The sequence below is a fragment of the Mangifera indica genome, chromosome 2, assembly GCF_011075055.1.
Source record: "Mangifera indica cultivar Alphonso chromosome 2, CATAS_Mindica_2.1, whole genome shotgun sequence".
In the NCBI taxonomy this organism is placed as follows: domain Eukaryota; kingdom Viridiplantae; phylum Streptophyta; class Magnoliopsida; order Sapindales; family Anacardiaceae; genus Mangifera; species Mangifera indica.
This window is the reverse complement of record NC_058138.1, coordinates 12,976,081-13,048,169: the sequence shown is the minus strand read 5'-3', so window position 1 is coordinate 13,048,169 and position 72,089 is coordinate 12,976,081. Positions and strand designations below refer to the sequence as shown.

The window sequence follows — 72,089 nt, the reverse complement described above, 5'->3', positions numbered from 1 at the left end:
TGAATTAGCGTCACCAATTGATGTATAAAATTTACAATTTTTGGGTACAATAGACTATTGTAGCAACGATTAAAATTTGAAAAAGACTCAGATCGGTCTACAACAGTGTTTGAAAGAATAGATTGAGATAAGTAAGAGAATGAATAAGACACAAGATTTTAATATAGTTTAGCTTTGTGATCGGAATGTTTATGGTTACGGTATTGTTATTAGTATGAGTATAGTACAATGTAGTTGTAATGTCTATTGTTGTTCTGTGTTTCTCTCTCTCTTTTTCTTCTTTTTCCTTATGTTTGTTTATATACAAGATTCTTTGAAGGAAAAAAGTTCATTTAACCTCCTTTAGTTTAGGACATTAATCCATAAGTTGAATTTAAATCAGCGGAAATCATGCATATATCAATAACATCTTGTTTATGGGAGAAGTTATAAGGATGTCATGCTAAACAATCTGGGCATGTTCCTTTTTTGGGTGGGATTATAATTGTGGCCTCAACTTTGAGAGTGTCCATTCATGGATTGTTCACCTGTTTATTTTACTCTTTATGGGATACAATTGGACATATATTATTTGCATCTTGGGATGATCAACATGTGTTTATGAGTAAGTCAAATGGTCAAGAAGAATTCTTCCTTTACTTGTTTGCTTCATAACTACAAAGCAAGGGAATTAGATTGCATATTTCCATGAAGTTCTCTTCCATACTTTTCTTGCAAATGCTTTGTTGTCTTTAGGGTCTCTAGAGTCAAATGAAAGAGGAAATTTTGGAGTCTAAGTCATCCATGGAAGAGAAAAGGATAAAGAGTGATCTTCGTAGTGACTTTTTCTGCTTGTCACCAAGTGGTTCATGTTCGTCTACCATTGTAATTGTTGTTACTATACACTTTCCTCAATGAGATCGGTGGGTTGTTTGCCATGACAACTTTCTTTATGTAGGCATGCCATTATTCCTCTATGAATCTTTATAGTCTTGGAGTGCGATTCTGTGTTGCTTCCTATCTTAGTCTTCATTGTTAATTCTCTTTGATGGGGAGCACAAGAAAAGTGTTTGTCTTATTACATCTCAAGTCAGATTGAGGTGAAAAAGTCATTTGAGGTGGCTTTTGATGCTCTTCTAGGGAGTTAACATTTCCTTAGACTTGTGTTTTTTTGTAAGGATAACCTAATAATTGTTTTATATATATTTCTATAGAATTTTCTCACTTGTGAACTTGTTATAAGTCCTTGTTCTTTGCTTCTTTTGCAGGCTTCTAGTTTTTGTTCTTCTATCAAATAAAAAGATAACTTGATGTGAAAGGAGTCCTTAAGCTTGCATGAAGAATTCCTTTGTAGGGGAGAGATTAGACTACTTTGACTAAAGTTGTTATAGATTGTACCTTGTTTATGTCATCTTAAGATGAATTCTAGATGAAAATATCAATCTGTCGTTAGCTTGCTCTTGGGAACTTGTTTGACTCCAAAATTTTGGTTAAGGGTTCCCAAGGTTTAGTTTGGAGATTTGCTTCAAACTAGAACAAAAGCTCAAGAACAAGCAATTTGTTGTCTTCTCTTTGTTTTATAGATTTTGGCATATCAGTTTCCTTCAAAGAGAAGAAACTCATGCCTTCTCGATGAAACATGCTACTTAGTCTTTGTATTTGTAAATCAAGTTGCTTTAGTCATTTATGTACTTGAAGACTAAAAGTAGTTGTTTTTGTACTTACAGACTAAATATCGTTGTACTTGTATTGAAATTTAATGAAATTATATTTTATTTTTATCTTCTTTTATTTCTTTTCTCCATGCTTGTAAGGCTTTGTCTATACACCTTTAATGCGATGAACGAGCAAATTAGACACAAGATGGTTTAGATAAGGATAAACTATCTAATAAACTATACCAGTAATGTTAAATCATAAAAGATAATGAAGTTTTAGGGCATCCCCTTACTTAAGAAAGACTAATAATGCTTGCAAATTTATAATTTGAATTAAAGGTAGTACCTTGAATTTTTCTTTTCCAAAAAATGCAGCTACTTGTTGAATAGTCATAGAGGAATGAATGATTATTGCATTGGCAAGTTGTAGAGTATGATTTTTCATTTGCTTGTTTGCTTAATTGAACTAGTACTATACGATGCGTGGATGCACATTGTTAATTGTTGCGCTTCTTATTCTTGAGGATGTTTTACATGTTATGGTTGAACTACTATAGACATGAGTTATCGTTAGACATTGCAAGCACATAAGAATTATGTAATCCTTGGAGCCAATCCACATTTGGCAATGCATGAGGACTTTATGCCTAAGGCACAAATAAGGATTCAAAATGCCCCATGTCCTTAAGGTCAGAAGTGTTTCATACATTGAGTATCGGTCATTAACCTCCTAAATGAGTTGAACTTCGAGATGAAAGGAGGCAATATCAACTTGATGCCGATTATGACTGAAATATCGAACTTTGTTTTCCTTTACCACTTAGGTGTGACATTGCATGTGAATGTGCCTTAGCCTTACACTCTAAAGGGACGTTTGGTTAATGGTTACTAAAGATTACTCTGATAATCTATTTTTTATTACTTACATTACTTTTGGTTTATAAGTAAAAAAATATTTCAGTAATATTTTATTATCAATTGTAATGTGGCAGGTAAAAAGAGATTTAATTGCATGTGAACGTGTCTAAGTATTAAAAGATTATCAAAGTAATTCTGATTTTATTATAACTATATTTTTATTTATTAATTATTTTAGGGAAAAATAATCTCATTTTCAATTAATATAAAAAATAATATAAAAAATATTTTAGAATAATTATATTCAAGGATATTTAAGTAAAATAATATACTAATATTCTTTTATTACCTTTAACCAAATACAATAATGATTTATACTTATTAATTTTTGTTAAATTTTATCAAACACAGTAATAATTTATACCTAATAATCCTTAAGATAATCTTTCAATTTGGTAATCAAATATTATCTAAACCAAACACCCCTTAAGGGATGAGAAATTTGTTTTGTTAGGTATTCTACATGTTGAGATTTCACTGTAGTAGACCACCTTCTTCAAAGAGGGCTTAAAGGACATTCAGATGGTTATGTAGATTCCACTTACAAATATGATGTCTTGCGTTGGTTTGCCTATGAAGTAATAACATTTGGAATGATCAAATCTCTCAATTTATAGTTTTGTTTTATTATTCAAGAAAGTCATGTTAAGTTTGGGCCTAGAGACCAATAACATGTCACTTGTTGTAGTCGAGTACCACATAATTATGAAGTGATGAAATTAAATAAGAGTGAAATGTTTTATCCCATTTATTAATATGACACATGTCATAATAGAGTAAGTCCTTGATCCCAAGACCCACTCATATCTATGTCCTATTAACTCATTCTTAACACCCCAAAGCTCGGGTAAGTCCTAAAAAGGTTGGAAACCAACTTAGATTAACTTTGGGGACTTACTGTGTTGTGTCACAACATCGTCTGTTATGGCATGAACCTTATGTACATTTTATGTTGCAACATCAACCTTAGGTAATGCCTACGCTACGACATGGACTTTCAGATGAAATTGTGTCGCAACATAATAAAAACTATGGCATGGTGCAGTTGCAGAAACATGGAAAAATCTACTTTCTCAACCTTCAGAACAAATCCTTAATTATTCCAATATATATAACACTTAAGGATCAATCTAAGATCCAAAATTTGGTCTAAAAGTTGTTTCTTCACATGTATTAATTGAATTCAACACTTCAGTTCAATCACCCTTCCCATTTCATCAAAACATTATCAATGCATCATACAATCATCAGATTCCATAATTTCATATCTCAATCAAGAATTTATGCAATTAAAGAAAATTTTAGAGGTCGTTCCCCTACCTCAAATGAAGACTTGCACAATAACTTGCCAAAAAGTGATTTTAATGCCTTAATTCGAAACAAAACCTTACATAATACAAATAGGGGCTTTCTTAATTTGAATTAAATTAACCAAATTTGACAACTAATAGGAAAGAAAACTCATCTTCAGTCTCTATGACACTCAAATTTCACCCCCATTTTAGCCAATTCCCTTCAATAATTTAGAATCTCCAAATCAAACAACTAGGGTTTGTAAAACGTCACTCTAATTAACTTAACTTTCATGAACTTACAATACTGTGGGGATTATATTTTGAGAGTTAGGGTCACAAATTTAGGATAGTGTAGTGATTAATGACATGATGCATGCATAATTATCCTGCAATGGTAGAAAAGTAATTGCACTTCTTATTTCATGACCTCTAGAAGGAAAGTCACCCTACTTGGTATTTGTTCTACAGATTACGGGCTAAAACAATACTTGTTCACTGACTGTTTAGGAATCATATTTGTGAGGTGATTTGGGAATGAATTTTGGCCACATAATATAAATTTATAATATTTACAAATTAGTAATTATTTAAGGGTAATTAAATTAAATTAGCCGTTTTAGGGGAGAAGGTCTGTACGAATTTAACCAACACTCTAGAGATTATATGGATAACACCATTAGAGTGAGGTTAGCTGATTTTGCCTCTATATATATATAGAGGAGATTTTGCATTAGGTACAACCATATTCAACCCGTAAATCAAACAAAGGCAAAGAAATCTTAGTCAAAATCACCATTTTTCAAATGAAAACTCATTATAAATGAGTTTAGAGCTTAGTATAAAGAGTTAAATGGGTATATATTAGAATCTAGTTGTATTTTAAATGCTATTTAAAATTATGTTTTATGTTTGGGGTATGGATTTCAAAATTCAAGTGGATGAATATCTTTTTTTTTTTTGGGGAAATTGCTTCTATGTTGGCAGATCATTAATTTATGATGGATATTACAGTGTGATTTTTGGCAGATAAAATGAAATTTGGCATGAAATTCATGAAAAAATTCATTGGTAGGCATGACTTGATGATGAGGGATTAAATGATATTTTACTTGAAGACACTTTTTTAGGGTTTAATGAAATTACGTTAGGTGAGATTACATATAGGGGAAAATTTATTGTTTGTTGGCGAATTGAGAGTAAAATAATATTATACCAGACATTAATGTTTAGTAGGGATTTGTAGCACCTACAAATATGTATCAAGTGTAATTCTATCTTTTCATAAGTTATTTTGATATAATGGAGAAGATAGAAATGCAACTAAGTATTATATATAGAATTTTAAGCTAATTAATGACCGTGCATTAAGGGTGCACACCCATTCATGTGATGTCATATAGGATAAGTGGATACCGTGTCGTATATGTAATTTTGAATAGGGTAATGACCATGCCTAGCAAGTGCACTCTTGTGCGTGTAGTTATAGTTCCAAAAAAATTATAAAAGGCATGTATCAGCTGATAATGTCATTATCTCCCAAACATATCAAAATATATTATTATTAATTTTAATATCTGTTATTATCCAACAATATCAAGAAGGTTATGGTAGCTAAGAACGTAGTTCTAATGAGAAAAGTAATGGATTTTGGCATCGAATTTTCTCCCGCTAGGATGTACAAGCAAGAGCTTTTTTCTTTTGAGTTGTTGATCTATTATGAAATGTAACATGGAATGTAATCGATGGTGATCTGTAACTAGGAATCATGTTAGAGGAAGCATACAATATAAATCTTATGTGTTGTGGTTAATTTATTGAATTTGTTTGTGCATTTATGAATAAGAATTATACAAACTTTTATATGTTATTAAAATAAGGGTTAATGGTTAGAAATCTGACATGTCAGTCTATTCTATAAACATACCTTGCTTAATCCTATATGATATATACTAGCAATCTAAAGTTATAAAATGGATGAGATTTGACATGACGATCAAAAGATCTAAAAAGTTAAAAGTATGTTCAGATTTGTTGTGGTGTGTGGTTATTTTATGGTCAAATTATATTAGAAACATGCTAAAGACCGTGGATATTTCATTTAAATTTATTTGGAATAGAAATCTAGTAGGAGTAAGTGAGAAATATCATTCTAGACATGTTTGCACAATTGTCCCAATGATAGGAATAGTCATGCCAAATGTAGAAATTATGGTTCATATGTCATGAACGATTGCGTATGAGAATATGCATGATTGTTCATCAACTAGTGTAGAGATGTTGATGATTGGCAAACAATCATATGGAGTACATGTGTGATCATCATGAAACATAGTTAACATGCAATGAATGCCCTATAGAAAAACGTACAACAATTCATAAAAGTAACAATGATTATACCCTTAGGTCAGTGTACACACTTGAATGCAAAGAAAAAGTCATTTGTATCAAAGCATGAATGACCTTATGGAATACATGTATAGTTGTGCATAAAGTCACGATTAAAAGTGACCATGAACAAGGAGTCATTTAGGAAGAGAAAGGGATACATGCTCATTCACACAAAGAGTGCGGTCATGCATAAACAAAGAAGTTGAATGAACGTTTAGATGATCTTATGTGCATTCATTCATAATGATGTCTCGACAACTTATAGGGACGAATAAGGTATGTAGTAGTACCAAGACACTGCAAGATTATGCACATGAATTAGGGCATGAGAGTTATATGAATTAAGGGTGAAAGCAAGATACAAGACTAAGTTATATGTTAAGTGGCTCAAGTGCATGCATATAGATTTCATGAGAACATATCACAACATAGTTTTACATGAGACCAATTTTATGCATGTTTTTTTAGTTTAGTCTATTGTCAAGTTTTGAAACTGATTTGGTAGGAAACATGGGTAATCAATGGGCCAACTTTGATTGGTCATTAATGTTTCCAACAACAAGAAACCAAATCCAATTACAATATAAATTTGAAACTTTGAAGCAAGATTCTAAATGCAATTTGATCTATAACATCTCTCGATTCTACAATCAACAATTGATAAATGAAATATCTACGAACCAAAAAAAAACAATGCCCACCTATGATAGACCATAACACACCCTTTATTTACTAATTGAACGACCTTTTTTATTCGTCAAATATGAGGTTTAGGGTTTATGTTTAATATAGGATTTATGGTTTACAGTTTAATTTTTAGGATTTATAATTTAAGGTTTATGGTTTGAATAAAATATTAGTGTTTAGATAGATAGGAGATAACATCTACGTGCATGTTGTATAAAGAATATTATTTCTCATAGAACAAAAGACTTATTCCCACCCAAGATATAGTGATATCTTAAACTCATATCTTTAAACTTTCAAAAACCTAAACACTCACTTATCATTCAAAATCTGTTAAAGTTATGGTAAAACTATAATTTTAGTAGTAATATTAAAAAAATTATAATTTTATCTCATTTTTCTCTCCAAGTTTTGAAAACTAACAATTTCATAAATGTCTAAACATTTCAAGTTTTAAAAAATGACTATTCCCCCTTTCAAACCTAGGTTTTTCTCTACTCCCCTCTTCGGCCACCACACCATCACTGGCACCATCCTTTTCCCACCCTCACTAGAGATGGGAGAAGAAAAAAACCTAGGTAGAGGGAAATAATCATTTTTTAAAGCTTGAAATGTTTAGACAAGGGTGAAATTGATAGTTTTCAAAACTTAGAAAGGGAAATGATATATAATTATAATTTTTTAAAAATTATTGATAAAATAATAGTTTTATTTTTTACTCTCATAGAAAAGTTTAAAAGATTTTGGGTAATAAATAAGTGTTTGAGTTTTTGAAAGTTGAAGAGTATAAACTTAAGATTTCTCTATACCTTGGGTGGGAATAAGTCTTTTGACCTTTTTCATATATAGAATTCATACCTCCCAAAGGAGTGAACTTGGCAATGGGTTTTATTGAAATAGTTTCATTTAATTTCACATTCGTATAGTGTCAAATCTACTTAAACTGAACCAACTTGTTAATTTTTGCGGTTTAACTTTGAACCATGTGATTGAGTGATTTTAAATTAAAGATAAAGTAATACTCAATTATGTGATGACTCAAATAAGTGTACTCAAAAGTAAGGTGCAAAGGATTACTCTTAAAATTTTCCCTCTTTATTTATCTATATATATAAGAATATTAAATTATACGACACATGAATGTAAGTTCATAATTATAAACCAAAAATATAAATAAATTACATTAAAATTCAAGTTTTTAAAATTTTGAAATATAATTAGTTGATCTTTTTTTTCTAGTTAGTAAATATAGGAACCAGAAAAAAAAAGTATAAAAATTATATGAGTATAATATGATAAATTGTGAAAAATACGTTTTTAAAAACAAAAAGTCTTGAAAATTGGATACGACAAAGATACAAAATATATATATACGAGTTCAATATAATACATTGTTAATGTTCAATAATATGACAATATTAATCATAATTTTAGCATCTTTCATAGATTTCCTGATAAAATTCACATAATAATTCAAATTCAAGTTGGGGATAGTAATTTTGAGCCTTCACATTTGTAACACCACAAAACAATATCAATGTTCAAAGAAAAGAGAAAGAAATTGTCTTTTTAATCATCAACATATGTTTGCTTTAAATTGATATTCAAATTGCAAACCCAAACTTTGTCATTGTTGCTGGTCTGTTATTGCTATGAAGTATAAAGAACAATACCAACGAACAGAATAGAAGAGGCATACATAGTCAAAGAGTAGAGATTAACGATTTGAATGAAAAAAATTAGAGTTTTTTATTTTATATAATTATGATATTATAATAATTAATCTTTAGATTTGTTATGAAAATAATGTCATTTTGAATTTCTCCAAATATTCAAAAAAAAGGAAAAACGTAATGTGCGTTTAATATAAAAAAATACATTAATACGTATTTAATATATTTCGGATTCAAAAATTCGGAACAATGCATTTAATATGTGTTTTCACTTATTGGGTTTTGTGTCTCTTGTCATATGCATGAACTTCAAAGTGTTCATGTTATCCGATAACAGTGGCGATATTAACTAGATTCTACTGCACGCAAAATTAATTCGTGAGAAAATTTTTCATTCTTAGAAAATTACACTACATTATTTAAAAAAAAAAAGAGAGAGAGAGACAGAAACCGTTTATGACTCTAAATTCCTTAAAGATCAATCTAATCATCACAAAATAAAAATTCTAACTGGCGTTAACAGGCTCAGTTGTTAGTCCAAACCCTAAGGGGAAGAGTGGATCATATTTAGCATCACCAACATTCATAGGGAGCTGATCCGTAGTTCTGAACCAGGTGCGGGGGAGCTTCCCAGTGAATCCATAATCTCCAAACAGAACATCAGCAACGCCCTGGCCTTCAGTGCCCGGCAGCCATGCCGCAACAAGAGCGTCTACTTGGTGCATCCACGGCTCAAATGTCACTGGTCGCCCAGATACTAACACAACAACACACCTAACTGAAGCACACACCTTGGTCAATGTGTAAGGCCCTGGCTCCGCCATTGTGAGGTTCATGCTGTCACCTTGTGTCTCTGCATACGGGGGCTCTCCAATAACCACAATGGCGTAGGAAAAGTTTTCAGACTTGACAAAATCCATATCAGGATCCTCATCGTACACCACTTCAGTTGCAAGGTCAACTGCTGTTGTGATACCATTCAAAATTGTGGTTCCTGTGTTTCAATGATTTTTAACATTCAAAATCAAATAACCCATTTGGCAAAATCCTATCAGAAAAAGATAATGTAATTGAATTCTTCGGTGAGAATACAAGAGCATACCGACAGAGTTGTTATTGCCTCCTAGTCCTTGCCAAGTGATAGTCCAACCGCCACATTGATAGCCTAAATTGTTTGCATGGGTACCGGCAACTAAAATCTTTGGTGCATATTTGGGGAGAGGCAACATAGGACCATCCGCATTCTCTCCATTCTTCAATAGAACTAAGGATTTCCTTACAGCTTCCCTCGCCAAATCTCTATGAGCCTATATATTTCACAGAAGATTATATCAATGACACATTACATACACATTAATTTCTGCTGCTTAAGGGTAATTTTCAAAAACCAACCTGGCTTCCAAGATAAGGGACAAAGCTCTTATCGGCCATGGGATTTTCAAACAGGCCCATAGTGAACTTAACTCTCAAAATCCTAGTTACAGCATCATCTATGCGACTAACGGGGACAAAATTATTGTTGATAAGACCAGTAAGAGTATCAATGAACTCAGAATGGTTGAAGGGAAGCATGAACTGGAGAAAAAAACAGTTGAAGTATTAAAATGTCAGGAAAATTCAAATTTAATTAAGACTTTAGGAAAGAAAAAAAAAACTGACCATGTCAATGCCAGCATTGACCCCTGATAGAACCGAGTATGTAAAGTTTGCATGAGGAGGATTGGTGATCCTGTCAACTCCCTGCCAATCAGAGATTACGAAACCCTGCAAAAAAAAGCAACATTAATAATAATAATAATCTAAATTTAATGATTCTTTATTATATGATAGTAAGGTTGCATTACAGTGAAGTTGAGAGTGTTCTTGAGATAATCGGTGATGAGTTTTCGGTTCGCATGCATCTTGACGCTATTCCAGCTTGAGTAAGAAACCATGATTGTGGAAACTCCCTTCTCAACGGCCTGGATGTAACCCTTCATGTGAATGTTCAACAATCCATTCCAGTCAACCACTGTGTTGTTTTCATTTATGCCCTCCGTGGTTCCACCGTCACCCACAAAGTGTTTCGCACAAGCGGCCACCTTATTTCTGGACGTCAATCAGTCACCGCATTGTTTTATACATAATCTTCTACCAAAACATCGTAAAAATTAATCTCAAAACTTACTTTCCAGCAACATAAGGAGCGCCCTTTGGCCAATCGGCAGGAAGATCTCCTTGCAAGCCAGGAATAATATCTGTCATTTGTTCAACGATACTGGGATCCTCACTGTAGCTTTCGAAACACCTACCCCATCTGGGATCTCGGCAAACCTATCATAAATTATACATTCAATATTAGTCAGATTAAATCCTAAAGCTTCCTTCATGGAGAACTTCTAAGTTTGAATATTCATATATATACCGCAACGCAGGGAGCAAAAACATAATTGATCCCAGTGGCTCTAACTTCAAGAGCGGTAGCTGCTCCAATCCTCTTAACCAGGTCAGGATCCCTGAATAAGGAAGCGGATTACATCAAACATATATAGTTAATCACCATTAAAGCCTATTAAGAAACATGAAATGATCCGTTAATTTACCTTGTAGCACCGAGGGCAATATTGTGCGGAAATACAGTGGCCTTATAAATATTGTTGTTACCATGAACAGCATCAATCCCATACATCATAGGAATTGCCAGACGGCTTGAGAGTGAACCGTTTTGGAAATCATTAACCATGTCAATCCATTCCTCCGCTGTGGCCTGAGGCTTCGGCACACTTCCTCCACCACTCAGTACACTGCCAATGGCATAATCCCTCATGATGTCACGAGTGGCACTTGTGCGGTCTAATTGCACCATTTGACCAATCTTTTCTGCAAGAGTCATTTGGCTCATAAGATCTCTTATTCGCTCTTCTATGGGCTCTGTTTCGTCTTTGTATTTCATGTGGGTTGCTTTCGATTTTGCTCTTGCATGTGCTCTTGCTTCAACTGTGGAGATCAAGCAGCATAACAAGAGAAGTCCCAGCAGGGAAAGCGTTTTTCTCAGCATCTTGACTTCGATAACTCTTTGTTTCTAAAAAAAAGAAAAAATTAAATGAAATGGAGAAGATTAAAGAAACAAATTACTGTAATATACTGAACAAAAATCAAATCGTACCATAGGTTTGAAGCTGAGAATATGAGCGTACCTGAGTGGTGGTACTTATAGAGTTGCAGATATGGGTATTATTGTAAGTTTATAGAGTTCTGTGAGATTTTACAGGAGAGCAAAGTTGTAAAAGAATATATCTAAAATCTAGTTCATCTTTTATCAAATGATTTACTCTTAACCTGAATTGAAAGATATCATGAAATTATAAATATATTCCAATTCAAATTGGAATATTTCTATTGGACGAAGTAAGAATTAGAGTTAACGAACTGGATAAAACCAAATCTTATGGGATAAAGACAATATTATTATTGAACATAAAAATCAGATGGAAATATTTATGGTTAATGAAGATAAAAACAACATGAGAATAATTATTTCCCGGGCTAATTAGACCAAAATGATAAGTTTCTACGTTTTATTTTAGTAATTTTATTTATGTATTTAATCTTAAATATTAATTATAATTAAAAAATATGTTCAATTATATTCAAATTAATCCTTTTTAAACTCAGAACAAAATCTACATGTATACTATTTTGGAGTCTTCTATCATTCCACCAAGTACGTACTGATTTGATAGGCCAAAGGGCTTATTCTCACCTGAAGCTTATAGTATTACCAAATTAATACTTTTTTATTATTGAAAATTCAAATATTTATCTGTAAATGATTAAAATTAATTAGATTTGTTAAATTTTAAAAGTAAAATCGTAAATTTAACTAGCAATTTATTAAAAATAATAAAATATTAACTATTTTCTCTCTAGGATTAGAAAACTAATAATTTTCTTGATAATTAAACTTTAAAATGTTGTACTTTTTTTCTAGAGTTTTTTTTTTCTTTTTTTTCTCCCTTTTTCGATATTGTCATTGGTAGACTTCTCTCTCCTTCCCTTTTTGTTCCCATTTCTAGCGTCTTGTCCTTCTCCTCATCACCAAATGAACATGAAACCTTCATCTGGTAACAAAGATGACATTTTTGTTCGATGATGAAGATAGGGAAAAGGCATTAGAAATGGAAAATAAAGGGGAGAGAGATAGACGTTGGCCAATGAAAACGTCAAAAAAGAAAAATAAAGAAACTTTAGCAGAAAAATATAATATTTTAAAGTTTAATTCTGTAGAAAAATTATTGATTTTTTAAACATAAGGGGGAATAGACAGTACTAACTTGTTCAATTAAATTTAACTGCCTAGAAGAAGGCATTTGGGTTTTCAATAATTAAGGGTTACCAATTGAAGAATATAATAAACTTTTGGTGGGAACAAGTGCTTTGGCCAGACTTTATATTGGTGAGCTCACTTCGTATTTAAGAGTAAAGGACTTCAATGTTGAAATTACATGCAAATAATTAACTTGGGAAGGGGAAATAACGTTACCAATTGTCTAAGATTAAAGAGTGTTTAACATTATTTATTCAACAAAACTGTATTAATAGATGATAGAAGAAATGGCATAACATTCTCAGTCATGGCATTTGGAAGAGATAAGAGGATACAGTCATATTGCCCTAATCAAAGTTTATATTTTATAACTAATTCGTAATAATATATCATCGTATAATTGAATAATATTTTATTTTTAATTTAAAATTATTATATTATATTTTTTTTTTTATCCATCATACTGTTTTAATTCGGAAATAGATAAAAAGACTTTCTTTATTTGGGAGTCAAAGTGTATAGCATCTAAACTAAATAATACAGATGAGATGAACTGAATAATACCCCCACCTAATATCTTTGAGAACAGATTAAGCATTATCAGTTAAATAGACACACACGCATAAATATTAGTTAAATACACACACATATTTTATTTAATCAAAATATTAAAAATAAAATAAAATTTTATCTCATTTCTCAACTTTAATTTTAAAAACTAACCATTTCTCTTAATTTAATTTTGAAAACTTATTTTTTTTCCTCTAGGGTTTCATTTTTTTCTTTTCTTCCTTTTTCGGCGATTAGAATCTAACCAACAACTAGAGATGACAATTTAGACCCGATTTTAAGGGCCCCGACCCTCCCCGACCCTAACGGGGAAGGGATTCCCCGAAAAAAACGGGGAAAGGGGCGAGGATGGGGATGAAAAAAATCCCCGTAGTCGGGGACGGGGATATATATGTCCCCGCCCCGCCCCTCCCCTCCCCTCCCCTCCCCTCCCCGCCCCGGCCCGGCCCGGCCCGGCCCATCCCCTCCCCACCCCACCCCACCCCACCCCTTCCCACCCCTTAAATCTAATATATTAATATAATAATTTCTAAACTATTAAATTCTAGAAATTTTTATATTATGATTTATTAAAACTATAACTTTAATTTTACTAATTTTTGAATTATCAATTATCAGCTTTTACTAATTTCTGAACTATCAATCCAACATATTAAAAAAACTCCAGAATCTCATTATCATAAAATGCAAATACACCAAATTAATTTTATTTCAACTTTAAAACTTAGTTAGTCAATCCACCAGATTTTACACAAAAAAAAAAAACAAATTATAAACTTGATAAAATCAATTGAAGTGAATGAAAAGTATTAAATTTAATGTTATTATAAAATTACCCTAAATCACATACATGAAGAGCTACTAATGAAGAGATTGATTATTGCATATTGTTAGATTTTATGAAAACTTTGTATTTGAACTAAAATAATAATGAATATTTTGTAGCTCTTGTAGCAAGTGATATTTTGGGAGAATATGATTTATTTTATTTATTGAAATACATAAAGGAATTAAAATTTATATTTATGGGTATTGGGAGGTGATTTTTCCCCGCGGGGACGGAGCGGGGATGGGGAGGGGATTTTTCCCCGCGGGGACGGGGAGGGGATGGGGAGGGGATTTTCCTTCGCGGGGAGGGGACGGGGATTATTTTTTATCCCCGTAACGGGGACAGGGATTGATATCCCCTACGGGGACGGGGACGGGGATTGATATCCCCTCCCCGCCCCTCCCCATTGCCATCCCTACCGACAACCCATCTTCTTTCTTTACCTCGAACAAAGACTGAAGACTCTACCACGAACAACAAGTGTCAAAGACAAAGTGTGGACAATGAAGCTGAAGACGAAATGTTCTCTTCTCTTCTTCATCTGAGATCGAGTTTTTGGTTGATTCAGGCATCCAAAAACAAACATAAAGAGCGGAGATCGAGTTGTTGACTAATTTGGGTGTTTGAAAATGAAGACAAAGAATATCAAATCGAGAGTGAGAGACACATACAGTTTTGCCCTAAACACATGTTTCGTTGTTTCCAAAAAAACATCTTTGTCTATCTTCAAAAATGAGAAAGAGCGCTAATAGAGAAAGAAGATAGGTTGTCAATTGGATTCTGATTGTTGAAGAAGGAAAAAAAATGAAACCCTAGGGTGAAAAAGGTAAGTTTTCAAAATTAAGCTAAAAAGAAATTGTTAATTTTAAAAATTAAGATGAGAAAATGAAATATTTTTTTTTAATATTATTAGTTAAATAACAATTATAACTTTAATACTAACATTTTTTTTTTTAATTTTAATAGTTAATGGATGAGTATTTAAATTTTCAAACTTTAACAGGTGGAAGTATAGTAACAGGCTAAACCTTGGGTGGGAATAAGTTTTTGGCCTATCTATATATATAGTTGTGATGATGCAATTCAATTTGCCAAACACAAATAACTTCTTTGATATTAAAAACAGTACTTTATTAATTTATATTTTATTATTGATATTTTTTTAATTAATTTATCAAATAATAAAAAAAATTAAAAAATTATAAAAATAATTTTAATTTGGTTATAATTATATCCTTATTTATTAATTTTTTAGGATAAAAATATCTTCATTTAACATGAAAAATATTTTAGAATAATTATATTCAATAATATTGAAATAAAATAATATCTTAATGTTATTTTTATTATTTTTAACTAAATACAATAATTATTTATAATTACTAATTTTTATCAAATTTTATTAAATATAATAATATACGAGAATTTTTTATAATTTTCTAAAAATTCTACCTTTATGATAATTTTTTTATTTTTTAATAAAAAATTACCAAACCGAACCTTCCCTTAATAGTTGTAATGTCAAATGTGCTACATGATTTAACGATGTAGCATATGTATTTGTTGGAGCACACATGCAACAGCGGTTGAAATTAATGTAAAACATCTGTCTTCTTTGATCGTATGCACCCAATTGCCCTCTAAACAATCAAACTTAATTGAATAAAAATAAGGCCAAAGGACTATTTCCCACCTAAACTATGCTGAATTCTCAAAGTTCCCTCCGTTAATTTTGAAAATCTCATTTACCCACCCATGACAGTTTAAATCTGTTAATTTTAAGGGTAAAATCATCATTTTATATTTAATATTAAAAATAAACTTAAAAATGATTTCATTTCCCCCCCTAAATTTAAAAACTAACTTTTCTCCCCTAAACCAAGTTTGTAAAAATCACATCGCTCCCCTAGGGTTTAGTTTCAAAGCCCATTCACTTTCTCTAACGCCATCGCCAGTCGTCTCTCCCTCCCGAAGGTTTCCCTTCCTCCAACGGCCCACCTCAACTCCACTCTAACTCATCCGACGCTGAGAGACATCGTCTGGGAAGAGAAATCGTCTTCCCAGATGATGTCTCTCGGCTCTGGCAATGGCGTCAGAGAAAATGAACAGGTTTTGAAGCTAAACCCTAGGGGGGAAATATGATCTTTTCAAACTTGACTTAGGGGATAAAATGTTAATTTTTAAACTTTTAGGGGGGAAAATGAGATTAAATTTTTAGGGGTTAAAGTTCCGTTAAATTTAATCGGTCAAGGGTGAGTAAATAGGATTTTCAAAGTTAATAGAGAGAACTTTGAGAATTCAACATAGTTTGGATGGAAAATAGTCCTTTGGCCTGAAAATAATAAAATAAAGGCCAAACCTTGTTCCCCCCCAAAATAGCAGTCACACCCTCTGAGTTTTAACAAAAATTAAATTTTTAATTGTCATCCAATTTTGCCAGTAAATTTATTTGATTTTACTGGAAATAATTGTTGCCCTTTCATTGATATTACAAAACTATCATTAATATTTAATATAAATATCAAATTAATAATATATCTATGTTAGTTTAAAATTTGATTACTTAAACTTCATATTAAAACTTTATTCCATTTCAAAATATTACATTTTGATTGATTCTTTAATATTGTAACTATAATCTTGAAATTATTGGGGATATTTTAAAATTTTAAAAGTTTCAAAGACATCCTAAGGGAACTCATGCCAGGTCAATTCTTGAACGGAAGAAAGGAACATAATGGTTATCTATCAGTTGTTCCCATCCCATATTGGATATGGATTACACATTGGAATTGTTAAGATTAATAAGCCATCATCAAACATTTAATGTATGGCAAGTCTGAATTATTAATTTTTCAAACGAAATATTCCAAGTGGGTACCAAAAGCATTTCTTGTTTCACTAATTTCTTAACAAATCTCATATAACTCTAAGCAACTGACACAACATTGCAGGCTTTTTGGAGATTTTTCAATCATTTCATCAGGTACTCAGCTGTCTTACAACCCAAACTGTGTCTAAATCACATGAATTCTCAAGAATGATACATCTCAAAAAAATACCCTTGAATGTTTTGACAAAGAAGAATAAGAAAATGATGACTGCTCACTGCTGAACGGATTCTAGTTATCCTTGGTAGGTTCAGTCATCAGACCAAACTCAAATGGAAACAAAGGATCATAATGTGCATCTCCAACATTCATCGGAAGTTGATCGACTGTCTTGAACCATGTACGTGCAAGCTTGCCAGTGAATCCATAGTCACCAAACAGAACATCAGCAACACCTTGGCCTTCAGTTCCCGGAAGCCATGCAGCCACAAGTGCGTCCATTTGTGCTAGGTAGGGCTGGATAACAACAGGACGGCCAGATATGATGACAACAACACATTTGACAGCTCCACACACATTTCCTATGGTGCTTGGACCAGGTTCAGAAATGGTCAGATTTAAGCTATCACCAAATGTTTCTGCATATGGATGCTCACCAACGACAACAATAGCATAGGAGAAGTCGTTGGACTTTACAAAGTTTGAATCTGGATTCTCGTTGTAGACAACTTTGGTAGTTGAATCAACAGTATTTTTCACAGCATTTAGGATGGTGGTACCTGTTCATGCACATAGTAATTGTCAAATGATATATCACTCTAGATTAAGACAGCGCAATAATCTTTTACAACACTTCTTCATTTGTATACACATTTAGATTTTGATTTTTCCTTTCACTTGAACTGAAACAAATAGCAGGATAGAAGCAAATTTTTAGCTGTAACTACCATTTCCTGTTTCCAGTACAAATCAACATTTCAAAATAATGTTTTCACATATATCACAACTAAGCTATTGTCTGCATCAACGGCGCTCATGGGTGAATAAAATTATTGAAAAATCTTCAATTAATGCACAAAACTTCAATTTCCTTTAATCATTTACTTCTCTAGGATATATTACAAATCATAAGCCTATGCGTCTGGGCAACTGAAAGCCATACCAGTTGTGAGATTATTGCCACCAAGACCCTGCCATGTAATTGTCCAGCCACCACATTGATAGCCCAAGTTGTCAGCATGACTTCCTGCAACCAATATCTTTTCTGCCTTTTTGGGAAGTGGAAGCAAAGTCTTATCTGCAGATTCACCATTCTTTAGTAGCACGAGTGATTTCCTTACTGCTTCCCTTGCTAATTCTCTATGTTGCTGTCCAAATCAAATCATCGGATTAGCTCAGGCATATAATCACAAACCAACAAAAGCAAATGAATTATGGCCATTTATAATTTACCTGACTCCCAAGTTGATTGGTCAGACTGAGATCTGCCAGCGGATCCTCAAAGAGTCCCATGACAAATTTAACCCTCAATATTCTCTGAACAGCGTCATCAATTCTGCTCATGGGGATGATGTTATTCTTTACCTGATAGGTTAGATCATCAATGAACTCTGTGAACTTATAGGGTACCATGATCTGCAAAACAGGGATTCATTAGAAAAGAGGGAAAAATAATTATAAAAATCTCATGCATGAGCTTAGAGGAAGCAATAAAGTAAACAGTAGTCAACTGATTGAATACACTTCGTGGATTTGGTTTCCACTAACCATGTCAATTCCAGCACTAACTCCAGCTTGAACAGAATACGAATAGTTAGCATTGGGAGGAGAAGTAATTCTGTCAATACCCTGCCAATCTGATATGACGAAGCCCTGAAATATATCCAGAAGACACAAACTATAACACCTCTATTGTTTCATTTAATATGCAAAACTTGAGACATATTAGAAAATTCAAATAAGTGCCATTACCCTGAACTTGAGCTTGTTCTTGAGGAATCCAGTGATAAGATCATGGTTGGCATGCATCTTCTTTCCATTCCAGCTTGAGTACGAAATCATTACTGTTGCAACACCCTTGCTGATAGAATTATGGTATGCCGGCATGTGGATGCTAAGTAATCCATGATAATCAATCACAGTGTTGTTCTCATTGATGCCCTTTGTCGTGCCACCATCTCCCACATAGTGCTTGGCACAGGCTGCAACTTTTTTCCTAACCAAAGTAATCAATTAATTGAGAAAATTTGGTAAGGCCCTCCATGAAAGGCTTCATAAACTTGATTTACATCATACTTTTAGAATTTAATCAGATGCAGCCTCCTAATATGTATAGATATTTCACACAAAAGGAAGACATATCCAGCCAACAAAAAGTTTTCTTGCTTATATTGAAGCCAATTTATCCATAAAAAAGTAAATAAATAAAACAAGAACATGAGGAGCAAATTATCCAAATTTCCAAGCTTGACAAGAGCTGCCTCCTTCATAAGTAACTTGCATAACTAATCTATATCCAATTAAAAGATTGAGAATGGAAGAAAAGTATAACAATCCATTTTCTACTTGGTATAAAACTGATCTGGTAAGAGGTACCAAGAATGTTTCATCATGCTGATTGGACAGAGTGTTTATTATTGGTGGTACAGGTCAAAGGTACACCAACTATTGACAACTAATGAAATATTGATCTTGAAAAGGAGAACAAATTTGAAGCCATCTTCCATAAAAATTGATTGCATTCAGATAGCTAAAATCACTTTATCAAAGATACTCACTGTAAAATGAATTCAGATTAATATATTAAATGGTGATCTAGGAAAACTTGATCATGTTTAGGCGGTGTAGACTGGCATAATAGATTTATTACATTTGACCTGCTAATTACTGAGACTCCCATCACACATTGATGCCACTGGCATATTTTCTCAAAAGATATATGTGGAAGAGCAATGCAATTTTAAAAGATAACCATTGATGTTGGATCATTCAGTTGAATCTGATAATGTTGTTCCGATATTTTTAGGCTGACATTGGCAAGTCGTTGTACTATAAGCTTTTATGAGCAACAGAGTTGGGGACTTGCTACTACCCTTCAATTTCTGCTTTTTATCAAGGGGACAACATGGCCCACCGGTTAATGCATTAATGCCAACCTTGTCAGACTGCCCAAAAGTAACCAAAGCAGTTATATAGTTACATCATCTTAGAATGAGAGGTGTTAGGATGATAAATGGATGATGCAGTCCAAACTACTTTTTGAAAGATGAAGTTTGAATGTAGTATGGGGCTTGGGGACCAAGCTATTCACATGTAGATATTTAAGAAAGAAATCGGCCACCATGAAACCTGCCACTTGAATGAAACCAGTAAAGATGCCCCCCAAAAAAAAAAAATCTTCTCATCTGTGTAAAGCTTATGTAAAAGCATAACCATCGAATGGGCACTAAAACTCAATAAGAATGAAGAAGTATCAAAATCGGTTCACAGTACGCAAAACAAAAAGATAAGTTCTATCCCAAGCTACAAATTACCAAAGTAGACAAGAGAGATAAATATTTAGAATAAAAGGGGAACTTACTTTCCAGAAACAAAGGGAACACCCTTTTTAGAATTTGCAGGAAGATCTCCTTGTAAACCAGGTATAATTTCTGTCATTGCTTGAACAATCTTATGATCTTCACTGTAGCTTTCATAGCAACGACCCCATCTCGGATCTCTGCAAACCTGTGAAAGCAAACACGGTTAATAGCACACAAGATTTGAAACTTTATGCAATATCATTCAATACAGCTCATCATCATTTTTAGTTACCGCGATACATGGAGCAAAAGCATAAGGGATTCCTGTAGCTCTAACTTCAAGAGCAGTTGCATCTCCAATTTTCTTGATAAGTTGAGGGTCCCTGATTGAGATATAACAACTTTTAGTATGCACGCAGTAATATGAAATGAAATGAAAACTTCCAGCACAATTCTCTGAAATTCATTTGTCATTCAGTGCCATTTTTGGTATTTAACACATTTTCTTGCCTCGTAAAACAATCAAACAATGATTAATAGAAAACTTTTGCTTTAAAGTAAAATAGACTTACCTGGTAACTCCAAGTCCAACATTATGAGGGAAAATGGTAGCATTGTAGACATTGTTGTGACCATGAACAGCATCAATCCCGTAAATCATGGGGATCCCAAGACGAGTTGATAGGGACCCTTTCTGTAAATCATTCACCATGTTCACCCAAGTCTCCGCAGTAGCTTTTTCAGCTGGTACACTTCCCCCGCCACTCAACACACTCCCTGCACAAGACCCCATTTACATTATTTAATGAACACACATTCATTGCTAAAGATTATCGAAAATATCGTAGATTTCATACCAATGTAGTACTTTTTCATGACATCTGCGGTTGCAACACTGCGCTCGATCTGTACCATTTGACCGATTTTTTCAGCAAGAGTCATTCTGCTCATCAAGTCTCTTATCCTAGCGCCCAGTGGCTGTTTGGGGTCCTTGTATTTCAAGTATTTGGCTTCGGTAACAAATGAAAGACAGCATAAAAGCATAAAACCCAACAATGGTGTTGAATATTTCCCCATCTTTGGACTCAAACCTCTGTCTTTCTCGGTATCTACAGATTCAAACACAAGCAGAGAAAAAAAAAAAAGTTAAACCCAAAAACAAGTGAAAACGAAACAAAGGAAAACAGAAGAAATACAATGCAAATGTGAAGCGAACTTACATTTTGAGCAGTGACGTGAGAAGGTGAAATTGGAAATAGGAAGAAAAAGAGAAGAGCGAGGGCGAGAGTGAGCGTGAGAACCCAAACGACAAGGATGCTCCTGGGAATTATTTATAGAAAAGTTTTCAGATTTGGTAAGTATTATTTATTAAAAAAAAGCTTTGAGGATGGGAAAGTATTATTAAAGGAAACATTACAGTAAAACCAGGGTTATATGGTCAAGCCAAGTTCAATTAATGGTTTCATTGTGCCCTGAACAAATGAAAGGTGGGTTATGTCATGACGAGCTCGAGTTAGATGAGTTACAAATTTGTATAACTCAGAGAATGATTGAGATCAAAGCTCGATATCTGGGTTCGAAATGAAAATTTAAAATCAAACTAAGTCAAACTTAATCCTGAGTTGTCAATTTCTTGTTTATTTTTAATTATTAAAAAAATAAAGGCTAAAAGACTCGTTTTCACCTAAAGTATAGTGATAATTTAAAGTATTATTATTTAACTTTCAAAAATTTAAATATCTACATATAAATCAAATTTAGTTAAAAATGTATTGAGGGTAAAATTGTTATTTTGATAATAATATTAAAAATATATATATATTTTTTTTTAATTTTAAAAACTAATAAATCCGCTGATTTTAAAAAGTTATGATTAAGGCATTTGGCATATGAGCAATAATCCTTGTTAGGTATGATTAAGGCATATGGCATAAGAGTAATGTTATATATATGTGTATATATTTTGAGTGAAAGGTGGGTTATTACAAATATTGAGTCAAATCGGGACCTCGCTCGAGTTTGATGAATACTCATTGTGGCCTAAGGCGGGTTCAAGCCAAGTTCAAATAATGGTATCATTGTGCTTTGAACAAATGAAAGGTGGGTTATTGCACATATTGAGTGAAATCAATAATCATTGTTAGGTATGATTAAGTCATTTGACATAAAAGCAATCTTATATATTCTCAGTTTTGACTATTTAATTAGATGTTTAAATATAAGTAATATTATGTGTATTTATTTTTATATCTATAAAAAAGTATATATGTGATATATTATTATATGATTTAATATTATTTTATTCTTAATTCAAAATCATCAATCACTTAATGGTATATATTAAATATATATCCATCTCCATCTGTGTATCTAAAATAAATATACATAATTTTTTTATTTAAATATTATATTATTATATGACTGAATATTATTTTATTATTATTTAAAAATTATTCAATTATAAAATAATATATTATCTCAAATATTTACAATGTATTACATTTATGGGTAAAATAAAGGAGGACAATGATAGCACTAGATTTACTTTTGACTTGTAAATGAATGAAATTCAATTTTAAGGCGTCATTTATGGCAATAAAGATGCGAAATTGCTATAGTTTTCTGCGTGCGTCCAAGTGGTTGTCAAATTGTTGCCAAATTTCCTTCATAAAGTAAATGTATGTCGAGGATTTAGACCGGACAGAAATGATAGGATCATTGCGCAGAGGGTGGGATCCCCTAGCAGCTGATTAACCAATAAATTCAACAATTTTAACTCACAGATATAATTAATAGGATCATCGGTTAGAGGGTGGGATCTCTGATACAAGTACACTTGGGCAATTGTGTCCAACTTGGTAAATATATATATTATTTGTGTATTATTTATGTTTTTGTATTATTTATTTATTAAACACATTTAAAGAATTTTTTAATTTAAAATATATTTAACATGTATTTTATACTTTTTTTTGTATTAAATATGAATTATATGTCATATTTTATGTTTACCCTTTTTTTGAATTTTTGGCTAAATTTAAAGTACAAAATTTTCTCTTCTATGTTCAATTATTTAAAAAAATATTACTATCATTTAAAAAAAATTTAACAACATTTCTTTTTTTAATTCTCAGCGCTAATTTTACGTTTTTCTCTCTTGTGGCTTGTATAAAAATTCACTCTGATCTAAAGTTTGAAATCTAAGAGTCACTAGTACGTTACTTATTCTACAAAAAAAATTTATATTAGGTTTAATAGTTAATTAAATATTTTATATTTGAATTGTTATATTAATTTTCAATAGAAGATTCATGAAAGTACTAAAATTATTATGATATTGTCGTATTTTTAGAAATGTATTATTGACGATACGTTATATTAAACTCGTATATATATGTTTCATACTTTTCTCGTATGTAAACCTTAGGGGTTTTTTTTTTACAAACATATTTTTCATTATTAGTCATATTATACCCGTATAATTCGTATACCTTTTTTTTTCCATTCTTATATTTGTTAACGAGGATTGTGACATTGTAACATCCGTAGGTATATTTAAGGTTATTTTGGTCATTTTAGTATTTTTCCCGTGTGAGGTTGTGCTGGAGAAGCTTTTATGTGATTTGTAGCAAGCACGACTGTGTATGAGAGGCTACACGCCCTATGTATGATGTGGTAGAGATGGCAAAATAGTCTTTTTGCATATAGTGTGTTTTGGTTAATTTTGGTTAGTATACACGCCTGTGTAAGCAGGATACATGATTGTGTCTAGCCAACAGATTTTGATTTCTTGGATAAGGATATGTTCTGCGAGAATCTCATGATGTGGTTTTAATGTTTGATAACCGGCGTACACGCATGTGTGTTTAGCATACATGAGCGTGTAAGTATATTTAATCTGAAAATAAAAATGGTAGTAGAAGAGGCAGCTCTCATTTTTTCTTAAAATCTTTTCAACCAAACAAGAGAGGAGGGAGGATTGCAAAGTGCTAGAGTCATATTTCACTAGGAGAAAAGCTTTTGGGAGTCGTTTGAGCCACAAAAAGACTAGTGTCATTGTTTTATTAAGGTCAGTAGTATAACTCCTTGTGATGTTTATGGATTGGGTGTTACTGATGGTTTCGAATTGAATAAAAACATGACACTTGATGGCTTAGGTTAGTTTTATATATATATATTAGAAGTAGGGATTGACTGAGTTTTTACATGATTGTGGTCTATTCGTAGTTAAAATTTTTTACCTAAGTTCAGTAATGATTTTCTTTGTGTATGGTTTTTTAATTTAATGTTACTAGATTGTTTGGTTTGGTAGAATGATAGAAAACTCACTGAAATTGGTATATAGATGAACGAGCTTTTGTTGTGTGGTGTAGAATGGGATAAACATATTTGGTATGTGTGTGCCAAGTGGATATTGTTTAAATAATTGATTCATGTGTATAGTGTGAAATAGCACTGTATGGTAGGGTATTGGTTATGAAGTATGTACTTTGAGAAGAATTTTGGTTGTATTTGGATGTGTGGAAAGATGCAAGAGACTTGAATTAGAATGTTAGAAATTTTAAAATTTTAGCGACACATGTCTGTGTGTATTTAGGAATACTCACCAATGTAAGTTGTGTATACATAAGTCTAGAATTGGGAATGGACACACGCCCATGTGGTATAGGACACACGGTCGTGTGTCTTGCACCAAGGATACACTCCTATGTGTTTTTGTCTCAAGCAGTGTAGATTGGGTAATACATGCTCATGTAGTTTTAGGGAAATTTGGAAATGTAATCCCTTGAAAGGGTTTCAGAATGTATGAAGCTTTACTATGAATATACAGATTAGAGAAATGACAAACCTACCCCTCTGAGGGTTATTAATGGAAGAAAGTTAACAATAAAACACTAATAAAAGTTATCAGAAATGGAAATTCATAAAGGTGTGCTTGATTACTTGGACGATGGCTCAAAAAGTTTGAGATGGTGTACAGTAATGTTACAGGCCACTAAACAGTGTGTAAAGTGACAGTGAACGCAATAAAGCTAATAAATCTATGTGATTCTACACCGACGATAGGTGTTTTAGCATTTGGGATTCTTGTGCGAAGATGGGAAAGGTCCAGGGGCCCACCATATGAGTAATATTGTGTCAATAGCCCAAATCCGACTTTCATATGTATGAATGACACATAAGAATGACTTTCAATTCAAGATGTCATAAGCTCTGAGATAATGTTTGAGATGTTGATGTATATTGTAAGGGTTAGTCATTTGGGATGACATCCCGTTATAAGGATATAGTGCTAGGCGTTGTGATAATCTAGATGAACATATAAGATGCTGGACAATATATCCGTGAATTTTCTTAAGAAGGAAGTAACACCACTACATATATTACTTTTGTTATTTACTAAGTGCGAATCCACTCATGTGTTTTCTGTATGATTATGTAGGTAGGGTTCTAAAGCAGCAAGGTGGCAGAGGAGAGATTAGTGGTAAGACTTATTTTGGTGCATGAGGGCAGGGGACTTAGATGTTCTTCGTTGTTATTCATAAATCATTCATTACACTTTTATAGATTTTTTATATGTATTAATGCATATGGATTTGACTGTTATTGGTTTGGATTGATTTGTATGAACTCAAACTTACATTTAGATGACTTCATTTCGATGTTTCATTCTAGTATACTTATGGGATAATGGGTTTGATTTGAATTATTTGTATTTAATGAATGAGATAGCATACTATAGAAGTCTATCAGGTCATATCTCTTGGGGCATATATTAAGTAGGGGTAAGTTCCCTAAGAGGGGTGTTACATTTATAATATCAAAGCATGATTTTGGGAATCCTAAAAGTGATTTTATGCATGCATAATCATCTGAAACCGCTCATGCGACGCTAATCGCTATTGTTTGCCAATCACTATAAGTAAGGCTATGACCTACCTTTAAATAGTATTATGTACAATTAAGGTTATGTGTTTAATTTCAAGATAAGAAGCTCTAGAAGATTGATAGGTAATGATGAGATTCATAAAATTCCAGTTCTAGAAGAGACTTAGGATGTAACTTAAGGACACGTGCTGGATGCAGTTGCAACACCTTGTATAGATAATGAGCAAATCAAGAGGATTGTACAAAAGGCTCTTTAATCTAATCACAAACCTCGAGAGTGTGAATCACCCTATGCAAACACCACCATTGGTTGAGTTGTACCCCTTACTTATGACATTATTAAGATTATTAATAGTTTAACTCGATCAAAATTTCACACGAATCTATTACATTTATTAAGATTTTTTGTATTTTATAAAAATAATTTTTTTTAGAAAAACAAATAAAATTCTAATTTGTTAAAGTATGTAATTTCATTAATAAATAAGGTATCTTCACAGTAAATGTGATAGCCCTCTAGTGACTAAACTATATTTCTCATCCAAGGTTTGGGAAAATCACACTGTCGACCCATTGAATTCAAAACTATAAATTCACACTCAAAATCTAATCCTATTAACACAAAAAAGTATTGATACATTCTTAGAAAGGTAAATTATTATATTACACTTTCAAAAATTACTATAATAGCATTGAAAGGAGTAACTAATGATTTAGCTAGATTTAATTATCAAAATCATAGTAAAAATGTGTGATTTTGTTGGATTCGACCATATTGCACATTTTCAACATCATTTAGTGCAATCCGATAAACAAAACATAATCAAGGTATGTCTTGTCTAATTGCACCTCTTCGTGCAATTTTGACAAAATCACTCCTCTTTAGGGTGATTTAAGTTGATCATCATTTAAAAGTGGCCAAACGACTATTTCCCACCCAAGGTTTAGCGTTTTCTCAAATGTCTCTCCTTTAACTATGGAAACATCAAACACCCACCCATGACCGGTTAGATTTAACAGAACCCTAACGCCTAAAAATTTAATCTCATTTTCCCCCCTAAAAGTTTAAAAACTAACATTTTTTTCCTAAACTAAGTTTGAAAAGATTGCATTTTCCCCCCTAGGGTTTATTTCCAAACCCTTCCAATTTCCAAACCCTTCTCCGTCGCTTTCTCCGGCGCCATCACCGGCCGTCTTCCCCTCCCAACGGTTTCTCTTCCACCGGCGACCCCTCTCAACTCGACCTCAACGCATCCGATGCAGAGAGAAGCCATTTGGGAAGAGAAATCGTCTTCCCAGATAACCTCTTCCCAGACGACGAAGACGAGATCGATCGATCTCGTCTGGGAAGACGATTGTCTTCCCAGATGAAGACGACTCGTCTTCCCAGAGGACGACGAGTCGTCTCGTCGTCTTGTCTTCGTCTGAGAAGACGTCGTCTTCCCAGACGACGATGCCGACTGGGAAGACGAAGAACTTCATCTTCCCCGACGAAGTTCTTCGTCTTCCACAGCTTCTCCGACTCCGATTGGAAGTCCAAATAGGAGGAAAGAGATCTCTGGAAGGTGAGGATGCTTCGGGAGGGAGAGACCGTCGGTAATGGAGCCGAAGACCATCGGCAATGCTTCGGGAGGGTGAAACTACGATTTTTTAAAACTTAGGCTAGGGGGAATTTTAGTTTTTAAAGTTTAGGAGGGCAAAATATATTCTATTTTAGTTTATTTTTAATATTCTAGAGAAAATGACGATTTTACCCTTATCACCGTTAGAGTTTTGTTAAATCTAACCGGTCATGGGTGGGTGTTTGGTGTTTCCATAGTTAAAGGAAGGACATTTGAGAAAACGCTAAACCTTGGGTGGGAAATAGTCGTTTGGCCTTTAAAAGTTACAATTCAAAATTTCAAAATTGCAACAATCACATATACAAAGGTGTGATTTTGATCCAATGATACCTTTTTGAATGCTATTTGGCCTCAACATCTGTCATCTAACACAAGCATACCTCTCTAGGTATGTTTTTGCCAGATCACATTTTTTAACAAATCACACTTGAAAAAGTGCAATTTTGGAAACTTAAAATCACACAAGACCCAGTTTAATTTTGGCCAAAATCATGCCTCTCTAAGTGGGGTTTTACTTGATTCATACCTAAAGAAGTGTGGTCTAATTATTCAACATCGACTTCCTCGATGCGATCGATTATCTGACATTGGCAAATTTTTTATAAAAATTTTGGTATGGAAAATGATATTTATGTTCGTTTATCATTTTTTTAATAAAATTAGATTTTGGGTAAAATATATATAGTTTAAAATTTTAAAGGGTAGAAAAGGTTGTCTCAAAACTTGGGCGGGAAAACAAAATAGTTATTAACTCCTCTTCAATCATGCAAGTGGATCGTATTAGACCACAGGCGATTTCACTCGCCTAACACAAACGAGGTGCAATTTTGAAGTTTTAAACTGGAAACACTTGCACCCAAAATTTAGGCTTTTGTGAATAATTTCCAAAAATATTATTTAATTTCATGATTTGAGCCATATGATTATTTTAAATTTTTTTTGTTTTTTTGGCACTTCACTTGTATTGGTAATCAGAGTCAGAGATATCGGCAGTGTCCCCGGCCCTTCATCTCTTGGTGACTCAAAGAGTCAAGGGTGATTACATTTAAATGAGGCCTCCTTTTGTAAATATTATTTAATTTTTATCAGTTTTGCAAATCAATAAAGGTCAAATGACTATAAACCCACTCTCCTCGCTAAGGTTTGATACAAATCTAATCTCTTATCCGTTAATTAAAATTAAATTTGAATCAAATTTATTTGAATTTAAGTTTAAATTTAATTTTAACAAACCTGAAATGAGTGTAACATAAAAGAGTTTAAGCCTAAGTAAAAGTTTTACATATTAATATAAACGAGCCCGAGCTCAAGCTGTGTAGCCGAATAGCTCGTGCTGCTCACTAGCCAAACCAGTTGTGTTATAAAAAAAATTTTTTAATGAACAGTATATTTCACTTTAAAATTTTTAATTAGGGGGAGAAGTTTCTCTGTACCTCTTCAATCTTCACGCACATTTGCGAAAGGATTCCAGACTTTCCTACCTCTAATCTAATCAATGCACACCAGTGTAAGTGAAAAAACCTTTCCCCCGTCCAATTGATGCATGCCACATTGGTCAAAGGGAAAAAAGACTCTCTAATTAATGCATGTGTTTCAGATTCTTCTTCTTCAGTCTTCTCCTTCTGGCCTTCTCTTCTTCTTTCGTTGATCACTTCGTCTGTATCTTCGTGCATCCACTTCGTGTTTCAAAGTCAGACATTCGCCGATGTTAGTTCCAATAGAAAACGACGTTCGGTAGCTCGAAATTGTTCTAGTCACAAAGCATCTCTCTCTCTCTCTTTAATTTATACACGTTTTCATTCATTTATACGTTGTTGTTTGTTATAGTTGAGATCACGAGCGAACTCGAGTTCGAGCAACCATTTTCTTGGCTCGTCGTGTTTGAGCTCGGCCTCAGTTGTTTATTAACCAAATCGAGTTTAAGTTTGGGTTAGTTCGAACTAGTCGTATTGCTAACTATAAAAAATTCAAATTTTCACCTATATACTGTTAAAATTAACAAATTCAGTTAACTTCAAAGATAAAATCATTATTTAACTATAATATATTAAAAATAATAAAACTTTTTTTCATTTTCCCCCAGATTTAGAAAACTAATAATTTTTTTTTGAATTAAATTTTAAAAAATTATATTTTCCCTCTTAGGGTTTTATTTTCATCAAAACTTCTCTAGTGTCAGAATCTGGCAGTTATCTCTCTTTCTTTGTCATCGATGGTCAACCTCTTGATGGAACTTTTTTCTTTGCAGAGATTGGAGGATGAAGACAATCGTCTTCAAAGTTTAGGTGAAAATAAAATCAAAGGGAAATGTAATATTTCAAAGTTTAATCTAAAGAAAATTATTAATTTTATAAACTTAGAGGGAAAATGAATAATATTTTATTATTTTTAATATATTTCTAATTAAATAACGATTTTACACTAGAGTTAACTATATCTGTTAATTTTAACACTCTATAAGTGAAAGTTTGAATTTTCAATAATTAACGGATGAGAGATTAGGTTTGAATCAAACCTTACATGGGACATAGTCATTTGGCCATCAATAAAATTGAATGACATGGCCGCGCGCATCTTGTCCTCTTGTTGACCTTATAATCTTAAATAAATTTACCCGAATTAATTTGAAGTGTTTCATTATTTTATATTTTTGGATTTTTTTTCCCAATGAGAAAGTATTTTTAGTCCCTATATAATTCATTTATAGCTAACAAATTAGACCTTATTTAATATCCGAGATAACCTTCTTAGCTTAATTAGGATTTTGTTTATCTTTTTTTCCTATTTCAAACATACTTGTATTATTCTTATCCATATTCATCCCATTGTAATTCATCCTATTGAGTAATTACCTATTAAAATTAAAGGTAAAATTATAAAAAAATATAAATATAATGTGGGAATATTTATAATTTATATTGTTGCTTGTTAAAAAAACATTTAGAGTAAGGATGATGATCAATTAATCGTTCGAACACAATGAAAAACAAAGTTTGAACTAATATTTTAGGAATGAATGTAAAGAAGATACTTCAGTATTTTGGGTGGATTTTTTTGGGTTTAAATTTAATTTACGAATTCAATGTTGTGTTATTGGGTGTCTATATGTTGATTTAATGTGAAATTTGGGTGTAAAACCCTAAAATAAGTCTAATATTTTTGGGTGAAATCCATAAATTTGGCTTGATTTGAAGTTTAAATACAAAACTTTGATAAGGGAGGAAGATGTAAGTTGGTCAAATGATGGGTGTTGGTTGAATTACATGGATCCAACCAAATATAGATTCTACCCGTTTGATCAAATCTAATCAAGATATTATGACTTAATAAAATGGAAATAACCTTTATTGATCGAATCTAATCAAGACCCCCATTCAGCTGAAATTTGTTAATATTATTCTTTCTATGTTATATATAAAAAAAAAATTTACAATAAAACATTATTTGAGGATACAAGAATTTATTCGATCTAGTAGTTATAACTAATTTTTTCATTTGGTTGGGTTTAGAACAGGGGGAAATTTGATAAAGAATCGATTGAACTATTCATGACCACACGTTTTGATTAACTCCTAAACATTAGACACATCCAATTCTCACTAAATTATGCTTTAATGTTCTTGAAAGGGAAGTGAAAATTGAGGAATTGAAAAATGAGGCTTATTTAAGGGAAAAAAATTTTAAGGTATGCCGACTAAGGATGTGGTGAAGTTAACCATGTTTCTCCAAACACAACATTGAATTCTAATACTAATACGTCACAACATTGAAACCATCCAACCAAATCACTTTAAAGGAACTCTACCAACATATCCACGACAAGAGGTCAAGAGTTCTAAAAACTTGGAAAAAGGGTCTACGGATAGCCACGGAAACAGCTTGCTCTTTGATTACCTCCATTTTCTAGCAAGCTCTTCTTGGGCCATCCTGGAGACGTAAAATTTTCTTACATACTCATGGATGACAACGATATAGCAAAAGTACAAAGGGGCTTTTGTTTACTTACTTAGATCCAGACACAGTATTCAATGACAGTCATTTTACCAGGAAAAAGTGATGTTTGTAGCTTGGAAGCTGTGATTGTAGAACTGTTGACAGGAGTGAAGCCTGGTTCCCAAATGAAATCCGGTGAGAAGATTTACATCATTATATTATTTTACTTTCAATAGAAAACAGTAGTCCGGCTCAGATTATAGGATTTGTCGTAGCTGACGAAGTTGAGGAGAGGAGATAAAAGTTGTGCCAGAGATCACAGGTTAGTGCTTGAATAACAGTGGACTTAAAAAAAGGCCAACAATGAAAGAAGTTGAAGAGTTGTTTAGGTTGAACAAGCTGAATCTAAGTGAGCGAGGGGAACTATAGTTATTAATATCTTATGATACGTATTTTAAGGTGTATGAAATTAATATAATATAATAAATATATTATACAATACGATAAAAGTGAAAAACGATATTTATTATAAAATATATCAGTAAAAGTATCATACAATATAACAAGTATCTTAAAATATAATACATATTACTGATAAAATTCAATACACATTTTTTAAAAAATGATAACGTGGTAAAAACTTATTTAAAAAATTTTAAATTTTCAAATGTTTATGATTTTTTATTGGTAATTTATTATTTTACACGTAAAAAAAAACTTATTTCATAAAACAATATTAATATAAAAAATTAGATTTTTAATATATAATAAAATATTCAACTAGTAAAAAGATAAATTCTTATCTATTAATTTAAAAAATTCAAATATTCATCATTCTATTTAAATTCAATATTTAAGTTAGACGTAAAAATATTATTTAACAAAAACATTTAAAAAAATCAAAAATTTATTATATTTCCCTTTTTAAATTTAAAAATCTAACAATTTTTTTTCATCAAAAATTTAAAAAGTGATTAAATCCACCATAAAATTTTTTACACTTCTCTAACCTCACCTATACCTCAATTTGAATTAAAGATTGAATTTGAATTTTATTTAATTCGAATTGATTACAAATTTCAATCAAACAAACATGATTTGAATTCTTCTATATATTTAGTTTCGATTATGCATAAATCTAACCAACCAACAACTGACTCTTCTCACCCATATCTCCTAATGCCAAAATTTTGTTACCCGTCAACCCCGATCCTTAACTTGCAATTTGGACTGCCCAACAAGAACAATTATTCGGTGAAATCATTCGATATTGAAAACTACAGCCGCAGCATTTGACATCGGAGCAGTACCAAATCTGAGTATCGTCGTATTTTATCTTCTCTGTAGCGCATATTAATTCGTGTACTTGGACCGTTTACGAAAGATGCATTACTATAAATAATTAAATAAACATGTTCTCACTGTCCGGCCTTTCAAGTTAAAGAGATGCATCTAACAAGTCCACACAAAATTAAAGGTATAATATTAATATCCTGAATTTACAAATCCTTTTAATCGTCACTAAAAGATTAATACAATATGGCTCGTAAGATACTGGAAAACAGGTAAAACATATACAGCCTCGTGATTCCTCTAATTAACCTATAAAATACTGAAACCAACCAACTGAACAGAATGCTTCACCTTATCAACCATTCATACATGCTTACACAACTGAGAAATGCAACCATCCAGATTTATCTCCTGCGCTCGATTGCTGCAAAATCCAACAAACGTATTATATTTATACACAAATAGCTAGGTTTTCATGGGATCATTTGTGTAAGGTTCTCACCTTCAACTAAGGCGCATTGTGAGACTGATCATGCTCGATAAAATCTAGCGCATCTTCTTTGGAAACAACATTGACTCGGCTCACTCTGTTTTTGTGAGTCACGCCATATATTTTGTCAGCCACTTTCACAAGCTCTGGTCGAAATGTTGTGGTTATAAATTGAGTATTTGCCATGTCTGCTAGACGACGAATCATATCTGATAAGTGATTGAAGGATTTCCACAACCAAATCCAGAGCAGAAAATATCGACACACCTCCCTTCTCTAATTATCTCAATGCCACCATAGGAAGTTCTCATTCCACTCTAAAAAACTACCCAAAAAATCTTCAACACTATTCAGATCTGTATGTTGCATGCATAAGCTCTCAAAATTCATATCCTTAAAGAAGATGATTGTTCAACAACTGCAATTATCAATTAGGTTTATTGACTGTATCTAATAGACAAGTCATCAGTATTTGTACTCACTTCAGCTATGAATTGAGACCTAATGATTCCATAATGTCCCAGAATTTGTCCTCCCCAGCGACCCAGAAACACAGAATCTGTGACTCACGGATATATGCAACTCTTTGAGTACATAAATATGCAAGTGTAAGTGGCACATGCCACAGAAGAGGGCATGTGCTAACTCCCACTGTTGAAAACCACAAATGACTCAGGGTGCTATGGCAAGAGGTGACACAGGCTTTAATAATTATCATTGGTCTTGTGAACTAATCAAAAGTAGAAACTCAGCTGGATCTTTGAGCAAATGTGTCTAACTGCGCAAACAAGGATACAGATTTGAAACCTCATCTAAACTAAAACTTCTATGGAAATAAAATAAAAAACCCAAAAGCAGAGGGAGAAAAACAATTAATCTAGAGAAGAGCAATGTATATACTGAAAAGGATACTTCCAACTGCAGTTCTGTACTGAGGATCCAGTGCTGCATCTATTTCATCAAATAGATAGAAGGGAGCAGGATCACATCGCTGTATAGCAAAAATAAGCGTCAGGGCCACAACCGTTTTTTGACCTCCAGATAATTGCTTCATTGACTGTGTCTCCCCTTGCCCAGTAAATGAAACCTACCACACCAAAGCAAAATAACGTAATTAAAACTTAAACTCATAAACCAAAATGATGAACAGAATGCTTCTGGGGAATGTCTTTCATAATGCTTAATATATAGTATAGATATAATGCTTCTACACAGAAGAAGTACATGCCTTCACTTTCACGCCAATGTATTTTTCAACCCTTCCTTCCATATCTACTTCACGAGGTCCATCATCATCATTGTCATCATCCTCATCCTGTGAAATATATCCAAATTCAAAAACATTACCTTACAGATCTATGAAAATTAAGACGTAATTCAAAGAATATATTTTGACACAGGCTTTTCAGGAAATGAAGGAGCACTTAAAATAATAATTAAACAACACTTGTCTTGGACTGCCTACAAATCTACAAATAATGGCTTATAACTCATGTAACATGAGAAGCTTGTTTCTGTTCTCGCTGAACCAACGGGAAACAATATATTGTCTTTTGAACAATCATTCCCTTAAGACAAATAATTTGACATGTTAAAGACAAACAACAACCCTTTTTTCAAAAAAATCACACAGCATAGTACAAAGAATAACATGAAGACATACATTGGGTAGGAATGAACAAGGTAAAGGGGCAGATAAAAAAAGAAATAATGTATTTCACAAACCACTAAGTTTTCTATTTCTCCAACAAATACATGAGATCATAGATTGTGTCATCAAAGAAGAAAATTAGCATGAGGCTATTTGTACTTAAAAATGCATTCACAACCATTTTTTTAAGTACAGACTTAAAATTTTGAAACAGTTGAACCTTTACAATTTTCACAATTTCAGTACAATACTGATTAAATGATAACTGGAACATTCTAAAATGATTATGTGGAGCTGATGGAAACCAATACACCATATTCAAACTACTTAGTACACTAACCAAAATATTAGGGGAATAAGATTCGATATACTACAGAAATTTTGAAAGGGAAGTTCAATAGAAAAGGTCAGTGCAGATGTAACCCAAATATTATACACATTCAGTAACATAAAATCGGAATGAAAGGTGCAAGCAATTGAAACTGAGAAATATAGGAGCCTCTTTATGCTCAACTACACAAAGGTCCAGTTGCCCTTAAACTCAAGCTCAAACTCCAAGATGAGCCAACCTAAATTATGCTAAATCCAATTTTTAAGAGTTCAAATCAGCATATTAAGTATCACATTGGAGTCTAATCAGAGACTTTAGAGCATTACATAAACAATGTGATCACCTTAAGGTCCTAGTACATTGGCAAAAAAGTTGGCAAGTTTTTCCTCTATCACAATACTAAGATCCATCAAAACATGAAGCTTAAAAACTCATCACTACAAGCAAAATTGACAGTGTGGTGAAAAAGTTGTAATAATAAACTGATCTACTGCTTATTCGGCAGCTCCACAGGATATGAAAACTCTATTCTTAAATAAAAAAACTTGGATTATATCTTTTCTACCAGGGCCACAAAATCATTTGAGGCATGTGCGTAACTCAAATTCCAATAAAACAGCAAAAAAGGTATAATCAGAAATAGCTAAAATGGTCTGACTGACAGCCCATTTTTCATACTTTACAGAATCATTGCAAATCATATCAAATAAACAATCACTTTTAGCAGATATTTTAAAAGGTCAACATGTTTTTAAACAAAACTCAGAAAATTAATATTCACACAAGGAAAGCTGTAGAACTTCTAGTATACAAGGAAAAATTATTCTGCTACATACCCAGGAGCCCTCTTTTACCAGAACAACATCTAAACAAGAAAACCTCTAAAACAAAGAGAAAGTTGCATCTTTGAGTTGTAAAGAAAAGGTTATATGAGTATCAAAAAGCAAGTAAATTTTAACATATTGTAATTTCAGACAGTCCTGACCCACAAACATAAAGCAAGACATGTATCCCGAGGGTACGATCCAATTTAGTGGCATAGAGATACAGAAAATAAAAGACGTGCAAATAGTTATTTGAAAGTCAAAAAAGAAATGCTTCTGTAATGAGAGAGAGAGACCTTTTTTCTCATCATAACTAGATGGCCATGACCACCTTGCACAAGTTCAGCAAACACTTCTCGGAAGTGGCGAGCAACACCTTTGAAAGTTCGTTCAATTGATTCATCCTTTCTTTGATCTAAAACCGCTATAAGTTCTTTAATTTTCTGCAAAAACGTTTTAGAATAAAGCAGCTCAAATCTCCGGACATCTAAAAGTCAAAAGTTCTATATAGGAGAATCATTTTATTGCAATTTGAATACGTTAATACCTCATCCCCTGAATCCAGTTCAGCTTGCCTTCTCTGAAGTTCCTCCCTTTGCTCTGTGAAATTTACATACTGATCAAGTGCTTTCTTATTTACATGACTAAACTGCTGCAGTTGTTCATTGCACCTATGAAGCATTTTATGTAACTCTTTGATGCTCTTCCGCACATAGCTGTTGTTTCCAATATATGAGGAACAAAATATATCAAAATCAACAAAAAAATACAAGTTAGAAAACAGGACCAAATATAGTCACTGGGTATATATCATGTGACCTAAAGCTGACCCATTATTAACAATCATACTTCAAGGATTTTTATCATTTACAATGAATGATAAATTAAGAAGTATCAAACCCTAAGCGACCTACATATGAAACAATTCTGCCTTAAGTAATAAAATAATAGAGAAACTTCAAACATGAGACAAGGACTATACGTTTCAAAAGCATCAGATGATAATGGACCCAATTCTCTAATTTTCTTTGAGTAATCCTCCTGCTTAGCGAGAAGAACATTCCTTTTATTCAATAGTTGTTCAAGTTCTCTTGCATCATCCTGAAGTTTCTTCTCATATTCATCTTCCAAAGTCTGTATTCACAAATGATAATTTTAGCAGGAGTAATAAACAATCTGTTTTTCCTTTTAGGAAATGGATGATAGCATTAGAAAAGCAGAAAATTACAAGATAATGAACAAACTTTCCCCATAAAAAAGGACATCCTGAAGTTGGTAAAACAGCATTATATACAGTACAAACACTAAAATAATGGCAGAAAAACTCTATGGACGAACTAACCTTCAACTTAGCCTTTTCATTTTTTATCCTCTTGACTTCCTTTGTTAATTTATCTAAACCATCAGAGATCCCTGCAAAGCAATACCTCAGCAAAGACATGAGACAATAACCTCAGCTTCATAATTAAAGACTTAATGGAACCGTGAAGAAAAATCTCACCTTTAAGCTGCTGTTCTGCTTCCTGAACAAATAATTTAGCATCCTTCAACTCCTGTCTTTTTAATTCAGCTTCACCAGGCAGCATGTCATTCTCTGAAGAAGCTATAAGGGCTTCCAACTCTTGCTTCCTCCTCTTCAGGTTGGTTGTTAGATTAGTCTCAAGCTCTGCTTTTCTTGTTTCAGTCTATAAATAGAAACAGCATCATATTAGTATATAAATGCTTACTTCAAGTTGGAATCAGTCAAGAAAGTTCATTATCCTACCTCAATGCGATTCGTCCTGCAGGTGATAAGTTGCTCCTTTAGATCAGTTATTTCAGGATTCAAACGTGAGAGAAGATCTTTTTCCTCTGGTGTTAAGTGATCAATGAGCTCGGTGCCCATTTCAGCCTCTTTCATGGCCACACTAGCTCTAAGTTGATCAATTTGGGTCCGCACATCAGCAAGTGACTTTTCCTACACACAAGTGAAATAACTTGAATGAGCAGGCAGTAGGAAGAAAAATATCATGAAAAACTGCTACCGATAAATGCCCAATTGCCAAACACATAAAATAGTTTTAAGATCTGAAATACCTTATTTTCAAGAGCTTTAGAAATGATTTTTTTCTGCTTATTAGCATTAGCAATGTCCTGCTTAAACTGCTCCAGTTCTGATTTTTCATGAACCCGCTTGGCATCAATTTTCTGCTGCTCAGTAACAAGGTCCGTAATTTGCTGGTCTACTCGTAAGATCACTTGAGTCAAAGAAATGCAAGGCATTCATAAAAAATCATTTAAAATCATGATCACAAATGAATGAGTCAGAGTATGTTGTCTAACTTTCATATTTTCAGTCAGCAAATATCGATGTGCTTATTTGAATAATAACTTTTAAGAGAACAAAATGAATTATTAATAAATAGTGGTTCCGTTGCAGCAGTAAATAAACACTCATGGAGGAGAAAAAAAAAAATCTGGTTTTCTCTTTTCAAGTAATTACTGAGTGTGGATGCCAACAAAAATTCAAATATACAAAAAGCATAGTAGAAGCTTTCTAAATATATCTCAGACTAAGTCTTTCAAGCGAGAAACAAGCTAAGCAGCTTCTTCTTATGTGACGTCTAGGAAATTGTTATTTTAATGTGATGCAAGTAACAGAAGAAGGTTCTGCCTGTTCTGTGCTTAATATCTCCACCACATTCACACATGTTCAGGAGTGATAAAGGACTGTAATAGACCGCCAGTAGCATGCAACCCAATAGTTATGCTTGCTTGAGAAAAAGGGTTCCAATAAAGACAAAAAAAAGAAAAAATAAGACTAGCTTCAAACAATGTAAAAGCATAAATCAGAAGGATATCTTGAAGCATAAATCTAACTTGTTCCAGTTCCCTTTCTTTTGCGTCGATAGATATTTTATTCCGTTTGATTATATTCATAAACTTTAATTTGGAGCGCCTAAAATCATAAAATCCTCCTGTCATACCACCTTTCTTGCTTACTTGGTCACCTGTTATAGAATCAGCAGTTAGTAAAACATCAAAGAGACAGACCAAAGTCATAACAAACAGAATAATACAAAAAATACATATGTGACCTTCCAAGGTTATGCAGTCCAGACCATCAGCTCGAGCAACTCTAGCACACACATCTAAATCTCTGCAAATCACTGTTCTAGCAAATACCTGGAGGGAGAAAAAAAAATAACAAAAGCATGGTGACACATCCAGACAATTATTAAGGAGGAAAAATAATGACTAAATATTTATGAAAGAGGAAAAAAATCCTATGTATAACAGAGCCAGAACAGTTTAGCTTTGACTGTTTCTTGCTTGTGCAAAAGAATTTTTCTTCTTCTTCTATTTATTTTTTAGCTAGGAAACTTAAATGTATATAAATTTGAAAAAAAACTAGGATAACGGATCATAATCTTCAGAAAAATCTATTACTTTAACAAACGGTTACTTTATGAAACCATTAGAGTTTTTTTTTTTCTTGATAAATTTATTTTTCTTCACTGTCCAGTGATATTCTTTCATTACCAGGCACATATACAGAAGCAAAAATTCAGTGGATCAGTCATATCACATGTCTATCATTTTTTCACGGAAAACAGTTTTGCTTTTATGAAAGGGAAGTATTTCGAAATCCTGTTGAAGTGTGCCATTCAGTTTTGTTATGGTAAAAAAAAAAAAACTCTATAAACAGTCCTAACAGTTTCACCCGCTGAATTGAGGAGAAACGACAGTTTTGTTATATCTGCAGTTCAGCTAACTAATTTCTTAATTATGTGACAGTTTCACCCACTGCAGCTTATATCCTCAGAATCTGAATTCAGGAGAAAACCAGGTTATGAATCTCTATGGAAGTTAGCAGTTTCAGCTGCATTATGGATGGAAATGTTTAAATTGAGAAAAAAAGGTTACAAAATCCTATAGAAGTGTGCAGTTTCAGAGACAGACAAAGAAGCAAAACCCTTTACCACATAAAAGTACTAAATAAAAAAAGTCATGCATGGATCAAATACCAAACTATGTTAGAAAAAATATATGTCCAGTTAGAAGTTAACCTGGGCAACAGCTGGTCTGAATTCAGGAGAAAAATTCAATTTCTCTAGAAGAGATACCACATCACGACTCCTTGGATAATTTACATGAGGAGCCCTCACCCGATTCAATGGAATAAAGGTAACACGTCCACCTCTTAATGAATTAAGGTGTCTAATTATTTTGGTTGATGTTTCATCAGTATCAACCACCACATGAAATAAGCTGCTCAAAAATCAACAGATATCAAAACAACACAGTTTCAAACCTGAAATGCACAAAAAACTGGCAAATACGCTATACATATGCCAGCTGATCATATGGACATCAAAAAAATGCTTAGAACTAAGAATTGATTAATTTTCCACATACCTATTTCCAGCAGTAACCTCAACTGCAGTAAAAAATTTTTCGTCGCAATCAAGCAGCTCAATAATTGGACCATAAACTCCTGCAATTTCATACTCACTGCGAATCCGACGGATAGAATTCAGCCCTCGCCTCACATCCTGACAAGATTACACAGAATCAAGAGGGAGTGCAAGTTTGAGAACGCTAGCTAGGTAACAACTAAATTTAAAAATCAAGCTCTACAATAGCTTTCGCTACTATCTAGCTGTAATGAGAAACTAAAGAAAACAATAAGCAGTTAAAACAGGGAAGAAGAAAAAGAAACAGGGGAACGTTAGCTAGGTAAAACTAAATTTAAGAATCAAGTTCTGCAAAAGCTTTCACTACAATCTAGCTGTTATGAAAAATTAAAGAAAACAACAAGCAGTTAAAAACAGGGAAGAAGAAAAAGAACCAGGAGATTCGATTACCAAGACCAATCACAATTAGGGATGGATTCGAACCAAGCTAGCTTGTTCTCGAAAGTTGGCTCGACTCAATTGGTTCAGTTTGAATTTGTTTAGATTGAACTCGATCCAAGAGGGTCAACTTGTTTTTGAAACCAAACCGAACTTGAGGAAAAGGGAGTTTGGCTCGGTCCAACTCGCAAGCCAGATGGATGGCCCAATTAGGTTTGAGCTTAACTCGCATCTCAATTTGAATCATGTCATATAATTGTCAAAACATTGTCGTTTTGCTCATTATTAGGTAAAACGATGTTTTTTTGGTCAATGAATCACGAATTTGAACCGAACTTCGAACTTCAAACTTAGGAACTAAACTAAACTCAAGCTACTTTCAACTCTGATTCAACAATCTCAAGCCATTCTCAAGTCATCCCATTTTTCATTCGAGCTGAACTCAAGCCAAGAAGTGTTTGGACTTGGCTCGATTCATATCCACCTTAATCTCAATCATAAGATAGGGAGGATCTATCAATGTGTGATTCAATAATTTACATAAATTAAGCTATTAGGATTTTATTGAAGATTGATATTTGTCAAGATTCCAATACTGAAATAGATTTGACATTTTAATCATATGACGATTTTCAAGTATCCAAGGTGATCTCTAGTAAAGCTATTAAAATAATCCAACATAATATTTTGGTCCTCCACAAGGAGATATATGAGAGCTTTCAGCTTTCGGTATCTAGAAGTGTAGAAGGTGGACAAGAAGCCAGTTGGACTGAAGGAGTTAGACTACATCAGTGAAGCAGCAGTATCAATTATAGCTATTATATGATCTTTCTTCTTGAAATCAAATTAATTAAAATTTTTCTTTTGAAATGGCCATGCTTAAGACAGGCAAATGTGAATAAAGCTTGAGGTGAAGCCATGGATTATTGAGGTGAAGCCAGCCTAAGAGATGGCAACCCAAAGGCAAAGAAAACGCATTATTGGGGAAAATGACATTGGAGGTTTTGTATGAAAGAAATTACTTTACAAATGGTGTTATTAGAAGTAAATACAATTTCTAAATTTAACTCTCAAAACAGCATTATGCTTCTTATCTTTCACGGATTGACGCAGGAGATGAGATGACCATAAGATTTTGGGCAGAGAAGAGGATAAGCCACTCACTTATTTCTGTAAACTATTTCCTCATCTTTACAGCTCCCATAATGTATTCATAAACTGTTTATTGGACTGTGGTTCATTTCTGAGAAAGGGATGAATAAGCTTCATCATTGTGCTTGATAGTCAATGTTTTCTAGAATTTCAACACAAGGGATTCTACAACATGGAGTCATCATTACTCCCGAAAAATTTCCAGATAAATAGTATCAATTGCTTGCTTCTGTATACTATTTCCCCATGTTTACAGCTCCCAGTGTATCAATTAACTGTTCACGGGACTCAGGTTCATTTAAGGGAATTTGATGAATAAGCTTCATCATTGTACTTGATTGTCAATGTTTTCAAGAATTTAAATATGAGGCATTCTACAGCATGGCGTCATCAATACTCCAAAAAAATGCCAGATAAATAAATTAATTGATTATTCATAATATAATTATTACATGATCCAACTGAGACGATTTGGGTGTTGTGGCCTGTCCCCACAGTACCATATGCAGGGAACGGATGGCAAGAATACAAAAATCTTTCTCCATCCCATTATCTTGTCTCTTTGGAGTTTATAATTATCTTTCACATTTTCCTTTTGGAATTTCAGAATATTATTCACATATTTTGATAATGATGGAAATGCATTCACTACTTAGAATGAAAAATTTTATGATCAAAATTTTAAGGCCTCCAAAAGGAAAATAGCTAAGCCCCTAGAGAACCATGATTAAAGCTGAACACAACTCCTGGTACAGAAGTCCAAAAGAGTGCTGTATAGGTGTTCATCATGCATAAAAAAGTTTTGGGCTACCTTAGTGGTAATCCTAAATTTATACTTGGATGCATTTGCTACCAAAAATTTTGAAAAAAAAAAAAAACTATAGCAGGTTAGAAGAAAGATTTCAGTTAATCTCTCTCACCCTGTTGTCTCTCTCTCTCTCTCTCTCTCTTCCTTCCCTCTTATTTATCTTTTTTCGATCTGTCTTTTCTGGTATCCATCTCTCCCTCAACTTGTTAACCTCTATTCTTCACTTTTTCCCATTCTTCATATTTTTCCCCATGATTTTCTATCAGTTCTAAATCATAAAAAAGTTATTAATGATTAGCAGCAATAAGCAATAGAAGAAAGAAAAAAATCACTCACCCCAGGGGTTGCATGATCAAGGCTTTTCTCTGCCTTCTCAACTTCTGCTTTCAGCTTATCAATCTCTGTACAAAGTTCACTTTCTTTCACCCATAAGGACCTATACAAGTAAGCAAATCAATCATACAGAGAGACTTTCAATGAAGAAGAACAAAATTAAGCGTAAAATCATACTTCCGCTTATCCTGCAGCTTGTCCCTCTCAGCCTTATGGTTATTGAAAACTTCATGAGAGTGGAAATTGTGAGATTCTAAAGTCTCAATACTGCTTTTGAGCTTGTCAATGTACATGTCCCGCTCCTTTGAGTCAACATTAAGCCGGTGAATTTCATCCTGAAGTTTTTGCTCCTGTAACATACAAAAGAAGACTTAATAACATTTAGAAAACAAAATAAGTAACCAGATTACGTACTCGGAGGGTCAATTTATTCCTTGATTCTATGAAGATTTTCTTTTCACAAAATCAGGGAATTAGCTCCTCCATCATGGTTGTAGATTACAAGCTCTTTTGTGTTTGTGTTTTTGTGTGTGTGTGTGTGTGTAACTTAGCATTTCAAAATCAACAAGAATAAGCCTATTTTCATTCCAATATCTTTCTCTACTCTTCCCTTCAAAATCTTCATAAAGTAACATACTTATTTACACATAGTAAATGAAAAGCTTATAATATTATTTAAGAGGTTAAGAAAATGTGCCAGCATGGTAAGGAAATTGTTATGGTTAAAATCACAATGATCTTCCCTTGTAACTATTCATCAAGCAAGTCAAAGTAAACCACCTTGTGACATTCATAGATTGAATCACAATGAAATCTCATACACGATTTCCAATAAACCTACATATTTCATAATAAGAAAAGTTGAGGACTTACTTGAACCAAGTTTGAAGAAAGAACTCGTTCAAGATCATCAATTTCTTTTTGAAGCCATTTATCACGAGCTGTTTTACTAGAAAATTGGGTGGCACGACCTTGTTTTTGATAAAGAATGCTAAGTTGCTTTTCACGCTCCATGATACTAAACATCACCAAAACCATTCATGGACAAACAGATACAAACATTATAAAGACTCTAAAACAATAGAATTGATCATACTATATTAAGTAAAGAGAACCTTGATTCACATGCAAATTAATATGGTGAATGTTTCAAAGAAAGGTTTGGATAAGTGAAACGAAAGTGCAAAATGGGACACATTGAAACACACAAAAATTATAGAAAAAAGCAGAAGCATAGCACTATACTAGAACATCAAATCATTAGTAAAAGTCCCTCTCCTACTTTTGAATTGCCAAAACAAAAACTCTATGTGGGAGTCCAAGCCCAAAAGTAGAATTGGGAAGAAAAGCTCACAGGCAAAGAAACAAGGGAACACTTAAGAAGTTTACAAGAAGAATAGTTGACAGTATACTGATATAGGTTGTAAATTTATATACATACTCTTTTGTTATCTCTTTCTCCTTTATGCCTTGCTCCTCATACTCTGGCTTAATCTTCTCAAGCTCTTTCAATGAGTCCTCAATTTCTTTTTCTAGCAAAAGAAGTTGTTGCTCTGCATCCACCTAAAAATATGAAATGTTTAATTAACTCGTGCTGCCTCATAGATTTATACAAATTTATACAGGTGTACGTAATTAATATACTGAATTTCACTAGAAAATTACTTTTGCTTGCGAATTTCCATAAATCCTTTCATCTAGGTCTTTCACATCAAGCTCATGCGCTGTCTGCCTCTTTAGTGCTTCAGTTTGTTGCTTTTCAACTGTTTCTTTTTCTTTGTTTAATGCTTGAACTTCTTTCATAATATCTTTCAATCTCTTTTCTTCATCTTTGGACTTTTCATGAGCATCCAGCACACTGTTATACATCTTAGTTGATATTTCAGAACGCTTGTTTCTAGCATCTTCAAGCTGATCAAGCAGAGAAATATAAGCATCAAACATACCTCCATAATAATTCAGGAGTTCAGACCCTCACACAGAACCTAATTACGAAGTGAAAATTCATACTACCAGCAAAATAAAAAAGTTAAAATGAGTTGGGTGCTTGAAATTTTTGCTTACATAGGATTTCATCGGGCAAAAAATTAATTACATTTTTTTATTAAGAGAAGATAAAGGGGAACCACAATATGGAGTAAAGACAAAAGATGCATATGAAGATTAGATAAAGGTGTAACAGTACACTAAACACCAGCCTGCTTAACCAACTGCATACTGCTATTTATCTTAAGTATTTCTTGCATTGACTAACCCTTGAATGACATAGCACTAAATTCTTCAGTTTATAAGAAAAGATCATCCTTGCAAAGCAAAGAATACTCTAATCTTTTCATGGCTGTGACTGTAATTATATTCCTAGTAGCTGTCAATTTCTTATCCGGAGTTCTACAAGGGAAATGCTAAAATTAGAGCCACAGGACTATACTACAAGCATTCATAAAAATTTTTTATTCATTAAACCAAACTCAACTCCCTAAAGACCCCCTACAAAATTTTAATTTTTTAACACTCAAATAAATTGCACAATACATAATGCATAAAAAAAAAAAAAAACATATATACATATGTGTCCACGTAAATGCACACCACAGGCCCACACGCAGGACTTTGATGTAGCTCAGCCTGTAGATTTTCGGGATTCTATTCTTGCTCCATATATTTAATGTTCTATAACAGTTTGCTTTGTCAAAGGTAGCTTAGACTTTTAAGTTTAGTTTGTTATGAGGGTTTTGGCCTCCTGTAACTAGAAGACTATACTGGTATGAGTATTCCCACACAATCACAAGTTGGTAAAAGAAGATGAAAAGCTGGTAATTAATTTGATCACTTTCTGGTTCTCAGACATCAACCCTTTGACTGCATATCCTCATAAATTTACATATTAGTCATTCAAAAATGGAACTTCAGCAAAACAAATTTATAGTGGATACCCTATATGTGTGACAGAACAACAGTTTTCAAGACTAATCTTAACCAAAGCACATAAACCTTAGCATCACTAAATATCAGACTTGACTGACCTCCACCAATTTCTGCCGAGCATCATTAAGTTCCTTTTCATGAATGCTGTACTCTAGAGATTTCCTCTGCTTGTCAAGCTGCTGGTATTTTCTCAGCTCTTCTTTCTCTTCATCCAGTTCCCTGAGTCTCTCATCCAAGTAATTGACAACTTGAATTATCTGCTGTCTTTTGTTGCCTAAAGCAGAACATACACATGTTATGTCACAGACCACTGCCTTACGAAAAAAAAAATAAAAGACTCAATGACTTGCCAGTTTCTTGCATAATTTTCAAACTTTCACGCCGTCTCTCCTCATAAACTCGAGTGCCACCAATTTCCTTCAGTAAATCCAGCCGCTCAGAATCTTTCATCAGTGTCAAAGAAGCTATCTATTAACCAGAGAAGGGAAAAAAATTAAAGACATACAAGATAAAATTACAAAATTTAACTGCTAATAACAAATTTAAAAAAGCAGAAGCATCATACCTTTCCCTGCTGAACAACATAGTATGGATTAGAACGAGAAAATCCAGCACTCTCCAATAAATTCATAACCTCAGTTTTCCTGCAAATTATGTTATATTATCCTTCAATATACTAAAGCACACATTAAATATAAAAATACATTACCATCAAACCAAAAATATAAATAATATACTTACGTGATATGCTTTCCATCCAAGAAATATTCATCCTTCTTCAAACCAATTGTTCGACGCAAGCGCACTTCCTCCTTATCAACCTATCATGGAGTGCAGAAGCAAGAGAAACATTTTACTAATTTCAGTTAGAACGAAAAAAATCCCCAAAACAGCCAAATGCACAACCACAGTTAACAAATGACCCAAACCAGTTTAGATGAATAAGAAAAAAATAAGTATCTTTATAAGTCTTTTGAGACAGAAACCCACAGAAAAATTCCCTAATTTGACAACATAACCGAGATACCATTGATCCACCTAACAACGGAATATACTCCCAAAACATCACAATCAATCAAATCCTATTCAGTATCTGGAAAATTTACTGTATTGAAAGAAACTTTCATGATAATCTCCTTAAATACTGTTATTTTCCCATGATTGTCCAAAACCCTAATGTTACAACTCAGTCTTCAAAATGAAAATGCATCATACAAACAGAAATCATCAGCCAGAATAGAAGTACACATTACAAAAATGGGCACAGTCTATGAAGGTGAGGATATCATTTACATAAGGCGAAATATCCTATCAGTTTTTCTTATCATGAACTCGATATCTTTGCCCATACACACAACATAGGCAGTATGAGCAAAGAACAGACAGTATTCCTTCAAGATGGCCGCTCTCAAGCAATCACTACCTTTCTCTCTTTCCATTTGTCAATAGATGGAAAGGGCAGACAATTGGCAGATGTCAAATAGTCCAAAAAGCATAGATATAAAACTTGTATAGCTCATCCATCTTCATTAAGAATATAGATCAAAATGGAAAGCAATATGTAATAACTTCTTTTACAAACAAAATTTGTGTCCCCTAATAATACAAGTCAAAAGTCAGAATTTATACTCAATCTCCGAAGACAAGAAAAAGGATGCAGAATATTACCGGGATGCGATTGTCAGAATTATCAAAAACAATCTCCACAAATGCCGATAAAACTTGGTGCCCTGCACCTTCCTGTTCAATATTAAAATTTTAAATTCAACTATATCAAAATAATCAGAATATATGATAACCTGAGAATTAGTAAAATGGTAGCGAAACTTACATGGAGTAATGCATGTCTATCTTCACTACGCAAGTTGTGGAAGAGGTCGCTCAAAACAAAACGAATAGCTACAATTTAACATCCAAAAAACAGGTTTCATTAAAAATAAAAACCACTAGTCAACATATAGAAACTAAGTAGTGTTGATCAAGCATTTGCTTACTCACCATGGAAAAAGTTTGTCTTGCCAGATCCATTAGCACCAACTACAAAAGCCATTATTTATAAGGTGTAGAAAATTTTAATAAGGAACATGTTAAATCATTATATTGAATTAAAATAAAGATTGAAAATGGTATACATGTCAATAAAGCTAAAGTCATATTAACAAAGCTAAAATCTAATCTTTCTGTAATATTCCAGCTCTTTAACCATTTTGTTTGGTTTTGTTTTGTTCTTGATATGATTAGGGTTAGAGAGGCATCTGTGGCCGCAATTATGTACAGTCGATCTACTTTGCAGGTGAGGGTATGTGCTAGAGCTTAAATACTATTTGCTGGATCCTTACGTCTAGTTTAAGCTTTAGGGTGGAGTAATGACTTAACAAAAGAAGGAAAAGAAAAAGGATGATAAGGAGGACATCATTACCGACACAATTAATTTTGGGGCTGAAGGGGTCAGTAGCAGTTTGTTCTCTGTAGCTTTTAAACCCTTCAATTATAACCTGTATTGAATCCCAATATTATATAGTTCAACAACAACATTGAAAATAATTTTTAAAAAACTTAAAATATATTAAGTACAAGACTTCGCCTAATACCCAGACGTACCTGTTTTATGTGCATGATGTATTACCCAATAATACACCTTCTATCACAGAAACAAAATTAAGTATGATCTTCAGCAGCAACAACAAAATCCAGAAATCATAGTAACACTGCTAAAACAAGGAAATCAATCCTCAGCACCTCCAAAATGCTAACCAAACCATGATTATAAGCTGAACTCCGTGTAATCAGTATTTGTAAGTAGCTGTTATGCCTTTTGAGTTGCTCATAAAGAGCAGTTAGCGTTTCAGAAATATAATTAACCATTCCCAAAGTAATACTGCTTAATTAATAACAAAATTGAAGACAATAGAAATAAAATAAAACTATTACACAAATTAAGACTAATTTCCAAGCTTTCAGGACCAAATTCCATGGACTTTTCAGCCTTCAAAGCTAAAAGCTCCTTCGAACCTTACAAAACAGATCACTAACTAAAGATTTCAAGTTCAACGAACTGAAATCCTCAAACCTAGCTATATGTAAGTACATAAATAAAGTTAGAGTTCACAATATAGCTTGAAGGAAACACAAAAGTGAACTCAAAATCCATATACAATTCAAATAAATGTAAATGACGCAGAAGTTTATTCTAGGGTTTCAACAACAGTAACTTAAAATTTGGAAAAAGCCGCAAAAGAGAAGTTATTGCGAAAGACTTACCAATTGAAGCTCTCGATTGAGTTCATGCGCGCAAGCGAGGGTGTTTGCTTAGAGAAAGACATAAAGATGTGATGGTGCTTTCATTTTTTCAAAGCGAGATGTTCCGCGGGTGCGTCGAGGAAGAAAATATCTAAAATCCCACTTTCTTTTCCGTCTAATTATTGTCGTCAACAAAAAATTCTTTCAAAAGAGTAAATCTTTGCACCCAAGGTTTGAAAAAATTACCATTATCGCCCCATCTGATTCCTAAACTACAAATTTCTACCCAAAGCCCCTGACACAATATTGGAAAGTTATGTATATATATTTTTTATATACGATAATATATTATTATATAATTAAATATTATTTTATTTTTAATTTAAAATAATTCAATCATATAGTAATATATTATTTATATATCAAAATTATATATTAAAAATATGTACATATAATTTTATTGATTGTAATATTACTTCTAATTATTTTTCTTTTTGAAATTGTCATACTACCTTAAAGAAAGTAATTTATTCATTAAATCAAGTTCATATATTTATTTATATAATCACATAGGGGATATTTTGATATTTGACAATATATAAGAGGGTTAAAATGTTAGAAAAATATAAAGACATTTGGAGGTCTGACAATGCATGAAGGTAGTAAAGGAATGTCAAATAAATATATGAGGTATTTTGAAGTTAAACAAAATATGAAAGTGCTAGATGAAATATACCAAAATTACAGGGGCATTTCTATATTAATAGAATATAAAGTTTGTATATGTTTTTCATTTTTGTAATATATGAGGAGATTAAAAAAATATAAAAAAAATATAAGAGGTATTTTTAAATTACAAAAAATTGGGGGGTGCTAAATGAAATGTGTCAAAATTGGGAGGGCATTTAAATGTTATAAAAAATATCAAATTTGTAGATAGGGGTGTTTTGATTTTTGTTAATATACGAGGAGATTAAATGAAATATAAGAAAAATATAAGGGTATGTAGAAATTAGACGAAATATGAGGATGATAAATGAAATGCATCAAAATTGAGAGGGGTATTTAGATAATATAAGAATATTTAGTTCTTATATGTTTGGAAAATATAAAGGGTATTTTAATTTTTGATAATATATAAAACGGTTAAATGAAATATAAGAAAAATATATAAATATTTTGTTATATTGGTAGATTTTTTTATAAATTTTTTTTTAACCAATATTGTTTATTATAGAATTGATTATTAAAATAACAAGTTATAATATCGTTTATTTCAAAGGAAAATAGATTCAATGTGATTATAATATAATAAAATACATTGGAGATTATAAAGTACTAGTTAAAGTTCCATTTGAAACACTACTTGAGGGATTTATTTAGTTATTGAGTGAAAAATATGGTATCGATCCAATTCAGAACAATATTCAACTATGTGTGAAACTAAAATATATCAAGTTAGAGTCCTTTGTAAAAATCGAAAATGATAAAAATATTGAGGGTCATATGACATATCAAAATACTTCCAATAATGTATTTCAGTTTTTGTTACAAATACTATCATTGAAGCACAAGGAGAAGAAGAAATAAGTGACAACGATGATGGTGAATTAAAAAATAAATTCGATGGGGAAGAGTTCACAATGATGTATTTTATATTGCAGCAGAATAGGTTCGGAGAGACAAAAAAAAAAGGTTCTAGATTTAGGTGACTTTGGTGGAAACGAGATAGGTAATGTTTCTCTTGATGAGTATGACCTAGAGGATACATCAATTATTAACTATGATATAAGCAGTCTCTCATTTGAAGATTTTTTCAAGGTGGCAGGAATTATGTTGGACAATTTTTTTATAATGTCTCCACTGATCCATTTAAGTAGCTACCCAATTTTCTTTCACAATATTCAATAAAATCAAGTGGTGCAAGATCAATACAAGAGGGGAATGTTGTCAAAACTGGTGACATTTTTAGGGATAAAAGACACTTGCAAGATGTAATGGTTCAATTTGTGTTGAAAAAAGGATTTCAATACAAAGTGGCAAAGTTAGACACTAAGAAATGGAAGATTAAATGCATTGATAAAACATGCAAATGGTATCTATCAAGAAGAAAAATAAAACCCAGTGTCATATTATGAATCCGTTCTATGAATCCCACACATACATGCCTAAGAGATTAGATAAAGTCATATTATAGGCAAACTGGAGCTCAAGCTTTAGGTCAATTAATGAAATTAAAGTCTGTGTTGACTGATCGTATTTATTGGTCTAAGGAGATCATTATCGATATCATCGACAGGTATAAAATTTAGATATCATATTCACAGGCTTAGCCGACAAAGAATTAGGTATTATAGTCATTAAAGGGCACATCGGAAGAGTTATTTATGTTTCCACCAGATTATTGCTACAATTTAGAGTGTGTTAATCTAAGTACCATGACACATATAGATACAGACAAGGAGCATCGCTTTCAATACTTTTTTTATGACATTAGGTTGTTCCATCTGTGCATTTCAACAATATCTTCAATCGATTATTTGTTTTGATGATGTTTTCTTTATTAATCGATATCTGATGTGTGATACCCTTAGGCGAATCCCACATCGACAAAGCACGGGAGAGATATTGGGTCTGTCTATGTATCTCACATTGGTTAGTGGTGGGAGAATTTGAGTGGTTAAATAGCCTGTGAGCTCCAAAAACTGTTAAGACGAGGTTTGGGTTGCAAAGCCTAGAAGCAAACCCATGATGGACTGTGTGTCCAAAGTGGACAATATCTTGACAGTGGGTCTGGTTATTGGACCAGAGTTGTTACATGGTGAATATTCATGCAAACATGCAACAAGAAACCAAAGAATCAAAAATTGTTTTCACTATTCATGTGGTATGTGCTGTTTTTTTGTTCTTGCAGTTTAACCAATCAAATCAACTTCAAACCTAACCGAATTTATTTCATCATAATCACAACACAATGAACTTTCTTTCAAGTTATAGACGTACACAATTGGTGTAGAATAAGGCAATCAAATTATAAGTTGAATACAATGGCAGAAATGATAATTATACTGCAACTCTCTGCCATAGAATTGAAAACCCTTCACATGTATGCAATTTGGATTCTAAGGAACACACTAATGAAAACCCTGGCATAAAGGAAAGAGATCCACCAACCTTGGGGTCTTCCACCACCAATCTTCCACCAAGATGATTGGATAAAGGAAAATGAAGAAAAAGCTTCAATGTTTTAATTGAAGTTTCATTCAAATATCAACCAAAAATTATAAATAAAGGTTCACTCCTTTATATAGAAGGCATGGATGGCAATGGTATACTTTGGTCAACAAAATTAATATAAAATCAACTAAAGTCCCTAATGTATGTCAAGCCATCCATCATAAACTAAACCCATACCCAAATTAATAAATACAAGACAAAATAATACACATTTTCCTTAAATATAGGAAACTTGTTTCCTAACTAAGATAATCATCTTCTCTTCTAGTTCAAAACCAATTAAAGGCATACTTTAAGTTCTTTGGACTTCAAAAATGAGTCTTGGACGTTTGGGCCAAAAGTAGGCTTCAAAAGTTATACTTTTGGATCAATTGGAGTAAACTATTCACTTGGACCTTGGGTGCATATAATGAGATTATACCCAAAAGTGGTTTTGGGCCAAAAATGAAGAAGGTTGACATCCTTAAGCTGGTGCATTGCTGGAAATTCATGCTCCTTAGCTTCTTGTGTGGTAAGTAGGCTTGGGGTAGGTTTGGAGGCCGAAAGTGAAGAAGTGGTCGAATATGCATCATCCTCCCCTGGCTGTGAAGAATTTGTCATTAAATCCTTAAGGTGGTTATCCCTCATGTATAGTGAAAGGTCCCCAACATTGAAAGTGGTCGAGACTCCTCCCATCTTATCTAGAAGATTCACCTTATATGCATTGTCATTCACTTTTTCAAGCACTTCAAATGGTCCATTAGCCCTTAGAGCAAGTTTACTCTTCCTCTTGCTTGGAAATCGCTATTTTCTTAAATGCATCCAAACTAAGTCACTAGGTTTGAAGAGGGATGACTTCTTATACTTGTTGATCTTCCTCTTGTAAGCTTCGCTGGCCTTCATGATCTGAAATTTGATGGTTTCATGAAGCTTCTTCATGGTAGCAACTTTCTCTTTGGCATCTTTATGAACTTGCACATCAAAAGGTAAGAAAGTTAGATCCAAAGGAGTTAAGGGATTAAGGTCATACACTATCTCAAATGGAGAGTGGTCGGTTATTGCACTTGGACTCCTATTGTTGGAAAATTCAGCTTGAACAATCTTCAAGTCCCAATCCCTTAAATGCTTGTTAACTAAAGTCCTCAAGATTGTTTCCAAAGTCCTATTAGTTACTTTAGTTTGACCATCAATTTGAGGGTGATGAGAGGTGCTAAACATGAGTTTGGTTCCCATTTTGCTTCATAATGTCCTCTAAAAATGGCTTAAGAACTTGGTGTCCCAATCCGAAACTATGGTTCTTAGAATTCCATGTAGCCTCACCACTTCCTTGAAGAACAAATCAACCACCTTGCTAGCATCTTCATTCTTGGAACAAGGGATAAAGTGTGCCATTTTAAAGAATCTATCTGCTACCACCATTATAGCATCTTTTCCCCTTTGAGTTCTTCAAAGAGCCATAATAAAATCCATGTCAAGATCCTCCCATGGCTACTCCAAAACAGGTAAAGGTATGTAAGGATCAGGTTTGAAATGAGACTTGGATCTTTGACATGTGCCACACCTTGCAATAATGGCTTGGACGTCACTCAATATCTTAAGCCAATAGAAATGCTCTTTAAACATGTCTAAGGTATTATTTATGCCAAAATGACCTACTAATCCACCATTATATGTCTTCCTAATGAGAAGTTCACTAAAAGAGCTCTTAGGATGCATAATTTAGCTCATTTGAAAAAAAAAACCATTATAGACAAAATAGTCTTCATATCCCTTCTGGAACACTTCTTCATGATCTTCCCAAGCTCATCATCTTCATTGTAATATTCCCTCATAAGTTGGAAACCTAGAACTCTTGCATCAGGAATGGATAATAAGTAATGTCTTCTTGAAAGAGCATCAACAACTATATTGGAAGAACTTTGTTTATATGCTAAAACAAAGGAGAAAGACTGGAGGAATTCCACCCATTTAGCATGCCTTGAACTTATCTTATGTTGGCTACTAAGAAATTTCAAGGCTTGGTGATCGAAATGAAGCACAAATTGTTTAGGCCTTAAGTAATGACTCCAATGATCAAGGGCTCTATCAATTGCATAGAATTCTTTGTCATAGATGGAGTACCTTCTCTTGGACTCATTGTGCTTCTCACTAAAGTAAGCAATGGGCCTTTTGGCTTGAGTTAGGACTGTTCAATGCCAACTCCACTTGCATCACATTTTACTTCAAATACCTTATCAAAATTAGGTAGAACAAGTATAAGGGTTTCATATAACTTCTTTTTAATCTCTTCAAATGCTTTGGAGGCTGTCATGGACCATTCAAACCCATTTGTCTTCATGCATTCAGTGATATGAGTCATAAGAGTGCTAAAATTAGGCACAAAACGCCTATAAAAAGAAGCAAAGTCATGGAAGCTCCTAACTTCAGTGAGAGTCTTCAGTTAGGGCTAAGTTTTAATGACATCTACCTTGGATTGATCTATTTAAATGTCATCCTTAGAAACTACATATCCAAGGAACACAACTTGGTCTACAAAGAATTCACACTTCTCTTCTTTTGCGTATAACTTATTCTTTCTCAACACATCAAAAACACTTCTCAAATGTCAGATATGATCATCAAAAGTTTTGCTATATGCTAATATGTCATCAAAATGAACAACAACAAATGAACCAGTGTAAGGTTTGAGTACCTCATTCATAAGCCTCATAAAAGTGCTTGGAGCATTTGAAAGGCCAAAGGGCATAACCAACTATTCATATAAGTCTCCCTTAGTCTTAAAGGTTATCTTCCATTCATCTCCTTCTTTCATCCTTATTTGATGGTAGCCACTCCTTAGATCAATCTTGGAGAAGACACAAGCATCATGTAACTCATTAAGCATGTCATCAAGTCTAGGGATGGGATACCTATACTTGATGGTTATATTGTTAATAGCTCTATTATCCATACACATCCTATATGAGCCATCTTTCTTGGGCATTAGAAGGGCTGGAACCGAGCATGGACTCATACTTGGCCTTACAAAGCCTTTTTCAATCAATTTTTCTACTTGTCATTGCAACTCCTTGGTATCTATAAGGTTGCATCTATAGGCTGGCTTATTCGATAATGGTGCTCCCGGAATCAAGTTTATTTGATGTTCAATGCCCTTTAGAGGAGAAAGGTTGGGCGGGAGCTTTTCAGGAAAAAACATCCTCATATTCGACCAAGAGAGGTTGTACTAAGGGATTTGCTCATTTCTTCTCTTGGTTGATCTTCCTTTCAAGCATAAGTAAAGCATAAACAGGTTATAGATGCAAGAGGGCTCTCTTCACTTGATGCCCATTCATATACATATTCTTCCTTTTGACTTCTTTTCCCTTGATATTCTTATTAACTTCTTGGGGGCTAAGAGGGATCAAGGTGATGGTCTTCCTATTGAACTTGAAGGAGTAAGTGTTTTTCTTGCCATTATGATTCACTTCTCTATCAAATTGTCATAGTCTTCCCAAAAACAAGTGACAAACATCCACGGGAATTACATCACACAAAATCTCATCACTATAATGCTTACCAATGGAGAAGGAAACAAGCACTTGTTTGGTTACTTAGAGGTTGGTCTCATTACTCAACCATTGGAGCTTATATGGTTAAGGATGAGGTATGGTAGGTAATCCAAGCTTTTCCATTAAGGTAGATGAAGTTACATTTGCACAACTTCCACTATCTATAATTAAATAACACATTTTACCTCCAATGGTGCACCTTGATTGAAAAATGTGGAGTCTTTGCTCTTCATGAGAAAGAGGTTTGGCATGCAAAGCTCTCTTACTAACTAGCAACTCTCCTTCAAATTTCGAGATATCAATTTTTAATCCCTTATCACCATCATTATTCGTCCTTGGTGGTCTTTCATGTTCTTCATCACTTGAACCACTAGGGAGAATCAATTCCTCTCGATGATGTCTAAGATGAGATTTATTGTGTCTCCTTGGATAAGGTTGTGGTGGAGGTAGGGTTTGGTTTAATGGGCGAGTGCCCTGGTTTTGAGTGATAGCCAAGTCTCTAATCAATTGCATCATTTGAGTCATTTGGGTTCTAAATTCATTATTGAGTTCTTGGATTTCTCCTTCCAATCTCTTTTGGCCAAACTCCCAAGGGTGAAGAGGAGAGGAATAAAGTTCTCTTGTGGGACATTTTTTTGGTAGATGGTGGTTGGTGAAGGCTAATGGTTATAAGTGTTTTAAGGGTAGGCTGAGTATTGGTAAGTGCTTAGGCAAAATTAAGGTTCTGTAAACAGTAACTTTATGGTGAACAGTTAATTATAACGGTGAATAATAGCTCCAAAAGGCAGAAATCAGTCAACAAATCACACAAATACCCTAAGCTCTAATACCAAATAATGCATATTCATCCAAACATGCAACAAGAAACCAAATAATCAAAAACTGTTTTCACTGTTCATGTGGTATGTGCAGTTTTTTTGTTCTTGTAGTTTAACCAACCAAATCAACTCTAAACCCCACCGAATTCATTTCATCATAATCACAATACAATGAACTTTCTTTCAAGTGGTTAGTCCCCTATGGTTTGTAAAATCAACCCGATGTATAATTTACCTTAACAATCTTTATAAAGAGCTCTAACCACTTGTAGTCACCTTAAGGGTGGCAATCCAACTTTTGTAGCCATGCTAATATGCGTTACGAAGAAAGTGTAGGTCGTCATCCAACTTTATGGGACAACAATCTACTACTCATATTGGTGCGAAAGTAGTAGTGACAAGAAAGAATCTGCATGTTAATGATCGACAAAAATACATGAATTGTTTTATGTTTTCATGAATATATAAAATATTTAAACAAAGTTAATAGGTACATACCATTTACATCGTCAGTCAGCTACTAATGTAACTCCATAATTGTGTTAAAAGGTGGATTTGGACTTCACTCCTATGCAATAGACCTTATGGTCATCCAATGGTTTAGCCTCATCATATCGTGTCTGAAAAGTTATCTCACATTCTACAATTAAGGATGGAATAGTCTGAATTTATCATTTCACTTTCAGTTTGAGTAGATTTATGTATGGTGTCCATAAAAGTATACCCTTTCAGACAAGCCTTCCATGAGATGTCTACACGAACTAAACAAAATACAAAAATTTGTTAATTCATTTTAATTAACAAACTCAATGATGTTACCTTTTGAACATATGAAGAAGAAGGCTTAACTGGGAAATCCTTATGTGATGTCAAGTTAATCGTCTGTACCATAAGATGGAGTAGGAAAGTAATTTAATGTTATCATTAATCAACATATAGAAGTACATATACATTTAATTATGGATATACCTCATCTTGATCTCTCTGTGCATAACATCGAATAGTTTGTCCCCTTGTGAGCTAATGTCAATGACTCATTTACTCACAGTAGAGAGGTCAACAATGAACCACAATCATTCATCATGAAAAGACAAAATAAATAATTGACCACCCTATTAGAATTAACTGTATTCAATTGATTGAATAACAACAATCTACATATCCTTATGATCGAGGATGATATATGTGGAGAACTCTCAACCGATACTCCTTCATAGTCAGTACCTTGTATGAATATTAATAATAAATCATTAAATGACATTTCATCTAAAATATAGTAAGAAATAATTACTCACCTCGACTGCGGGAAGTGATGGAATCACATGGCCAATAGGTGAGGGCCTTTCAACACCGTCGCAAGTGCCATATATGAAGTAAATATACATGTTTGACAAACGGGTAAATAAATTTTACATAAAAAATAAATAAGAGGTGACTTTTTCACCTAATCAATTGTATATGGTCGAATACATGTCATGATGTCCTCTAAACAACTCATCCAATCCTTCAGACGAGACATTTAAGAAGACATCTAATCTCGTAAGATAGACATCTTGCCAAATATCATTTATCCCAGTGAGCTAATACAACATCAAAAGGGGACTAAACAAGTGATGTAGTATATCTACACTTCTACGTGAGATACTCGATAATAAGGGCCTGAATGCCATACAAAATAGTGGGTTTCAATAGGTGGATAAGTAGTCTACTCGATAACTAGGGCTTGAACATCAACCGGTGTCTTAAGGATAGGGGTCTGAATATCCATCGGTGGCATAGCGGGAGAAGCTCTATCTTCTACTAAGGAGGGCGCTAAAGAGGATGAGGATGACTAAGGATTTGACATACCCATGTAGGCAATAATGTTAGCATATCATTGTGTAACCTTCTTAATCAATGACGGTCAAAGTGGGAAGGTAACATTATTCTACTTATTCAAATATATAATTAAACATATTTAAATTAATCAATTAATCAATCAACTAATTAATTAACAATTACATATTTTATCACTGGTGAATATAATTTCCATATAACTTCATCCAGAGATATCTCTCATATGCCACTTAAACATTCGTGGAGATACATCAATAGCAACTAAGTCCACCCAATTAAATAGGAGGTCGATCGTCTTGTAGATCTAAAACTGCAATGTCATTATCAACGTTTAAATTCTAGTAAAATGTTTTTTCCCTGGCAATCAACATAAATAATTTACAATTATACACTTACTTAGAAGGCAAATAGGAACTCGTAAATATTGTATTTATGCATATCAATCATCTGACCAGAGCAAATTCTCTCACTCGCCTAGCTCCTCAAATCGTAAGTCATATCCTATACTTATACACCCCACGAGAAAGAATTGAAACCGTCTAAGTAATCAACCAACTAGAAATACTCTACAGATACCTTCTTTTATTTATTGTTCCCTAGTAATACCATATGAAGGCAATACAATAGGGTCATTTTGATGATGTTCTCATCATCCCTCTATAGTCTTATAGAGAAAACTTGATCCAAATCCTGATATTGCACTTTATGACATTCCTAAAAATAGGTATCCTAAATACTATCTTTGAAACCTCGTGGAATATATGATGTAATGACAGTCATTCGACTAAATGATAGTTTGGCATAAGCGTAAACTTGAATGGGTTGAATCTCACATCAACCCCATTAATCATGAAACAAAACTCATTTCTCCGTAAACCCCAATACAGATGTTGCAACATAAAGAAATACACCAACACTCCACTAAATTTTGTATCTGGTAACCATAGAAAATGTCTAAAATAAAACAAGCAATCGAAGCATGATTTTTCCTTGGATTATCTCTTTGTTGCATTTTGAAGGAACAATGATTACCTTTGTGATATTTTTTTCTTCTCTCTAATTTATTTTTAGTCTTGGGGGAAATTTATAATTGATGATTTTAATCTAATGAGCTTTAAGGTAGTTTTCAAACTCTTTATTCGAATGTGTCTTTTGAATGTGAAACTTGGCCAAAGATATACATTCTTTGACGTGAAACCCTTTCCAAATTTAGTGTGAGAGTGAACACCTCTTATAATCAATGCGAGGATAGAAGGTGATCCCTATTTTGGAAAGTTTCACTATACATATTTATAGTGAGGTGTTATATTTGAGTAAATGTAGTAATTAAGAGTAATGATGTAATAGTAGTTTTCAAAACAATAGGTAGAATAATTATGTTCTATCAGTTGTTTTTGATTTTTAGGAGGTTTATTCCTTGATGACAAAAAATCTCATTAATACTGATTATTGTTGAGATCGTGGCGTTCATAGCACAGATATCTTGTTATAAGACTTCTAGTAGAGAGCTTCATGAACCTTAATTCGTAAAGTGTTGTTTAGTCACTCTATGTTAGCTAGTCGCTATCAGTTGGTCACAATTCGCTAGTTATTTATCAATAGCCATTGTATATAGTCTTTCTTGAGAGTTGACTTAAAAAAAAAAATACATATATATATATATATATATATATATAGAGAGAGAGAGAGAGAGAGAGAGAGAGAGAGAGAGAGAGAGAGAGAGAGAGCATGCAAATTCATTGGAATTTCACATCACCATCAATATCAAGAATGGCACCATTTACATAGTTTATTTTTATGGAAAGCAAAGAAGAAAAAAAAATAGTTTTCATATAACAAATATGTATTTTCCATTTATTTAGAAAAAAATTGGTTAGAGAACAGAAACCCACCAATCAAACAAAAGCAACATTTTTGAAGTGCAGTAACAAAAAATTAGCACATTTTTATATAAGAGATAAATCAAACCCAATAATTATTTTTCACAAAAAGAAACCCACCTTAACCTCTATACAACATCAGAGCAATATGAAGAAGGTCCAGAGATTTGAAAGGAAAGAAAGGAAACAAAGTGAGTATCCAAACTCCGAATTTTGGCAAGAGAGAGAGAAAGAGAGTATAGTATAGACTAGAGAGATCAAGACAACTTAGATTTTCAGAGAACATGGATTAGATTTAAGGTTTTGTTTTACATATTAACAACATTTTCATAATACTTTAAAACTACAATGGATATTTTAGTAATTTAAATAGGGCCAACAAGCATATGATGAGGTTGATATGAGACATGGATATATTTATTCTTGTTTCCGCTTATAAACGTAATTTTTGTCACCATCCTTATTCTTGCTTTTGTTGAAAAATCTCTTTTCTATACAAGATGAAAACCTAGTTGAGGGGGCAATTCACATCCCTACCTACAAGAAGTAACTAGTTTTGTAGGATCTCTTAGAGATAGATTTAAATCGAACTGAATTTAAACAATCTCTGACTCGAGTTTGACTCAAATCTAAAGAATTGAACTCAAACTAAGATAAGGCCATCAAAGAAGTTGTAAAAAACCACCAGAGAACAAGAATTATCGGAGTTAAAAATTCATTCACGAAAATGAAATGTCGCTGATGAAAATGAATTTATCAATAACTTTTCAACGACGCATTGGATTCAAGTCAAATAAACTCAAACTCGCACAAAGGTTATCCCAAATTGAATTAAACTTGTTCAAGTTAAACATCAAACCGAGCCAGCTTGGATCCACGCCCAGGATCTCTCATTAATAAATACCAGAATCTGGAATTTGAATTTTTGTTCTCAAAATGGGGTTTGGGAAGGAGGTAAGCTTGGCCCAAATTTTATCCCAAAAAAAGGGAAGGGCGGCGAGTCCATAGTTTCTCTAACGATTTCTGTGTATTTACTTTAAAAAAAAAAAAAAGGCTATCCACGAAAAAAACATCATAGAGCAAAACAATTTAAATGAACTTGTAAAATAACAAAAACCACTAACTGTTGGGTCACAAAGAGCAGGAAAATAAACAAACAAAAAGGATTACTTACAACTTATACAGAATTCCATAGGGTGTTACAATAAGATCTCTTCGCTTCAAAGCTTTCCAACAACCTCCCTGCTCTGCAGTCCCTTCAGCTGTGTCTTGTCTGTATGTATTCTTACTTCTTCGAGTATGTGAGATAAGGTTCTTGTGCAAGAGTTAAAACATCTGGCCTTTCTGCTTGATTGTATGTTAGACATCTCCGAATCAAGTCCTGAATATGATATCAAAGAAAGCAGATGAAGATTCGCATAGCTGACGTCTTCTATTATAAAGCACTAACAAAATTGACAAATGAAAGGAGTCTTCTATTCCAAAGCACTAAGAAAATTAACAACTGAAAACAGCATGCCACGACAACTACTAAAATAAGTTGGAACTCACCTTTGCCTCATTTGAGACAGCAGGCCTTGAAGGGAAATCAACCTTCCGAGCTTTAATAATTGTGTCTTCACGAAGTATTCGTTCTTGGGACTGATCATGCCCAAAAGGACGTCGGCCAAAAAGCATTTGGTAAAATAGAATACCAGCTGACCAAACATCCACCTGTTTCCAAGAAAATAGCATATCAAAAACAGCCTAAAAGAAGTACGAATAAGAAAGAGTGAGTTATTTGGAGCATCATCAGTGCCTTGAGAGACCAACAGTGAGATACCCCATACAGAGACTCTGAACTGATAGAAATGCCCCAAATGTTGGACAAATTGGCATAGCAGATCAGGCATTTGCTCCACTTTATATGGTATTAATTCATTCACATACAGACACAGAATGATAGGGGTTGCAGGGTGTGGTTGAAGTTACTGACCTTTGATGAAATAAGCGGGGTCTTGCTGAGCTCGAAGCACTCTGGAGGCAAATACCTAAATATACAATATTAAGAGGAACATCATTTGAAATTTATTCTAGTTGTTCTCAGAATAGATAAAAAATTCAGTATTCAAGTTATTAATGAATGCACCAAAAAAGAACATGCTACAGCAACAAGATGACAATACCATAGAATACTACACTACATGTGAACATAATTTTTAATGAAGAATACTCTTAAAATTGGAAAAAAAAAATTATTATCAAAAAGGATTTCTCAGTTAGCAAGCCAGCATCTTTAAACCGAAAGAATATTGAACCTTCAAACATCCAAAGTATAAATGATGTACTGCCTCACTCACCAATATGTTCCAGCTCCCTGGGATGTAAGTTCCATACCCTGGGATCCAACGTCATCCTCCACTATCTTGCTAAGACCGAAATCAGTCAGTTTTGCAACACCAAACTCATCAAACAGGACATTCCCGGGTTTCAAATCATAATGTATAATTTTCTGTGCTCTTTTATTTAAGTAGATTAGGCCCTGAAATATCTGAACAATGACGATCCTAGCTTCCCTCTCCGGCAATACAGGTGTTGCTTTCAGAACAGCATCAAGATCTTTCCCTGTGAATACAAAAAGATACAAATATATTAGTATGGAAGGTAGATTCTCACAGTTTTTATATTGTCCTAACCAGAGAATATTTTCTTCACTCCCTTGTAACTAAATAATACATTCAGATTACTGTGAAATTGAGTTGAGGATTATACCACTACAGTACTCCAAAACAGTACAAAATGTATTCTGGTCGATCTCGAAAGTGTCCCAAAGCCGAACAATGTGGTGATGCACCAAAGTCTTGTGAATATTGTACTCCCGAATAGCATGCCGTATGTAACTTTGCTTCTTATCTTCACTCCACTGAGCATTCAGACCATGAAGCTTACATGCGACGTATCTATGCTCTGCCAAGTCATAAGCCTGCTGGAAATTTCTTACTTCAAATCACTGCAAAAAGGTATAATTTTACAATTGCCAATATTGGCAAAGAATATCTCTAAACTTCCTTCATAACAAATAGAAGCCTTGGTGATATATCTATGCCAAAAATAGGATAACCATCTACAGAGAATAATGCTCAAAAACCTGACCTTGTAAACCTCACTGAATCCTCCTTTGCCAAGAAGATTTAAGAGTGCATATCTGTGGTTCAGAATCTGAAAATTGTTAAAACGAGAACCATCCTCGTCTCGTATGCGTTTCATTTCACGAATAAGTCTTCCCTTTTCTAGCTCATAGCGATCTCTCTCTCGCAAAATAATTTCTTCCTCCTACAAAATATCCAGCAACTAAATCACAAAGAACATATATGAACAAAAGTAGTGAAACTAATGTAGGACAATAATTTATGTTAGTTATTCTTCTTAATTAATTTTCTTATTCAAGCTGTCTTAAAGAATTTGAAATTCTTGTTTTATTTTACTTTCACCATTTCTTTTTCCTTAAGTAAGATTTCCCATTATGTTTCCATTCCTATTTTTTTTTAGGATCTGGAAATTAGTAGAATATGAGTCACCCTGAGCACAAGAGACAAGCATAGTCCTATCATCTCAGTTACCTAGTAATACTATTTGAATTGTTTTCTTCCTCAAGGAATAAAATTCTTTGAGTTCAGGTTTTACTTTATATTATTTCCGCAACATCTAGTGGTAACAAAGCCTTGATAAGCCTGCTGGCAAATAGTGATAACTGATCCAGTGATGCAGATCATGAAGGCATGCCTTTAGGTAGTTTTCCATCCCCAAGGTAAGTGACATGAACAGATAGAAAGCATGCTACAATTGACTACACTTTGGCCTTCTGGCACTAGATCAAGTTTAGACAAATGAAGTGGATCACAGACAATGGTTCATTAAGAATGATCTTTTTAGATGCCATTTAGTCTATGTGGATACATCTCTTTATAATTGTGGGTACATGGCATACTTAGTAGAACATGTACACTCTAAAAATGTGAAGGAAATCGATCGTGAAGAATAAAACCATTATGAAAATGTTGACATAACTATAGAAGCAGATTAAAGGAATAGAGTTTTTTGTGGTATAGATAAGATTAATAATTCATACATATGTCATGACAGAGTGCCTATAGTAAAAGATGTGCCCAAACTACTAAAGTGGAGGAACAACTTTTTCTACATTTTCTTAGTTGATTAGCAAATCAAATATATGGTTGAGAACATTGCATTTGAATTTGAAGTCAAACAAAATGTCACGAAATATCTCACATGTGCAACAGTACATTCATCAAGACTGAAAGACAAGAAACATGGCATCTCTGGAAAGAAAAATTGATGATGAAGATTATGTCCTCAACTAACCAGATGACTCAACAATTTAATTTAAGTCTCATCCTTCTAATTTTCAACAAAACTCAATAAGTTCTAAGTGGTGAAAATAAAATTATTTAGGAATATCTTTCATAGTTAATATTCTTAGTTACTATTTGCTTCAGCTAACAGAGTAATTCTCACCATCCTTGACAATAAAATGAATATGACAACCCTGAAAATACAGATCATGCATAAGAGGCTAACTTACGCGTTTGATGCTTGCTAGACGGGATTTGTAAATCTCATCCTGAATGAAGAAATCTTCTTCTTGTATTCCTGATTCTGTATCCACTGTATCGCCCTTGTCTTCAAATAATAATAAATACGTCAGAATCCAGAATGTAGCCAAAGGAGGAATGATGACTGAGAAATATTTAAACTAAGAAGTCTATGCCATTACTGACAATTCCATATTCTGAGGGTGCAAAAAGTTCATTCTTTTCCTTTTTCATTTCCTTGATAGATAGAATCTCTCAACCTTTCATTGCATGTTCAAAGAACTCTAATCTGGGACTACTTCTAGACCCTACAATCTTAGCTGCCAGGGAACTTGTGGGATATATATCTCATATGGTTGCCTCAAATGGATTTGAGCCCTAACCCTTTAGTTGAAACCAAGGGCTTTTACAGCAACGCCCAACCTTTGGGGTTCACAGATGATTCAGAATTCACCTACCCAACTCGGATAAACAAGAATATAGTGGAAAGTATAAAAATAAAAAACTTGCATTATGATATATACAGTATCCACCATCCAGATAGCAGGCAACCAAACCAGTTGATATGACAATGGAATAACTTGAGGCATCAAAATATTCTGAAAGCATTTACTAATATATCAAGACAGATCTTGCACATATAAATGAATCAATGAATGGCCCAATCTAAATGTGAGTGTTTAAGAATTAACCTAAGCAGGTAGCTTAGTCATGCCAGCATGGCTTACCATTGTGAATGAGAAACAACGAGGAAGAGAGATAGGAGTGGGTGGGAAAAGAGAGGAGCTGTAAAGAATAATGCATTGATATTTAACTGAGATAATGAAATGAAGTGAATTATATCATTGGAATCAGTGCACAGCAATAGAGGCACATCTAAGAATTAAAGAACTAATGAGAGATTAGGGTGGCAACAGTTAACATATCTGAGAAGTCCCCTCCCTAACTCAAAATAAGGGTGGCCGTATTCGTGAATTATGTTTAGAAGCTTCCGGAAAAAATACACCAAGCGTAGGAAAGCAAGATATTTTTAAATGTTGAAAGATATTTTACCAGATTGTCGTTTCTTAAGTGTCTTCCGGTGCCGCTCAACAGCCTCCTTAGTTTCTAACAATTGTCTCTGAAAAAGAGAGAACACAGCAAAAAGGATTTACATCAATCAAAGCATGATTAATCTCATTATGAAATTTTTGTAATTTGCAAAGGACTAAAGGATGTAAGATAGGAATAGTAGAAGGATAAAAATTTTAGAATAAATCCATAAAAATCTCATATACTAGACAAAAACAAACCATGTCCATTGTCTATGTTTCTAAATCTGATTACAATTTGTTTCAAGTAACAAAAGAAAGCCCAACCAGACTAAAAGTGCCAAAACAAGAAACCCAAAAAGGGAATCAGACAAAAGACTTGAAAAACGCTGATACACCTGATAGACCACTCTTTGAACATATTCTTGGACATCTAATAAACAATTAATCTTAATCAGTATGTCTCAAAATTAAGGCCATATGAACAATGATCACTTCCAGATTCCTATTTAACTTTATATGAGAATCTAATAAAATAAATGAATATGAACTAGCAGTCCACTAGAAAAGAAATAACAAGGGAAGTTGCACAAAATCCCCTCCCATTATAAATGAATGAAAAAGAACATGTATCCTGAAACTCTTTCAACACTGAACCCCAAAGGGAAATCAAGAACTGAGCTTTATCCCACTATGCCTTCTGTTCCAAATCCCCCAAAATAAACCCACTTGTTTTCTCTTCTTGTTCTACATAATAGAAACAAAGAAATAGATGGAGAGAGACAGAGAGAGAGAGATGAAGGAAAGTGCAAAAAGTTAACTAAAAGTATTCAGTGAGTAACCCAAACATACATTAATATATTTCCCACACCAACTGGTTATTTTCAACAAAAGCAAATTAAACTATCCAGGAACACTAAAAATTTTAGGCTTTTTAAATCAAATCTAGCAAGAAAAAAAACCAACTCACTGCAGGTTAATTCTAGAGATAATAGGCCAAATTAATATAGTTAATGCTCCTCTTTGCCATCCTAATCTTACAAATTACAAAGAAATTAAAATTATTTGGTTCAACTAAAGAAAGGCACAATAAAGGACAAGACCAGAAATCCATGGGTTCCAGAAAATGAGAAGGCCACAAAGAAGATGGCATTTCCATGTGAAGAAAATCCATGGGTTCCAAGAATTAAGAGACGAAAAAGATGAGAGCATACAAGATGAACATTTAGATCTTTCAATGCTTGCCCATCCTCCCATGTCTCAGATATGATGGTTCCAGCTCTGCAATGGAGAAAAGCTAAATTCTTTAAAATTGAACTTAAATTTCATGACCAATTTGGGCAACAGAAACTACAAATATGTTGCAAGTTTTGGCCAAGCTAACAATTTACAATGAACTATAGTTAGATTATTTCAGAACATTTATAAAGGTTAACCGATCCCTTTTTGAATGCTTGTAAAGCAATTACAATTAACAGTCTTTCGATGTTTCATTTCCATTAGACAGTCAAACATCATGAAATACTGGGTTCTTTTTGCCTTTTCAACTCCTTTAATCTTTTTCTGTCACCCAAATGAGCAGCAAATGGAGCATGACAACTACATTCAAGAACATTTAAAAGCTTAAGAAATGAAGGTATACCTGATTACACCAACATTGCCTAGTCTCACAGAATCCTGGCGTACTTTCAACCTAGCTTCCTGTCTCTCTGCTTTTGAAATGGATATCAATAGATCAGATATTATTTTTGTCCTCTGCATAAGAGAAAGAACACAAAATTGATAACAATGAACACAGAATTAATAACAGTTACAACACAGTGGACATAGTATAGACATCTAGCACATTCATACAATAACTGTCATCTCTTGTCACCCTATGGTTTTTCTGAAATGAAAATTAACCATGCACATGACCAAACCTCTTTAGCATATTTTTAAAACAGAAAAGGCACTATCAAAAACCTTGATGAAGACAGAAACAATGCAGTTGTCTTTGAAACATGGAGTTATCCTTAGATACTTGTCATAATCTGTAGATTATCCATTTTGAAAATTTGAAAAGAATGGAAAATAAAATACCAAGCATTCCTCATTTTCCCACTGTATTGAAGCTAGCCCATTAGGCTCTATATTGACAGTCTAAGAAAAACATTATATTAAATTGCAAAACAAGAGGAGATGCACTCATGGACCAGGTTTCCACAAAGAATTAAAAATCAGGACCCCATCTATGTACTACTTTTAGACATAAAAAAAAGATTCCAATGCTAAATCTATGATTACAATGCAGTTACATTTTCCATTTCTTCAGCAATCATTATTAAATTAATAAAGATCGAAACTAGAATTACATTAGTAAAACTTCAAGAGATTTTAGTAATACTGAATCCTAAAGAGATACAAAGGAATAAGCAACAATATTCAACTTAATGCAACAGGACTGAAATGTTGTCCAATTAAACAAAAACAACATATTGAACATATAATAAACAAGAACCAACATATTGAACTCCCAAACAACAAAACTGCAGCTAGCTTGACAAGGGACAACCCATAAAAAAACTAGACCACTTTTGAGTAATGCATTTAAATAACACAATGCACAGACAGCAAGGATAACAGCAGGAAATAAAGAGATCAATTAATACTTAGCATATGGTTTTCCATGAAAACTGAACTTGTAATAGTGTAAGATATAAAAAAATTTAGACAAGTACACAAATCAAACAATTAAAATAAGCAAATGCAAGAAATGCAGTAGCAGAATCTTTTCAGAATACACACCTTTGGCTTCATTTGTTGTTCATAATCTTTAAGGTCTTTCAATTCCTATGCAAAACAAAATTAATATTAAAATATAACAACAGAAATAGGGGCAAAACCCTACATAAATAATCATCGATAGCATTTATGCACCTTTTCTAATTGACGGCAAAGATTTTGATAATCAGAGACCTCTTGATGAGATTTACGTAGGTCCTCCTCCAATGTTGCAACTTTTGCACGTAAAGATGTGATCTCCTCCTAATTTCAGTTAACAAATAAAGGAATTATAATCTTTGATATCAAAACCTTTCCTTAGCTATAGAAAAAAGCACCCCATAAATTAAGAGGGTGCATCAGAAAAAAATCAATATATGTATATTTCCTCAACACAAGAAAAGCAAAGGAGTTTTTGTAAAAGTTTTGTCAACATTTCCACAAAGCATACCTCTAATGATGCATGATTGTCAATTCGAAACTGTTCTTTGGACCTATTATCCTGCAGAATGGATATAAAAATGACAGCCAATAACCATAATTTTTTTATGATCAATGCATTTTGAAATAAAGGAGGAGATGAAAAAACAAAGGAAAATCATGGTGGGACAGAGGAATCAGATTAAGGAAATAATTTTGCAACAAATGAGTTGCAAATATTCAGCACAACATGATAAGCTTTAAACAGAAAGAAAAGTAATTTCATTTTAATTTTATGTAAAATTCAGAGACGTCTACTCAATTCTTTACAATTAGAAACTCGTTTGTAATTGACACCAAAGATAATTTAATTTCACAACAAAAACTAAGTGTGACAACAACACTGATGATGATGATGATTTCAAATAAAAAGCACACTGCAGAAAAAGAAATCAGAGCAACTCACACCAGTAAAACATACCTTATGATAGGAGTTCTCAAGCTGACCATTTGAAGGTGAAACAGTTGTGGCAGATATTTGTGCTCTTACTTGATCATTTTTGGAACCACGGCCTCTACCTGAAACAGAATTCCCCCTACCACGACCATGCTTTTTCCTATTCAGATCAACACCTACCTTGGCCTCAGTGGTTTCAGAAGTCTTTTGTCTTCCATCAACCACTGCCTGGTTCAGTTTTAATCAAGCAGTAGAGTATAATCATATTCCAAAACTAAACAAGGAGAAAATTTATTGCTGAAGTGCATTAAGTAGATTAACATATTGATGAGTGCCATGAGAATTTCACCATTAGATTGACCTCATTATTTCATATTTAAAATTGGAAACTTAAGTTAAAAGCTCATGAAAGAAAATCTTTGAATCTGGGAAAACTTGTAAACACAAAATTCAAAATAAAAGCACAACCAAAAAATTAAAGAAATATTTACCAAACTTCCAACTGAACTGGATTTTAAATCATCAACTTACCTCTACATGTTCAAAAACAAGTGAGTCATCATCTCCTTGAAGTTTCTGGCGCTTTTGAGTGTTGGCTTGAATCAGAAATTCCCCTCCAATCTGGAATCATTTCATGAATAAACTGAAACATAAGCAATAAAACCAAAAAGGTACTAATAACAGCACAGTTTTTGGTTAATAGCATCATTTATTCAAAAGGCATCTTACAACGCAAACATAGACATACATTCACACACAAGCAGACAAACCACACGTGCATCAGTTTAACAAATATATGGAAACAATCTCATCAACTTAAAAACTCCAATTTATAACTAAAAACATGCACACACCGCCAACATAAATCTATTACTCATGCTTACTAAAGATTACCAGCTCATCACAAATCTCATTATGTCTTGCATTATTTCAAATCTATTGACATTGTCATTCAACAATCTTACAATTTGCTCTACACCCCCCGTGTCCTTCATGATAAGGAACATCTCAATCACCTCAATTCTGCTTTATTTGATGAACCATCTCATTTCTTGATATAGTATTTTATTGGATGTTAAATTAAGTACCTAGCGCAAGTTCAGATTAAATGCATTTTTATGTCGGCTGATTTCTTAGCAATAAGCAACCCATTTAAATGACCTGAGATAGCATCATCAATAGCACAGCCCCACCACCCTCGCTAATTAAAAATCTAATTTCTAAGAGTTCAATTGGCTTAAGTGATGACTGGTTAGAGTACGTTTTATAAACGGTTGTACATTAAACAACCACCAGCATTTCTATACCAAGGAATCTCTAGATTAACCAACAATGCCGTTGTTTACCATTGTTCCACTCCAGCCCAAATTTGAAACACATCCTACCACTAGAATTAAATTAAAGAAAAAGAACACAACTCTAACAATTCAATATACGTAATACAACACACACAAGATCAACAAACTCTAGATTTAATTGAAGCATACATCATCATCTGAATCACTAGAAGTTGATGTCTGGTCCATGTCCTCCGCAGCAACGAATCT

The 72,089-nt window shown here is 33.2% G+C and overlaps 4 protein-coding genes across 5 annotated transcripts in view; all 4 read right to left on the bottom strand.

The window, feature by feature from the left end:
* Positions 1-9,044: 9,044 nt before the first annotated feature.
* Positions 9,045-11,635, bottom strand: LOC123209516 (beta-glucosidase BoGH3B-like). The gene is made up of 8 exons (XM_044627596.1): positions 11,181-11,635; positions 11,003-11,093; positions 10,766-10,911; positions 10,443-10,686; positions 10,258-10,362; positions 9,991-10,173; positions 9,701-9,905; positions 9,045-9,592 (listed from the first exon to the last, which is right to left on the bottom strand). The coding sequence occupies exons 1-8, from the start codon at positions 11,633-11,635 to the stop codon at positions 9,105-9,107; spliced, it is 1,917 nt and encodes a 638-aa protein (XP_044483531.1). The 3' UTR covers positions 9,045-9,104.
* Positions 11,636-17,259: 5,624 nt separating this feature from the next.
* Positions 17,260-22,025, bottom strand: LOC123209821 (beta-glucosidase BoGH3B-like). The gene is made up of 10 exons (XM_044627978.1): positions 21,876-22,025; positions 21,513-21,764; positions 21,228-21,432; positions 20,948-21,038; positions 20,715-20,860; positions 19,106-19,349; positions 18,902-19,006; positions 18,587-18,769; positions 18,297-18,501; positions 17,260-17,913 (listed from the first exon to the last, which is right to left on the bottom strand). Exons 2-10 carry the CDS (start codon positions 21,730-21,732, stop codon positions 17,426-17,428), a joined length of 1,887 nt encoding a protein of 628 aa, XP_044483913.1. The 5' UTR covers positions 21,733-21,764; positions 21,876-22,025; the 3' UTR covers positions 17,260-17,425.
* Positions 22,026-33,552: 11,527 nt separating this feature from the next.
* On the bottom strand, positions 33,553-50,157 carry LOC123208301 (structural maintenance of chromosomes protein 3). Its single transcript, XM_044625712.1, has 30 exons — positions 50,003-50,157; positions 49,343-49,449; positions 49,161-49,236; positions 48,740-48,778; positions 48,573-48,640; positions 48,410-48,481; positions 47,483-47,562; positions 47,307-47,385; positions 47,092-47,209; positions 46,840-47,015; positions 45,482-45,727; positions 45,258-45,379; positions 44,690-44,834; positions 43,994-44,166; positions 43,820-43,919; positions 41,087-41,223; positions 40,738-40,939; positions 39,766-39,853; positions 39,529-39,678; positions 38,765-38,916; positions 38,454-38,645; positions 38,190-38,373; positions 38,031-38,101; positions 37,671-37,822; positions 37,236-37,404; positions 36,985-37,131; positions 35,111-35,197; positions 34,795-34,969; positions 33,895-34,091; positions 33,553-33,816 (listed from the first exon to the last, which is right to left on the bottom strand). Exons 2-29 carry the CDS (start codon positions 49,355-49,357, stop codon positions 33,901-33,903), a joined length of 3,606 nt encoding a protein of 1,201 aa, XP_044481647.1. The 5' UTR covers positions 49,358-49,449; positions 50,003-50,157; the 3' UTR covers positions 33,553-33,816; positions 33,895-33,900.
* Positions 50,158-62,354: 12,197 nt separating this feature from the next.
* The window catches only part of LOC123209458 (serine/threonine-protein kinase TOUSLED-like), a 10,119-nt gene continuing 384 nt past the window's right edge, over positions 62,355-72,089 (bottom strand). The window contains exons 1-16 of one of the 2 annotated variants that reach the window (XM_044627527.1): positions 72,030-72,089; positions 71,074-71,163; positions 70,567-70,770; positions 70,117-70,167; positions 69,822-69,929; positions 69,690-69,734; positions 68,545-68,657; positions 68,117-68,183; positions 66,925-66,991; positions 65,862-65,959; positions 64,412-64,591; positions 64,031-64,241; positions 63,619-63,883; positions 63,255-63,309; positions 62,831-62,992; positions 62,355-62,660 (exon numbers count right to left, since the gene is read on the bottom strand). The exon at positions 72,030-72,089 is cut by the window's right edge and continues 384 nt beyond it. In XM_044627527.1, coding sequence (XP_044483462.1) covers positions 62,565-62,660; positions 62,831-62,992; positions 63,255-63,309; positions 63,619-63,883; positions 64,031-64,241; positions 64,412-64,591; positions 65,862-65,959; positions 66,925-66,991; positions 68,117-68,183; positions 68,545-68,657; positions 69,690-69,734; positions 69,822-69,929; positions 70,117-70,167; positions 70,567-70,770; positions 71,074-71,163; positions 72,030-72,089 — 1,872 coding nt within the window. In that variant the 3' untranslated portion in view covers positions 62,355-62,564. The remainder of the gene's footprint in view (positions 62,661-62,830; positions 62,993-63,254; positions 63,310-63,618; positions 63,884-64,030; positions 64,242-64,411; positions 64,592-65,861; positions 65,960-66,924; positions 66,992-68,116; positions 68,184-68,544; positions 68,658-69,689; positions 69,735-69,821; positions 69,930-70,116; positions 70,168-70,566; positions 70,771-71,073; positions 71,164-72,029) is intronic. The other variant, XM_044627528.1, reaches the window with a different exon arrangement.

What these genes read in the sequence shown, in the direction of transcription:
- LOC123209516 (XM_044627596.1), bottom strand. Translation starts at nt 11,635, where the DNA reads ATGCTGAGAAAAACGCTTTCCCTGCTGGGACTTCTCTTGTTATGCTGC. An exon ending in GCTCCTTATGTTGCTGGAAA is followed by an intron (nt 10,687 to 10,765) that starts GTAAGTTTTGAG and finishes ATTGACGTCCAG; the next exon opens with AAATAAGGTGGCCGCTTGTG. An exon ending in TCCCTTATCTTGGAAGCCAG is followed by an intron (nt 9,906 to 9,990) that starts GTTGGTTTTTGA and finishes TGAAATATATAG; the next exon opens with GCTCATAGAGATTTGGCGAG.
- LOC123208301 (XM_044625712.1), bottom strand. An exon ending in GAAAATTATGCAAGAAACTG is followed by an intron (nt 47,016 to 47,091) that starts GCAAGTCATTGA and finishes GTTCTGCTTTAG; the next exon opens with GCAACAAAAGACAGCAGATA. An exon ending in AGCAGAACAGCAGCTTAAAG is followed by an intron (nt 38,102 to 38,189) that starts GTGAGATTTTTC and finishes ATTGCTTTGCAG; the next exon opens with GGATCTCTGATGGTTTAGAT.
- LOC123209821 (XM_044627978.1), bottom strand. Translation starts at nt 21,732, where the DNA reads ATGGGGAAATATTCAACACCATTGTTGGGTTTTATGCTTTTATGCTGT. An exon ending in CCAATCAACTTGGGAGTCAG is followed by an intron (nt 18,502 to 18,586) that starts GTAAATTATAAA and finishes TGATTTGGACAG; the next exon opens with CAACATAGAGAATTAGCAAG. An exon ending in TGGCAATAATCTCACAACTG is followed by an intron (nt 17,914 to 18,296) that starts GTATGGCTTTCA and finishes GTGCATGAACAG; the next exon opens with GTACCACCATCCTAAATGCT.